At 34.0% G+C, this 61,691-nt stretch overlaps 10 protein-coding genes and 1 long non-coding RNA gene across 16 annotated transcripts; 6 read left to right on the top strand and 5 right to left on the bottom strand.

Moving 5' to 3' along the window:
• The first annotated feature begins 2,888 nt into the window (after nucleotides 1-2,888).
• On the top strand, nucleotides 2,889-5,817 carry LOC124848834 (multiple C2 domain and transmembrane region protein 5-like). Of its 2 annotated transcripts, none has more exons than XM_047326647.2 (2): nucleotides 2,889-2,992; nucleotides 3,263-5,817. In XM_047326647.2, exon 2 carries the CDS (start codon nucleotides 3,292-3,294, stop codon nucleotides 5,614-5,616), a length of 2,325 nt encoding a protein of 774 aa, XP_047182603.2. In that variant the 5' UTR covers nucleotides 2,889-2,992; nucleotides 3,263-3,291; the 3' UTR covers nucleotides 5,617-5,817. The 2 variants fall into 2 exon arrangements, with proteins under 2 accessions (XP_047182603.2, XP_047182602.2); XM_047326646.2 differs by having other exon boundaries at nucleotides 2,949-3,078.
• Nucleotides 5,818-9,420: 3,603 nt separating this feature from the next.
• On the top strand, nucleotides 9,421-10,931 carry LOC148201785 (uncharacterized). Its single transcript, XM_088109487.1, has 4 exons — nucleotides 9,421-9,622; nucleotides 9,703-9,905; nucleotides 10,020-10,464; nucleotides 10,552-10,931. Exons 1-4 carry the CDS (start codon nucleotides 9,421-9,423, stop codon nucleotides 10,929-10,931), a joined length of 1,230 nt encoding a protein of 409 aa, XP_087965613.1.
• Nucleotides 10,932-11,001: 70 nt separating this feature from the next.
• On the top strand, nucleotides 11,002-18,144 carry LOC148201784 (uncharacterized). Its single transcript, XM_088109486.1, has 4 exons — nucleotides 11,002-11,178; nucleotides 11,299-11,349; nucleotides 13,254-16,223; nucleotides 16,404-18,144. The coding sequence occupies exons 1-4, from the start codon at nucleotides 11,002-11,004 to the stop codon at nucleotides 17,958-17,960; spliced, it is 4,755 nt and encodes a 1,584-aa protein (XP_087965612.1). The 3' UTR covers nucleotides 17,961-18,144.
• A 2,324-nt stretch (nucleotides 18,145-20,468) lies between these two features.
• Nucleotides 20,469-21,321, top strand: LOC124848836 (uncharacterized). Its single transcript, XM_047326650.2, has 2 exons — nucleotides 20,469-20,852; nucleotides 20,947-21,321. The coding sequence occupies exons 1-2, from the start codon at nucleotides 20,646-20,648 to the stop codon at nucleotides 21,058-21,060; spliced, it is 321 nt and encodes a 106-aa protein (XP_047182606.1). The 5' UTR covers nucleotides 20,469-20,645; the 3' UTR covers nucleotides 21,061-21,321.
• Nucleotides 21,322-22,406: 1,085 nt separating this feature from the next.
• On the top strand, nucleotides 22,407-27,280 carry JMJD5 (2-oxoglutarate (2OG) and Fe(II)-dependent oxygenase superfamily protein). 2 transcript variants are annotated; one of them, XM_088109066.1, is made up of 6 exons: nucleotides 22,407-23,017; nucleotides 23,289-23,498; nucleotides 25,324-25,470; nucleotides 25,577-25,720; nucleotides 26,161-26,253; nucleotides 26,877-27,280. In XM_088109066.1, the coding sequence occupies exons 1-6, from the start codon at nucleotides 22,547-22,549 to the stop codon at nucleotides 27,063-27,065; spliced, it is 1,254 nt and encodes a 417-aa protein (XP_087965192.1). In that variant the 5' UTR covers nucleotides 22,407-22,546; the 3' UTR covers nucleotides 27,066-27,280. The 2 variants fall into 2 exon arrangements, with proteins under 2 accessions (XP_087965192.1, XP_047182598.1); XM_047326642.2 differs by having other exon boundaries at nucleotides 22,408-23,017; nucleotides 25,336-25,470.
• Nucleotides 27,281-28,277: 997 nt separating this feature from the next.
• LOC124848831 (IRK-interacting protein-like) lies at nucleotides 28,278-30,964 on the bottom strand. Of its 2 annotated transcripts, none has more exons than XM_047326643.2 (2): nucleotides 30,587-30,964; nucleotides 28,278-29,915 (listed from the first exon to the last, which is right to left on the bottom strand). In XM_047326643.2, the coding sequence occupies exons 1-2, from the start codon at nucleotides 30,824-30,826 to the stop codon at nucleotides 28,392-28,394; spliced, it is 1,764 nt and encodes a 587-aa protein (XP_047182599.1). In that variant the 5' UTR covers nucleotides 30,827-30,964; the 3' UTR covers nucleotides 28,278-28,391. The 2 variants fall into 2 exon arrangements, with proteins under 2 accessions (XP_047182599.1, XP_047182600.1); XM_047326644.2 differs by having other exon boundaries at nucleotides 30,583-30,813.
• A 186-nt stretch (nucleotides 30,965-31,150) lies between these two features.
• Nucleotides 31,151-34,162, top strand: LOC148201783 (uncharacterized). Of its 2 annotated transcripts, XR_015784988.1 has the most exons (5): nucleotides 31,151-31,514; nucleotides 31,617-32,101; nucleotides 32,972-33,142; nucleotides 33,301-33,377; nucleotides 33,769-34,162. It is a non-coding gene; the product is annotated as an uncharacterized LOC148201783 (long non-coding RNA). The 2 variants fall into 2 exon arrangements; XR_015784989.1 differs by lacking the exon at nucleotides 31,617-32,101 and having other exon boundaries at nucleotides 31,246-31,514.
• A 1,090-nt stretch (nucleotides 34,163-35,252) lies between these two features.
• On the bottom strand, nucleotides 35,253-46,207 carry LOC124848828 (Transducin/WD40 repeat-like superfamily protein). 2 transcript variants are annotated; one of them, XM_047326638.2, is made up of 18 exons: nucleotides 46,024-46,207; nucleotides 45,852-45,948; nucleotides 45,704-45,757; nucleotides 45,567-45,619; nucleotides 44,659-44,692; nucleotides 44,049-44,136; nucleotides 43,433-43,524; nucleotides 43,036-43,110; nucleotides 42,384-42,472; nucleotides 40,841-40,970; nucleotides 40,300-40,389; nucleotides 39,223-39,288; nucleotides 38,107-38,198; nucleotides 37,676-37,741; nucleotides 37,509-37,575; nucleotides 37,064-37,152; nucleotides 36,747-36,873; nucleotides 35,253-35,611 (listed from the first exon to the last, which is right to left on the bottom strand). In XM_047326638.2, exons 1-18 carry the CDS (start codon nucleotides 46,080-46,082, stop codon nucleotides 35,555-35,557), a joined length of 1,425 nt encoding a protein of 474 aa, XP_047182594.1. In that variant the 5' UTR covers nucleotides 46,083-46,207; the 3' UTR covers nucleotides 35,253-35,554. The 2 variants fall into 2 exon arrangements, with proteins under 2 accessions (XP_047182594.1, XP_047182595.1); XM_047326639.2 differs by having other exon boundaries at nucleotides 35,254-35,611; nucleotides 45,852-45,945; nucleotides 46,024-46,205.
• Nucleotides 46,208-46,459: 252 nt separating this feature from the next.
• On the bottom strand, nucleotides 46,460-47,069 carry LOC124848829 (histone H3.2). The gene has a single exon (XM_047326640.2). It carries the CDS (start codon nucleotides 47,000-47,002, stop codon nucleotides 46,592-46,594), a length of 411 nt encoding a protein of 136 aa, XP_047182596.1. The 5' UTR covers nucleotides 47,003-47,069; the 3' UTR covers nucleotides 46,460-46,591.
• Nucleotides 47,070-49,172: 2,103 nt separating this feature from the next.
• On the bottom strand, nucleotides 49,173-52,095 carry LOC124848835 (uncharacterized). Its single transcript, XM_047326649.2, has 4 exons — nucleotides 51,420-52,095; nucleotides 50,251-50,534; nucleotides 49,942-50,169; nucleotides 49,173-49,861 (listed from the first exon to the last, which is right to left on the bottom strand). Exons 1-4 carry the CDS (start codon nucleotides 51,844-51,846, stop codon nucleotides 49,391-49,393), a joined length of 1,410 nt encoding a protein of 469 aa, XP_047182605.1. The 5' UTR covers nucleotides 51,847-52,095; the 3' UTR covers nucleotides 49,173-49,390.
• A 5,726-nt stretch (nucleotides 52,096-57,821) lies between these two features.
• Nucleotides 57,822-59,757, bottom strand: LOC148201782 (uncharacterized). The gene is made up of 5 exons (XM_088110365.1): nucleotides 59,210-59,757; nucleotides 59,010-59,136; nucleotides 58,636-58,914; nucleotides 58,445-58,549; nucleotides 57,822-58,359 (listed from the first exon to the last, which is right to left on the bottom strand). Exons 1-5 carry the CDS (start codon nucleotides 59,722-59,724, stop codon nucleotides 57,862-57,864), a joined length of 1,524 nt encoding a protein of 507 aa, XP_087966491.1. The 5' UTR covers nucleotides 59,725-59,757; the 3' UTR covers nucleotides 57,822-57,861.
• Nucleotides 59,758-61,691: the final 1,934 nt, after the last annotated feature.

The raw sequence follows: 61,691 nt of genomic DNA, 5'->3' as shown, positions 1-61,691 counted from the left end.
TTGCTGAAGTGGATTTGAAAGAAAAAATAAAAACAAAACTAATTTGAATATGGAAAACACATGAGAAATAAAAGAATTTAAAGAAAAATTTATGAAAATTTGTGAAAGATATAATAGATTTAAAAATGTTTTAATTGTTAAAATTAAAAGATTATTATTTTATCCTTAATTATGAAACTAATTTAAAATAAAATATAATAAATGTAAATTATGTTCAAATGAAATGTGAGTTATTATTAAAATATAAAAAAAATTTAAATGATAAATTTATTTTTTAAATAAAATGAGATTGATAGAAATTAACTCCAAATAAATTGTGGGTGGGGGATTAGTTTAAATACAATTATTATTATTATAAAATGTGAGTTGGTATTTAAAATGAGAAAATTAAGATTGAAAAAATTATATTAAATTAAAATGGGTTTTGTATAAATTAAGTTGAAATAAAATGTTAGTGATTGTTTTAAATAAATTAGGTAGTAATTTGATTTGATGAAATTATTTCAAATTGAGATGTGATTGTTTAAGGTGAATATAAATTAAAATAAGAGTTATATGCTAAAAACATGTATTATTGATGAAGATAATTTAAATTAAATTGTCAATCATTAAAAATGGTATAGTGCAAAACATAAACTTATTCTTGTAATTTAAAATATACTTAACTTTCTTTTCTATTATATTTACTTATGCACGGATTCAGGGAGCTTAATACCTCGTATTTATTCAAATAACTGTAAATCACTTAATCGAAGCAGTCTTGACATTTACATTTTTTTTCTTAACTACTCTAAATCATTCCAAACAAACACACCATTAGAGAAAAAAAAGGTAATAATTCTTTGTGAATGCTAAAACTTAACACTGTGCTTGAATATTTAATTTTTAGAAATTGATTTATCTTTACAAAGAATTTAAAGAAACTTTATGGTAAAATACATTCTTTTAAAAGAAAAGAAAATTTTATAAATTTATGAAGGTAACTTGATTAATTTAGTGACTTTCCTTGAAAAAATAATTTGAAATTTTCATTAAATTTATATTTTTTATGAGGTATATATATTATTCTTTGCAATAAATTATTTTAATTCTAAGTAAAGACGTAATTAAAATAATATAGTGATTAATAATTAAGGTCATGATAATCTAACTAGATCTAGATTAGACCTAATATGTAGTTGTTTCTTCATGCACTTTTAAATTTTTCTTTATCTACTTTCTAAAATAAGGATTTCAAGATTGTTTAAAGTATTTTTTTTAACAATTTTTTGTTGAAATTTCAAAATATATTAAAAAGATTTTTTTCTTCGATAGATTTTGAAATTTATTGAAACTTTTAAAAATATCTCTTAATAGATTCCGTAATTTGTTAAAGACAAATTATTTTAACTTATTAAAAACTTTGATGGATTTTGAAATTTGTTGGAAAAAAATATCTTAACAAATTTCAAAATGTATTAAAAAAACTTATTTAGTAGAGTTCGAAATTTGAAGCTTTGAAAAAAAATTCTTCAACATATTTCAAAATATCTTGAATTATAAAAGATGGAAGTTTGAATTATAAGAACAATTTTGGAATTTTAAGATAATTTAGAGGTACATATATAAATGGTGAGAGGTGTAGAGAAAAACAGCCCAGTCTATATTATATAGGGCCATTAAAAGAGACTAATAAAAAAGTATTGAAAAGTATACTGCTTAGAAAGTAAAAGTGTTTACTTGTATATTATTATATTCATTGTATTAGACAAATTCCTGATTTGTTATCAGAGTATTTTTATAATCATCTACTTAATCATCGTCCCCATAGAAGAGAAGAAAATTAATATCAGTATTTATCTATAAACAACTTGGTAATACATTTAGTATGAAACTAAACTATTTTGTTTGACATTACTTATAATTTATAATTGAATTTTCACCTATCTGAAAGAAGATGAGAGATATTTAATATTTATAATTAGAAATATAATATTACAGAAAAGTTCATTAAAAATAATAAGCAAACTGAAAAATATTTATAATTCACGTTAAGTATACCATGTCAAGGAAGAAATTTATTTATCTATTACCATTTTGAAAAGTAAAAACGAACTGGCATTTATTATTATATTTTCGTGTTATTTGAATGAACAATTTCTACTTTAGTCCAATTTGACCCGTCCTCAATTTTTTTAATATATGGTACTATACATACTGATGGTTTATAAGAAAAAAATGGATGTAATATAAAGTCCCGTGTGCATAATTTATTAAAAGTGTTGAAAATTAAAAATATAAGTTGAAATTCCATAAATTGAAAATTTAGAAAGATAAACATATTAAAAAATACTATTAAATCTCTTAAATAATTTGACTTAAATATTGTTAATATTATTATATTTTTCTCTAAATAATATTGGAGTCGGGTATGAATTTAAATCCTACATTCTGAATATAAATCAAAATGAACTGAAAAAAAAAGAGTTATATATTATATAAAAAAGAAGACTAACATACACATTACCTAAATATTATATATAACTTATTTAAAAAGTTCAAATCTAATAACGATTATAAGTTTTGTCCCTCTCTCAAAAGAAAAACATTCTTCAGAGTGCCATAACCGACCAGAATATTCGCATGTGCCTTTGTGGTTCACGTTTTAAAGTTGGTCAATTAAAAATTATGTCTCATGCTGATATTACTTTTCATTATAGTTTCCGCAGTAAAATCTATGAACAGGTTTCCACTCATTATTATTTATCATACAAATAAACTTTACAATTTAGATTAAAACTAATTACTTCCTAACAAATAATATTTTATTAAAATAATCTGAAGTATCCACGTGAGTCTTATTAGACATGTTCAATGTGTACGTGGGTGTCTACGTGCGTTAGATATACGTAAGATTTTGGTGTATTTTCTACGTATAGGCGCAAACTTCAATGCAGCTATTCGGTACTTGCACCTTGAGGAAGGAAGTTCCCCACACCCAGTGCCATTTGAGGTATGCGAGAACTTCAAACAACACATGCAGTACTTGTTCATTTCGTTTTCATTTTCAAATTGTGTTTGTTTGAGTAATTGAAGCAGGTAAATGAATTGCAGTTTCTTTCTTTGGCTTTGCTTTCCTTTACTTTTTAAGTCCTTGTCTTGCTGTTTATCTGTGTTTCTGCATGTTCCATCTCCTGTGATGTTCACCAAAGCAAGATCTGCTATTCGAAAAAAGATCCAACAATGTGTTCATAATTTCCATGTTTGTTTCAAATCGATGCAGTTAACTGTTAACTCTCTCTAGAGAAGAAAATGCAGAGGGCACCACTTGCACATTCCCATGAATTCGCCTTGAAGGAGACCTCTCCCAACATTGGGGCAGGGGCAGTGACAAGGGACAAGCTATCATGCACCTATGACCTTGTTGAACAGATGCAGTATCTCTATGTTCGCGTGGTGAAAGCCACGGACTTACCTGCAAAAGATGTCACTGGAAGTCTCGATCCCTACGTCGAAGTGAAGCTTGGAAACTTCAAGGGAGTGACCAAGCATTTTGAGAAGAAGTCGAACCCTGAGTGGAATCAGGTCTTTGCCTTCTCAAAAGACCGGATTCAAGCCTCGGTGTTGGAGGTAATTGTGAAAGATAAGGATGTTATTTCAGATGACTTTGTGGGGAGGGTGTGGTTTGATCTGAATGAGATCCCAAGACGTGTTCCCCCAGACAGTCCTTTGGCTCCACAGTGGTACAGACTGGAAGATCGCAAGGGTGTAAAGGCCAAAGGAGAATTAATGCTCGCAGTTTGGATGGGGACTCAAGCAGATGAGGCATTTCCTGATTCTTGGCACTCTGATGCAGCCATGGTTGGCTCCGAAGCTGTTGCCAACATAAGGTCAAAAGTTTACCTCTCTCCCAAGCTCTGGTATGTCAGGGTCAATGTGATCGAAGCGCAGGACTTGATTCCTATTGACAAGAGCCGGTATCCTGAAGTTTTTGTGAAGGTTAATCTTGGGAGCAAGTTTGTGAGAACAAGAGTGTCTCAAAGTAAAAACATAAGTCCTATGTGGAACGAGGATTTGATGCTGGTTGCTGCGGAGCCGTTTGAGGATCCCTTGATTCTGACCGTGGAAGACAGGGTTGGACCAAACAAAGATGAGATTCTGGGAAGGTGTGTGATCCCTTTGCAGATTGTGCAACGGAGGCTGGACCATAAGCCTGTGAACAGCAGGTGGTTTAATCTTGAGAAGCATGCGGTTGTTGAAGGGGAGAAGGAGAGTAAATTCGCAAGCAAGATACATTTGAGGGTGTGCTTGGATGGTGGGTTCCATGTGTTGGATGAGTCAACTCATTACAGCAGTGATCTTAGACCAACTGCTAAGCAGCTATGGAAGCCTAGCATTGGAATTCTAGAAGTGGGGATTATAAGTGCACTAGGGCTTATGCCGATGAAGACAAGAGATGGCAGAGGAACCACGGATGCTTATTGTGTGGCAAAATATGGCCAGAAGTGGATCCGCACTAGGACTATTGTGGATAGCTTCACTCCAAAGTGGAATGAGCAATACACTTGGGAAGTGTTTGATCCATGCACTGTTATTACCATAGGAGTCTTCGACAATGGTCGTGTAGGAGGAGGAGATAAAGCTAGTGAAACAAAGGATTCTAGGATAGGGAAGGTGAGAATCAGGCTATCCACACTTGAAGCTGATAGAGTTTACACACATTCATATCCTCTTTTAGTACTTCAAACTTCGGGTTTGAAGAAAACAGGAGAAGTGCAATTGGCCGTGAGGTTCACAAGCTCATCTTTCATCAATATGGTGTACATGTATTCCCAGCCTCTGTTGCCGAAGATGCACTACATCCATCCTTTATCTGTGATTCAGTTGGACAGTCTGAGGCATCAGGCCATGCAGATTGTATCAATGAGGTTGAGCAGAGCTGAGCCACCCCTAAGGAAAGAGGTTGTAGAATACATGCTTGATGTGGATTCGCATATGTGGAGTATGAGAAGGAGCAAAGCCAATTTCTTCAGGATAATGAAAGTTCTGGGTGGTTTGATAGCCTTTGGGAGGTGGTTTGATCAGATATGCAACTGGAAAAACCCCATCACTACCATTCTAATTCATGTCCTTTTCATAATATTGGTTCTTTACCCTGAGCTAATACTTCCCACAATCTTCTTGTACCTGTTCTTGATTGGAATCTGGAACTTCAGATGGAGGCCTAGACACCCTCCACACATGGATACCAGGCTGTCTCATGCTGATGCTGCTCATCCTGATGAATTAGATGAAGAGTTTGATTCATTCCCAACTTCACGGTCACCGGATATTGTTAGGATGAGATATGACCGTTTAAGAAGCATTGCAGGGAGAGTCCAAAGTGTTGTAGGAGACTTAGGTACACAAGGAGAAAGGTTCCAGAGTCTGCTAAGCTGGAGAGATCCAAGGGCTACCACACTCTTTGTCACATTCTGTTTCATTGCTGCTATAGTCCTCTATGTTACTCCCTTTCAAGTTGTGTCACTTCTCATTGGCTTCTACATGCTTAGACACCCCAGATTCCGCAGGAGACTTCCATCAGTCCCACTCAACTTCTTCAGAAGGATGCCTGCTAGATCAGACAGCATGCTGTAAGCACAGATGATTCAATTCCCTTAATTTTCATGCACTACTTGGTCATAAAGTGAGAATATTCATGATGTCACGGTTATGTTTATTTGCATTCAATAATTAACCAATGTGCCAACTTTTACCTGTCACTAGAATAAGATAGTCCTGGTAGCTTGATTTCCCTCTGCAAACCAAGAAAAAAATTTCCGGATTAGCTTTATCTCCTACCCTTTTTATTATTCTCTTAACCATTTATGCTACCAGCTAATGTTATGTTACTATTCATGAAAAAAATACTCGTTAGAAGAGATTCTTAAGTAAACTTCAAATATCTCAAAATATCAGTTCTTAGTTGATTGAGGAATATAGAAAACTAGAACACTGATGAACAATAAAGCAAGAGTAATAGAGGACCTACCTGTGTAAAGTGGCATCACCTAAATGTTGAAACGACATGACATCTCTGTTGTTTTGTTGCGAGTAAACTACGTGAAATTGTTCGTTTATTGTAGAAATGTCATTATCATGAGAAAGGTAGCAATAGTGTGGATCTAATATTTCATTACACCAAACTTTTGAAGACCCTACCACACAAATCATCATATATTTTACCTGCTAACAGGTTTTCAACAGTCATTTTCATTATGAGAACGAATCAAAACCAAAAAGACAAAAAAAACAGATCACTTTTGGTCGAGAAACATTGCAATAAATAAGAATGCTGCATTCGTCGAGATCTACCTGTGCAATAAAATTCGTATCAATTTGATATACAACACGTGCCTAGTACATAATTTCGTTCGATTAAACAATCTTGGATTAAATTTTCGACATTTTGACTACAAACTGATTCACTCGAGTAAGTTTGTTACTATTAATTTGCATGTTTAAATTTAGGTACATTATGCTATGTTAGTTCCTTATGTCTAAAAATTTGGCTTGTGAACTTTGAACAAATATAAAAATGCATATTGTTATATTTTACGAAAAAAATTGGCATAATAAAGTCATATCTAGAAGTCAGTTAAAAATAAAATACAGTTTAAAAAAATTTAAAATTTTTTAATTTTTTTACTGGTTGGTCCAATCTAAACGAATGTATTTTTATTAGTTTGGTTTAGTTTAAATTTGATAGAAAATTTGTAAAGATCAATCATATTATTTTGATCATTCAATTGATGATGTTCAATGAAACATTATTTGGTCCTACCTCTACCTTTCTTATAATCCATGTATCTCTAATTTAAGTAATGAACTCAGTGATGTTTTTTTTTTCCTTTTCGAGAGAGGATTTATTTCTACAAAAATATTAAGAGAATGGGCTTGTGTTTATATGATGCTCACCTTTTTAGTTTAGTTTTTATCCATTGTATGACAATCCCGTTTGTATTCCTAACATTCACATGTTTTCAAAATTTGAAGATTGAATTCATGAAATTAAAAAAAAAATCTAATGTACAAATTAAAGATTATAAAAAATCAAAATACATTATAGATTTATATGTATTTGAAGATGGAAACGGAGCAAGCCAAGAAAAGAAGAGAAAATTACAAAATTGAAACATAATGATTTGAAAACCATAAAATTTAATACCTCATTTTATTTGCATAAAAAATATTTGTGTGAAAATAAAATAACATAATTGATCGTAAAAAATATTGATAAAAAATAGCAATGGATTATATTTTCAACATAATTAATTATATGTTTACTTTTTGTTAATATTTATTTATTATAATAAAATAAATAATTAAATTAAAAAATTAATAATAAATAAACGTTTTGCACTTTTCTTTACTTTTACTCTCTTTCTTTTTAATTCAAATAACCTCATTTTTCACTTTTTTTTAATTTTTTTTTCATTCTCACCATAATCTAAACAAACTACGTATTTTTTTTATATAAATCATTATTGCTCTTTTCATTTATTCCATTTTTCCACTTTATCTCTTCTAGTTCTACCAAAAAAAATGGTAAGAAACATGCGTGGGTGTATAATTGATCCCTTTCTTTCATGTTAATCATACGATAAAATAAATAATAAATAATTTTCGTTATTAATTTCAGATTCAGGAGAAAGATGTGAAGAGAAGAGAGAACTTCCAAAATAAATAATTTGGTTTCTGAAAAAGAAATCAAGAAAATGTAAATCACAACTAACATAACTAAATAAACATTCCTTTTTACGCTGTATAAACATATATCATTACGCTAACCTTAAAAAAAATCAAGTAACAACATGGTATATAAAATTGCAAAAAAATGTCCACTCCAATCCAACGACAATCATTGGAAGTTCCACCGTTATCCGATGGTGCTCCCTAGTCAACTAGCAATCTGCAGAAATTCGTATCTTGTAAGGCATAATTCCACATCACCAACTCATATATATATAAGTATATATGTGTATGTATACGATTATGAACACTACTCAATGTAATTTTTCGTCTGTCTCTTTCTCAACCCAACCCATCATATATCTATCTGATGTTCATTATAATTGGTAAATAATAAGATACAAGACTAAAATTTTGTTATTGGTAAGTTATAAAAAACTGATATTTGAGGAGCGTGGACGAGTAAGTTCATATTGTAATTTGTAATTGTTGGCATGCAGATGGATTCTCCTAAGTGTTGCCGTAATTAACATGATACTGAAGAATCAAATTGGAATATCCTCTAATTCTATATTGAATTATCCTTCACATCATAATTGTCTCTATTGTTTATACGCTAACACTTATATATAACAATGAGTTCGGCAGATTCCACTTCAGTTGAGTATGTGGAACTGGAGCTACGTACCCTTCTCTCACAAACACTCTTAAACTTCCTTTGCTTCCCATTTTTGCATCCACTTGGTACAGCTAACGACCAAACGTGTTGCATGGTCACTTAAGGTACGTGATAGTTTCTTTTGTTAACCTTTCTGCTTCATGTCTGATTCTGTAAGCACATTGCTCAAACGTTTGCAGTGGACAAGATTGGTTCTGAAAATCTTGCATGGGTTAATGTGTTTGATTCTTGCACGTGTTGTCTTAGTTTGTGTTTTTGTTCTCACAATGAAGTGTAATTACAGCAAGTGCTACATACAATCTCCAAGAAGTCCTCTAGAAGATTGAAGTTAAACTGCATACTTCTCACCTCTGAGGTAAAGTTAATTGTGAAATGTTTTTCTGTTGCCAAATGATCAACGAAAAGGACTACCAACAGTTTGGCTTTTCTGAATTTATTTTGGTGTGGACTATTTCTCGAGTTCCTTGTGAAAACTTCTCGTCATTTGGTGTTTCTTCGTCATTCAGTTTAATTTTCTACCAGTCTAGTCTAAATGCTGAATGAGTATGTTGAGCACACATTTTCAATTTTAAATCTTTGTCTAAATAATATATCTACAACATCAGAAAGATTTGACTTCTAGAAATTTGAATTGTTCTCCAACAGACTATTTCGAGTTCTACCACACTATAGTAGCCCAATGCTGAAAGCCTATTCCTGAATCTAGTACTTATATAGCATTTATTATAGGGAGGATGCATCTGGGATTCCATTTCTGTGTTACTAATGACATCACAGCAACGAACTTCATGTTAAATCAGTACATTTGTCTGTGTGATAAGTCATAACTACTAACTATTTATTCTGTGTTTCGAGCGAGAAAGCCTCCAAGCATTGGCTTATGAAATTTATCTTTCTGTATTAGTTGGGTTGGACCTTGCTCCCGAATTGGATCATGCATGAATAATATTACTGAAGTTTATAGTAGTTGGACTGAGTTTCTCACTTGATCTCAATAGGTTTACTGGTTTCTGGTTTCAAATTCGTACTAGATGGATCTAGACAGACCAATAGAGGACCAGTTCTCCAAATTGCACCCTTCCTTGCCAGAACACACCAGAATTGGAATAGTTGGTGCTGGTCCAAGTGGCTTATCGGCAGCTTATGCACTAGCCAGGCTTGGTTATAAGAACATCACAGTCTTGGAGAAACATCATACGGTTGGTGGCATGTGTGAATCAGTAGAAATTGAAGGTATATCTTGATTACACTCTCTTAAGTCTTGACTAATTAAAGTGACAATAGGTTTTGACCACTAGTAAATGTCTATGCAGGAAAAGTTTATGATCTGGGTGGGCAAGTTCTTGCAGCAAACAGTGCTCCAGTCATTTTTCACTTGGCAAGAGAGACAGCCTCTGAACTAGAAGAATTGGACTCCCACAAGCTTGCTGTCATTGATCATTCCACTGGAAAATATCAAGATATTAAAGTTGCTGATGATTATGTATCAGTTATGACACTTACATTGGAAATCCAAGTTAGTTTTTTCTCTCTACTTTCAGTCTTTCATAGACACCTAATGGTTGTTTTTCCAAGTTCTATGACTTGAAATTTGTATGAGGTCAATCGATTGTCCTTGTGATATTGGCAGGAAAAGGTGAAGAATTGTAATCGTATTGGGGTCCATGCTGTTAGTGACATTGCTTCAGACTTAACTCCAGAATATCTTAAGCATCATGGACTCAAATCTGTTCCCAAATCTGTAGCTTATGGTTACACGGCTTCAGGATATGGATTTACCCAAGACATGCCTTATGCCTACCTTCATGAATTTACTAGAACGTCCATGGCTGGAAAAATTCGACGATTCAAAAATGGATATACAAGTCTGTGGCAGAAGATTGCTGAATCGCTTCCCTTAAAACTTTGTTGTAACACTGAAGTATTGGCAATCAGGAGGAACTCTGATGGTGTAACTGTTAAGACCAAGAGCTTAAATCAAGTTGAAACTCTGGAATTTGATAAGATAATAATATCGGGCTCATTTCCATTAAAATATGGAAGAACTTACAGATCATTTCCTTCAACTTGCATAGGTAGGTAAAATTCTTACTGCTTCATATTTATGTAAGGTAGTGCTATTTTCTCCAGCTTCAAACCTGATTAAACGAGTCTTATGGCAGAGCGTGAAACAGAAGTAATGGATGCAAGTGACCTTGAAAAGGAATTGTTCAGCAAAGTAGAGACAAATGACTACTACACCACTGTTATAAAGATAAACGGGCTAGAACATTTGCCTGTTGGATTTTACTATTTTAGTGAATATATGGAAGATCCCAGCACAATAGGACATCCAGTTGCAATGCAAAAGTTTTATGCTGGCACTAACATATTCTTATTCTGGTCCTATGGAAACTCTGTTGATATTAAGGGAGAAGCAGTCACGGAGCTTGCGATCAAGACAATAGAAGCCATGGGGGGAGAAGTTGAGAATGTCATTCTTCAACGCCGCTTTATGTACTTTCCTCATGTTGGTAGCCAAGGTATTTGTTTGTCTATTTGATTTGTTTTTTTTGAGAGTTCAATATTTTTTGCCACAAAGGAACTCTAAATTCTGAAGCTTCAATACAGATATGAAAGATGGGTTTTATGAAAAGTTGGAATCAAAGCTTCAAGGTTCAAGAAATACTTACTATGTAGGTGGACTCATGGCGTTTGAGCTAACAGAGAGAAATTCATCTTATGCCATGGCTCTGATCTGCAAGAACTTTGCACATAGCAATGATTTGCCAATATTTCCTTACACAAAGGTAATTTGTCATTTATATGTGTTCTTACAAATCGATGATTTGAAAATGTAAAATAGAAAACACGGCACATACTTATATTGAACTCTGAAATTCTGTGTATATTATTCATGAATGCCACAGGCCTTGTATAGCCGTAGGACCATGAATAAAGTAGTAACCCTAATGACGCGAGTATAAAAACAGTAATAGAAACTAAATTTCTAGAGTTAAAAAGAGTAACAGAAAATAAATCTTTAAAGCTAAAACCATTAATAAGAATAAAAAATAAGACTCAAAACGAAATCAATGAAATCACAAAAACATCCTAATTTAAGTTTATCTAACAAAATTTTCCCATAAACTTAAATTCTTCTAGCTTTCATCCTGATTAGCTACCTCTATTCCTAAAACAATGTTGTGGGCAATGGTTTCATGAACATCTCTTTGTTCCCTACTTTGGGCCAGCTCAATTGTTAATCTGATATTTACTCGAATCACTACCTTCTTTTCTTACTTCATCTCCAGTTTACTAGGTAGATTTCTAAGCTAGACTGCATGCCGCACACTCCATGATGTTGTCACGTACTTGGTGCGCTACAATGGGTTGTTTCTTTAGAGATAAGTGAAAGTCGTGTTCTCCATAAAGAAGACATAGCTTGAGGTGCTCTTCCGGTCACCCATGTCTCCACACCAGTCACTGTCCGAGTATCCATTAAGCCGGTAATTGTCCAACTTAGTATAAAACAGTTCCTTTCACGTACCTTAGTACCCATTTCAGCACTTTTCAATGAAAATACCTTGGCTCCTCCATAAGGTAACTAGTGATTTCCACGCTTAGCATCAGATCTTGATAACTTGGGCCCAAGCCCAGACTCCATTCAAGGGTCCATCACTCGTAGCACATCAAGAAATCAAACTTCCAATTAAACTTCGATACCTGCTTGCATCGACTTGATCCCCATCTTCGTGTTTGGATAACTTTGTGTCGTGTTCCATGAGAGTAGAAACCGGATTGCACTTCATCATCTTCGACTTCTATAATATCCCCTCAGCATATCTCTTTTGGGATACATAAATGTCTCTCGTGCTTTGGTCCACCTCCAAACCCAAAAAGTACTTCATGACACCCAGATCGATAATCTGAAACTCTCTTTTCATTACGTTCTGAAATTTTCTTACCCGCTCGGCTTTACTTCCCATGAAGATCAAGTCATCTATGTATAGGTAGACGATCAAAAAATCTCCTTTTTGCTTCTTTAAGTATAGAGCTTGGTCACTCGTTCTTTGTCCTCCATCTTCAAGTTTTCAAACTCACCCACGAGAGTTTGAAGTCGGACTTGTCTAACATGATTGTCCCCTCTGGACGCAATCTCCAAGATGTCCTACGCTTTTCTTGAAGATGCAGTTTTTGTTATCTTCTCAAAGCCTGATTCGTCCACTGCTCTATACAATAGGTGAAAAGTCGATTTGTCTTTTACTAGCATCTTTCTCAACACATAATCTGGGCCACTGTCTGCTCCTCGTCCTCCACTGGTTCTTGGTATGCATTCTCTACTACCTCCCACACGTCTTGGGATCTAAGAAGAGCCTTCATCTGCAGACTCCAATTATCATAATTGACTTTCTCCGACAATTATAGTAGGGACATATCGTTTACTAGATTTGTCATCTCACTCACTCTATCTTTCTCTCAAGCACTCAAGCACATTGTTTCACTCTCTCTCTCTCTCTCTTTTCTCTCACTCAAACACTCAGGACATAAAACTCTGGTACCAATTTGTAAAATAGAAAACACGACACGCACACACTGATATTGAAGAATGTCGCAGGCCTTAAATAACCAGGAATAAAAACAATAACCCTAATGGGACTAGTATAAAAACAGTGACAGGAACCAAATCTGTAGAGTTAAAAACACTAACAGAAACTAAATCTGTAAAGCTAAAACCAGTAATAGGAATAAAAAATAAGACTTAAAAGTGAAATCAATGAACCGTAATTTATGTTTATCCAACAGAAAAGTCTAGATTTTGTTGAACTTAGATGATATGTTTTCCAAATAGGCCTGCACTTCATACAAAGTATGTTTTCTGCAGAATTTGTTTCCCTTGCAAACTGAGTCCCAGAAAAAGAATCCTAAAGAATTAGGTGAATTGGAAGAAGTGCAATTTCCTAATTTGCCTACTTTGAATAGCTACTTAAAGCACTGGGCAACTCATCCAATCACTCAAAACAGGATTCTGTATTCTTGGATTAATGAAGAAGGGACTCCAGTGTGGCGCAGGACCTACGGAGAACTGTATTTTAATTCTTCTTGCATTGCTCATAAGCTTGTAACAAACCAAAAGCCGGTTATAAAGCCAGGTGACAAGGTTCTCCTGGTCTATGTCCCCGGTTTGGATTTTATTGATGCCTTCTTTGGATGCCTAAGAGCTAAAGTCATACCAGTTCCAATTCTTCCTCCAGATCCCATGCAAAGAAATGGACAAGCACTAAAGCAAATTGAAAATATTGCTAAGTCATGTAGCATTGTGGCAATTTTATCAACAGTTGCTTATCACTCAGCAGTCCGTGCAGGTTCATTGAAAAATTTAATCTCATTCGTTGGAAAAAATGAGAAATCTTTGGCTCGGTGGCCGAATCTCCCATGGTTGCACACTGATACATGGGTCAAGAAGTCCAAAAGTCAGGTCTTGGAACATCTTGATGAACAAGGTGAACCTGAGCCTGGTGACATATGTTTCTTGCAGTTTACCTCAGGTTCAACTTGTGATGCTAAAGGAGTCATGATCACTCATGGTGGGCTAATTCACAATGTAAAGTTGATGCGAAGAAGGTACAAGAGCACCTCAAGGACAATGCTAGTAAGCTGGCTTCCTCAGTATCATGACATGGGACTGATTGGAGGACTTTTTACATCTCTTGTTAGTGGTGCTTCTGCAGTATTATTTTCGCCAATGACATTTATCAAGAAACCGCTCTTATGGCTTGAAGTTATGAGCAAGTACCGAGCAACTCATAGTGCTGGCCCCAACTTTGCCTTTGAGTTAGTGATTCGAAGATTGGAGTCTCACAACGATAAGCTTCATAATTTAGACCTTTCATCCTTGACTTTTCTTATGGTTGCTGCTGAACCAGTGAGACCGAAGACCCTGAAAAGATTTGTTGAGCTAACCAGTCCGTTTGGCTTATCTGAAAAGGTGATGGCGCCTGGATATGGTTTAGCAGAAAATTGTGTGTTTGTCTGTTGTGCATATGGAGAAGGTAAGCCAATCATTGTTGATTGGCAAGAAAGAGTTTGCTGTGGTTATGTTAATCATGAGGATGCAGATATTGACATTAGAATAGTTAATCCAGAAACTCTTGAAGAGCTTGATGAATATGGAAAGGAGGGAGAAATCTGGATTAGTAGTCCAAGTGCAGGAATAGGATACTGGGGAAGGGAAGAATTGAGTCTAAAAACTTTCAGGAATGAACTTCAAAACCTTCCTGGACGCAGCTACACAAGAACTGGAGACTTGGGACGAATAATTGATCAGAAATTATTCATCACTGGAAGAATCAAAGATCTTATCATTGTTGCTGGAAGAAATATTTACTCAGCGGATGTTGAGAAGACAGTTGAGACCTCGTCTGACATTCTTCGTCCTGGTTGCTGTGCTGTCATTGGAGTTCCTGAGGAAATCTTATCAGCAAAGGGGATTTCCACCCCAGATGGCTCTGATCAGGTAGGCTTGGTCGTGATTGCAGAAGTAAGGGATGGTAAGCCAGTCACCAAAGATGTGATTGAGAAAATTAAGACTCGTGTGGTGGAAGAACATGGAATCAATGTTGCTTCCATCAAGTTGGTCAAGCCCAGAACCATCAGCAAAACAACATCAGGAAAAATCAAGAGGTTTGAATGTGTCAAACAGTTCAGTGATGAAACACTGAGCTTGATACCAATAGGTCCAACACCTGTTTTGAGAAAGAAGTCATTGTTAAGTTCGTTTACTACAGGAATTTTGAGAGAAGGAAAAACACCGGGGCCACTTGCACCAAGGAAAAGGATCAGTAAGAATGAAATTGTAGAGTTCTTGAAAGGGCTAATATCTGAGCAGACTGGAATCTCAATCAACAACATCTCAATCACAGACAACTTGACCTCATATGGAATTGACTCAATTGGTGTGGTTAAAGCAACTCAAAAACTCTCAGATTTCTTAGCAACTCCGATTTCAGCCATAGATGTTTTCACTGCATCCTGCATTCTAGAATTGGCTAACTTCTGTGAAGATCTTCTATCAAAGTCTCAGCCTCAACTTACTAGCAATTCATCCAATGTTCCAGAAGCTCAGACTGGTTCCACTGAATTGATTGTGGAGGTATCCAAGTCTCGGCAGTTTGGTATCCGTGTACTTCAACTCCTATCCCTTATTTATATTTCTATCATTCTGGTGTCTCCTGCATATCTATCCGTCACTACTTATCAAAATTTCATCTTAAGTGCCAGTAAATGGATAGATGGATTTCCCTGGTTACATTACTTACTTTCCCTGACTTTTGCACCTGTTGCATGGATTCTTTGCATGGCTTCTACTTGCATTTGCATATCATTATTTGGAAGCTCTTTCTTGGGGCCAAACTATGACCCTACCTCTGAAATTTCCATACATTCAATGGATTTTGTCAAGTGGTGGACACTGTATAAGGCCCAAGAAATTTCTTCTAGAGTTCTGGCGGTACACCTCAGAGGAACAGTGTTTCTGAAATGCTGGTTTGAGATGCTGGGCGCAAGGATCGGATCATCAGTTTTACTTGACACGGTTGACATCACAGACCCATCTTTGGTGTCAATTGGAGATGAAGTTATCATGGCTGAAGGTGTTTTGGTTCAAAGCCACGAGGTAAAGAATGGAATTTTATGTTTCCATCCTATTAGGATTGGCAAATGTTCTTCTATTGGACCTTATGCAGTTATCCAAAAGGGAAGTGTCATTGAAGAAGGTGCTGAGATACAGGCCTTGCAAAAGGTTGGACCAGACCAACATGTGTTTAAACCTGCAAAGCTTGATAATGGCATTAAGGTATGTTATGTACAAGTAAGAAATGCTTATAAAATTATTTTATATATTCTGAAGATATATTTTAGGTCATTATTTTAATATGTGACATCCTCTGCCTAGTATTTTTCTCTGATTATGGAGTGAGCTCAAAGTCAAGTGAAGCTAGAACCATTAACTAATACCTTCTATTTTTTATTTCAGAAAACAGAGCTCTCTGTTAATACCAGAAAAACTCAATGTGATATTATCTACCACTTTATGGGAATATATCTTGTTGGCTTTCTCAGCTCCCTTGCTGCGGTCATTTCCTACTTCTTGTATACTAGGTTCTCCAACCAACCTCTATCACCCCAACACTTTTCCTTTGTTTGCATAGGTGGGGCCTTCCATTGGATCCCGTTTACAATGGCTGCATATGCTACCATGTTTTCTGAAGTCTCGTCAAACCCAATCACCTTTGCCATTTCATTTACCAGCGCCTATTTGCTTCATGGTTTCATTCTCATCATTCTCACCATTTCTTTTACTCGTCTCCTCAAAACTAGTCAAAACCAGACACAATTTAAAACATGGCTTCAATGTCAACTGACAACTTCCTGCCATCTTAGATGTGCAAAGCTTCTCTCAGGAACAGAAGCCTTCTGCATATATCTACGCCTTTTGGGTGCCAAAATTGGTAAGCATTGTTCCATCAGAGCCATCAACTCAGTTTCATATCCAGAGTTAATGTCAATAGGTTCCGGCGTCCATCTTGGAGATTTTAGCCGGATAATTACAGGTTTCCATTCTTCAAGTGGATTTGTCAGTGGAAAAATTGAGATTCAGGACAATTCGGTTATTGGGAGTCAAAGTGTAGTCCTACCTGGTTCTCTAGTCCAAAAGAATGTCATTCTCGGTGCACTTTCAGTTGCTAAAATGAATTCTACACTCCAAGAGGGTGGTGTCTACGTTGGATCAAAGTCCCAAGCTGTCATAAGGAACTCGATGAAGAATGCTTGTGATGAATGGATACAAGATATAGACAACATAAGCAAAAAAAGGGTTGTTGATTTGGCTGCAGAACACAAAAATGACTCACAGAAATTGACCCTGACCAGAACATGGTTTCAGACGTTCTCAGCACTCTTCACTCAGCCATTGCTACAAACAGTGTTACCTCATATGGTGTTAGGTTTAGCGGTCTTTGCTCCCTTGAACTGTGTTGTTTGCCTAAAGAGTGACAAGAAACTTCAAATATATTGGTTGCTCCCATTGTTTTGGGTTCTGTCAGGAGCCTTAGCATCATTGGCATGTGTGATAGCGAAATGGATTCTTGTGGGAAGGAAGAAAGCAGGTGAAAGAGTGGCTATATGGAGTCAAAGAATCATATTGGACAGCACATGGCAGGCCATTAGAAGCTTAGTTGGAGAGTATTTTATGGACATGACAAGTGGGTCATTTTGGCTTGTGGTGTGGATGAAGTTGATGGGTGCAGATGTTAATATGGAAGATGATGTTTACGTAGATAGCATGGGAGCCTTATTGAACCCAGAAATGGTGAAGATTGAGAGAGGGGGTTGTGTAGGAAGAGAAGCCTTGCTGTTTGGACACGTGTATGAAGGTGAAGGAGCAATGGTGAAATTTGGAGAGATCAAAATAGGAGAAGATGGTTTTGTAGGGAGTAGAGCTGTGGCCATGCCAGGTGTGCAATTACAGAATGGCAGCAATCTTGGTTCTTTATCACTTGCCATGAAAGAAGAAATCATTAGATCAAGCTGACAAATATTTCTACTCATTTCTGCACTCTTTCAATAATCAATTAGAATAATATGCATCGATCATACCGTGAAATTCTACTTGAATTTCGCCTGTATTTGTATCTCGTACCTTGTTTTTACTTTTCTATCAACGTTGGCTGAAAATTCTCCATGACGAAGTTGAAAAAAGAAAATCAGATTTTATATTGTTCAAAAGCTTTCCCAATTAACACTAGAAAAAATCCTAATAAATTATTAACAAAAAATAACATTAATATCGATGATAAAAAAATTATAATCACTGTAGACATTAACAAAAACATAACTATGAAAAATGTCATTAAAAAAACTAGTTTGCACTTGTCAAGGAATATATCTTCCATATCAGCTAAGAAAATGTTATCGAGTGAGGAATATTATTGGTATAGAAAATCTAATTAATATAAACTAAAAACATTGTGACTGACGACATTGATTTGAAAATAATTTTGGTTTAATATCAACAACAAGAGCTCCAATGATGTCTACCTACAAATAAACACAATCGAGATTCATAAAAGAAACATTTGCTAACATTTATCAAAAAATAATATTGAGATTGTAACTAAAAACCTCAGCCTAACCTGTAATGTTTCCGAGTCTTTGTCAAACCATCGATCAAAATCAAGTTTACAAGATAATACTAAAAAAACATAAATTTGAAAAATCTTTAAAAAAAATAATTATAACTATTTTGAATACTTTTTAAATTTTCTACTCAAACAACATATTAATTAATATTTTAGTTTTGATGAAAAAATTAATTATTTTCCTTAAATTTATACCATAGCAATATTAGACATTTTCTCAATTTTTTCACTCGTGATGGAAAAGAGATATGTCAAAATGGTTTCCATGAATAATTTTAGTTCATCATATATTTGAATTGAATTAACTTGAAAAAATATAACTTTTTTAAATGTAGGTTAAAATATATGGGTTAAATGAGTTCATGTCACATTGATATGTAACCTACCAATAATAGTTTTTTTATTACTTTTTATGGTTTTTTATAAGTATTTTATATTATAATTATTTTTTACTTCTAAATATGTAGGTAGATAATTTGTTTTTTTTAAAACTAAAATATTGTTCAATGATATATAAATAGCTTTAATATTTAATTTATTTGTTTGTTAAATTAAGTAGGCTAATATTATAATTTTTAAATATGGGTTAAATATATTTTTAGTCTTTATATTTATATGTAAATTTAGAATCTGTCTATATTTCAAACTTTGATACAATTTGATTTTCAAACTTTAAAAATGAATATTTTTAGTTTTTATAACCAATTACGTAAAATTTCTTTTAGACATATTAAGTGATGTTTTAGACTAATATTTTAGTAGTTTTTTATTCAAATGTCATATTAAACTTTGTTAAATTAAAAAAATTATATTAATTTATTTTTAAAGTTTGAAGAATAAAATACACCAAGAAAAAAACTAATTTCAATTTTATATCATATAAAGTAGTGAAAACATATTTAAAATTTATAATAATATTAAGTGAAATATATTACAATAAATTTATAAAATAAATTAAAAGATAAAAAATATCATTAAAAATTAACTCATCTAATTTACTAAAGAATTACAAAATTTATGATTTGTTAAAAAGTAAACTGATTGAACTAGTATTTTCTTTTTTAACTCAATCTCAATCAACTCGTGTGAGACTAACAAAACATCTCCGACAACCATAAGTAACATCTTACAACGTAAAGAATTTTTTTTTTCCGCCAAATTCTTTGTTTAATGAAGTTAAAGATGGAAAGCTTCCTGTCTAACAGACTATTTTCAAGGATTAATTGCATATAAGGCGGCATGGAGAAATAGGCCTTAAAAATCCTTCGTAAGTGTAGGCTTTATCATATTAGTTTCTCCCACAGAAGCTTCCGTAATGCTTTACCATACTAAGACCAAAAAATAAAATTGTTAAAGAAAGTCCAATTACTACCGTTTGGATATGGAGATTTATCAACGTGCATTTCAGAGAGACCCATCTTAAATCAGACCTAAATTAAAAAAAAGGAAACTTTTTTATTTACATCCCTCAATGTTAAATAAATATAAATATTTAATACAAAATAGGGTGTTTGTATCGTCGCACAATTAAAAATCACTCTTTGAAAAGAAAAGACATGGACATGAAACGGCCTATCTTGGCGGTTGCATGACAAGCATGGCACGGCAGCAGAGTCACGAAGTGGCCCCACCCAAAATGATTGGATGGCCCATGTCACCACCTTTTCTTTACGCGATTTTTCTTGCTTCCCACCAATAATTAAGAGCCACGCGTCCCGACAACGACGCCGCCAACATACCTACGACGATGTCCACCTGGACACGTGCCGTTCCCTCAAACGTCTTGTTACCTCGGAATAGTGTGCGCGTCACACTGTCGCTGTCTCTCCTTCCCCACTTTACCCCTCTCCTTGTCTTTTTCTCTTTCCCTTCTTCTTTTCCTTACTATTCACTCTTCTTCGTTCTCACACACCCCACCTTGTCAAATTCGTTTCAAATCACTCAAACAAACACTATTACCCATCAATTTCCTTGGAAGGGTTTTCGAAAAGCTTCCTCATTTCTGGCCAGAAACCAAGGAAGAAAGCAAGAGAAAGTGGAAAAAAAAAAAACAAATTACAAAAAAATTATTCTTTATTATGTCATTCCTCTCTTCTTTGGGCTTCCATCTCTGTCTCTACTCCTCGAACACAATGGCCATCAAGAAACCTCTAAACCTTGTTTTCTTCATTTTCCTTGTTTCACTGCCATTTGTTCAATCCTCTACTTCGACTGAGTTCAAGAAAACCACTCTTCATTTCCTTAAGGTTGTTTTTGGCTCTGTTAAGTCTCAAGCAAACACACAGGTATATATATATATATATGATAATGCAAATAAAATCGTTACAAGCTATTTAGTTTTTTTTTTTTTATGTTGGTAACATGGGATTTTTCGTTTAGGTTGAAAGATTCGGGAATGAAGCTCCTTCTACTGGCATGGTTGAAGACTCGGCAAGAGAAGTTCCAACGGGACCTGATCCTCTTCATCACAATAATCACCCTATAGGCCATTGAGTTACCTTCCTTGAAAAACTCTCCAATATACATTTTAGTACATGTTAGGTTCCTGCTTATTCCACCTTTTCTTTTTATCTTATATTTCCATCAATGGTTCAATGTCGTATCATGAATTAAGTGCTTATGGTTTTGATGTACGAGCCATACATATATATATATATATATGTATATGTATCCTCTGCAATGTGCTTACTTTTGTATATAATCAGAAACGGTTATACTCAATTGGGATCGATATATTTGTTAATCTTTTTGCAACCCTTTTTTGTTTTCCATTCTGTTCATCTTTTATGTGTGGTGTTGGCCGGCCATATTGGTCATTATTTCTTACACCCTTCCAAGAAGACAAAACAACTGGAACAGAAAGTGGAACCATTTGTTGCCTTTTACAGGAAAAAATGCAAAGAGCTCCTCCAATTTGCATAGCAAATTGGTGGTACAATTTTCAGAGTGGTGGAACCATTTCCTTTTGATGCTTACTGTATTTCAAGTTCTGCCATCAGTCTAACAAATTGCTACAATTTTAATATTAGTGGCAAATCAAGGATCTTGAATTTTTCATTCTAGCCAACATCTCTCATCACCTATAAATGCCAAGACTTTTGGACAACCTTAGATAGATAGGTTTTTTTTTAATGAATATTAATCAAAATTAAAGTTTAACAGATTAAAAAAAGAGAGCAAAGAGTTAGAGAGAATTTTTAGAGTTAGATTTTTGGACCACATATGTATGATTTCATGAACTTGTGATAACTTCGCATAATGTCATATAAGCAAAGAGTTATGTTCTAATGACTAATCAACCAAAATGATTTATTTGCAAATAATTATGGCACCTAAGAAAATGAAAGGAGACACAATATTCTCTTTTGGGATATTTGATATCAATTCAATGCACAGCGCAAGATTCAAATATCAAATATCCGTAGTTTTATATTCAAAATATCTCTCACTTATACAATAAAATGAATGAATATGACCTAACTATTTTTTAATTTATGTATGAAAATAGTGAGCATGGAAAAGTGTTAACAAGTGTGATTGGACCTTCCTTCTTTTTGGGCTGTTGTAGTTCTCTTTATTTAATGCATAGTTTCAAAATTTATGTGACGTTTAGGTGATAAACGTGGCTTCCTTTAATTGAAAAGCTCAATTTCTAATCTTTTGCTAGAAAACGTGGCATCATAGGAGGCTATAGTGGAATAAAATAAAAATAAAAAAACTACGTAATAGTGTGGACAAAAAATATCATAAAAGAAAGACAAAAATATCTGAATATACCTTTTGGAAAGGAAAGAGAAAAATATCTTTCTGCCTAATAAATAATGATTGATTAGCGATCATTATTTACCTTTGGGTCCTAAGCTAAGATACTTAGAAATATCTATCTCTAGGAGAGTGTCTCTAACATCCAACACTTTTATTACATACTTTCACTTTTTCAGTTCAGTCGCTGGAGTTCTCTCCTTGCGCCGCCGCAGCAATGTCCTCCACCACCGCATCCGGCGACGGCACTCCATCCCTCCACTTCGATACGCCGACGCTGGACCGGGAGTTAGCGGCGCTTCTCCACTCCATTTCCGAGCACGGCGGGTACGCGTACGTGAGCATGGCAGCGCTGGCGGCCGGGGGCGACATTCGCGCGGCGGAGGCGGCGTGTGAGATGGCGTGGGAGCAGCTGCACTCTGGGCCTTGGCACTCGGTGCTGCCGGTGTGGCGCGACGCGTACTCCATGGCTTGCCTCCACGTGGCTCGACACCACTATGGCAACGGGGAGTTCAGGGAGGCGCTTAGGGTTTTAGATTTGGGAATCATCATGGGAGGGACGCTCCTTCGCAAGGATTTGGACTCCGCCGTCGCGAAAGTGTCGGAACAAGCTCGAAGGACCGTTAGGGTTTCTGAACTGGGAGACTCGGGACACCGGTTCGTCGATCGGGACTTTAATATGGCAGAGGTGAGGTCCGTTCCTCTTTGTTTGCTTTTATCATCGTTTTTTAATCTGCATTTGGGAAATCTTAATCGTGAAGCTTCAGTAAATTGCTGAAATACTCACGTTAATCCAAACATGTAGTGTGCTAGTGTAACTATCCGGGATGATGTGATACTAGTTGTTTATTAATTTTGGAATTGGAAGGTTTTTTACTTTTTGTTTTGGTTGCATTTGATTTTGTTTTCTTCAAGGCTGTTCTGCTCTAACGTTTATGTTATAGCTTTTTACACTGTAGGTGCTCCAACTTTTACCAATTAAGTCTCTTTCTTCTACGCTTGTGGTCAAGAAATCAGCGCTGTCGTTGGATAAATTCCTAAAGGATCATTACCTGTCTCGCTCTCCGGTTATTATCAGAGATTGTATGGCTCACTGGCCAGCCAGCGCGAAATGGAATGATGAAGATTACTTGTTGAGAGTTGCCGGTGACCGCACAGTTCCGGTTGAGGTAATTACTCTGATGGTCTTTTTGTGATTATAAGGGAAGACACCTGCACTTCCCTGAGGAGCAAAGGGAGAGGGATGAAGGTTTGATTTTCTGAGATTAAATGTGTTTGTTTGATTTTTTGAGATTACATGTGTTTGTTTGATTTTCTGAAACTGAATGTGTTTGTTTGATTTTCTTCTTTTCTAAAGAGAAAAGGTTATTGGATGGCTGACAATTGTTTTCAGTATGTGAGTTAAATTTAACTCTACTAATTGACAAGTACCAAACTGTAACCTAACTCAGTGGGAATATATGTGTGAAACATGTTCAAGCCTACTGATGTTGAAAATATAATATTTAGAGTTTGAGACCAAAGTTTAAGCAAAAATGGAACATTGTCCAACATGGAAAGTTATTGACAAAACACAAACTTGATGCACTTGTGTTACATTATTGTCTTTGCGTTGCAACTTATATCTCGTCCTCTCTTTATATTTCCTCAATTTGTGCCTACAGGCATTAAAAGTTGGCCATCTACTCATCAGTTAGATTGGAACGTACTATAATGTAGTTAGTTTATTTGCATTGCATAATATTCCCTTCAAATATTTTGGGTTTATAGGCCTAAATATGTTGTGTAAAAAATCCTAGACCTTTTCATGTGTCAATGATCTAACAAGTGAATAAATTTTGTTCTGGTTGCAACACTTTGTGAGTGAAGACTTCCCCCTCCATTCCTCTTTTTAATCTGATATTCCATTATAGGTTCTTTTCTCCCATTAAGTTCTCAAAACTGAAATAAAAAATAGGTCACGTAGACAAAAGTTGATGAAATTTATGATTCACATAAGTTTTTCTGTCAATTCTTAAACATTGTAACATATATGTTACATCTAAGGATGGCAAATCAATTCATTTATCCATCGTCCATTTAGTCCATCCACCAGTGAATACATCTATTACCAAGATATAAAACAAATGAATCAGATCAAGTGCATCCATTTAATTTCACAGATGAGTAATGATCTACTCGTTATTTTGGTCCTCCTATCAATATTTAACGGTCATAGTTAATCCAATTAGTGTTTCTGTTAGGTTCGTTAAGATAAGAAAGAAAGAACACAAACCAAAAAGACGTAGACTTACAATAACTTTTGCATACAAAGGAAGGTACTTTCTTTCACACAGGTATTCCCTGTTTACAAAGCCAGAGGCTCCCCGTTTTCGAAAGCTCCCCCAACACCTCCCTAAAGGCAACTATATATAGACTCTCAGAAAGTCTCCCTCCCACCAAAACAACCAACTGCATAACCACCTTATATTTTAAAGTTTCCTTCTATAATACACATTCCACTTTCTGTCATTATTTCCTAGCCTAACAATTTCATAATTAAATCTTTCTTAACAGTAAGTTTCCAAATCGTTTAGAAACATACATTTAAAATTTATTTTACAGAATTTATTTTTGAAAGTTAAGCAAAATATATTTTTTAAAAAATTAAAATATTATCTATACCCAGATTGGATATCCATCTATGAAAAAAAATGTTAATGGTTGGATCAGATTTTTAATGAATCAATATGGATTTCTTTCATCCGATTCATTTTAATCTGAAGTAATTTATCCAATCTATTGTCACCTCTAGTTACATCTAGTACCATTTGAATGTACATAGCATTTACCTCATGTAGATTTTTTTGTCATGGCAAGGCTGTTGGAAGTTGTTTAGCAGTATACATGAAATTCCTTCAAACACACACAAGGTGAACAGGGTGGAGTGGTTTTGTAGGTATTATATATTGTTTTTATTTTTAGATAAATTTTACAAAAAAGGGTAACTTGCAGCGTTTTTTCCAGGTTGGAAAAAACTATTTATGTGCTGAATGGAAGCAAGAGCTGATTACTTTTTCAGAATTTATTCAGCGGATAAAGTCTGGTGCCTGTTCTCTTGGTGGTCCTACTTATCTTGCTCAGCATCCATTATTTGATCAGGTATTTATAATTTAGATTTATGTTGTCTCCAAATCAACTTTTTCATTTTAGCCTGCAAGTGCAGGACTTGTACTGCTTTCAGTAACTGGCATCATTGAAATCGCAGATAAATGAGCTGCGGAAAGATATTTTTATTCCTGACTATTGTTTTGCTGGTGGAGGGGAGCTACGATCTCTCAATGCTTGGTTTGGTCCAGCAGGAACAGTGACACCATTACACCATGATCCGCATCATAACATACTAGCTCAGGTAACTCAGCTGTACAGAAGTGAGCTGTCTATTACAAATCAGCTTCTCTACACCCACCCTACCATACAGAATTCATTTATGTAACTCGGTTTTTGAGCATATATGTAAACCAAGTAATTATTACTGAAATAATGGAGGTACCGTGACTCCTACTTTTTGCAGTGCTATTACCAAGCCAATAGCTGGCGTAGCATAGTTGATGTTATTCAAGCTATAGACAAAATATGAAATTTGGATGTACTGTGGCTTATTTCAAGAGACCTTTAATACATGAAGATGACATTGTCGTTAATATTATATCCTTGTTATTTTTAATTGCGTAGAAGATGCTGCCTATACTATTTTTTGTAGAACATTGCCTATAGTTACATTATACTAATAGCCATGTATTATGCACCATGGAATAATCTATTTCACTGAAATCATTTTCTCACTGACAGGTTGTTGGAAAAAAATACATTAGGCTTTACTCGTCATCTTTGTCTGAGGAACTTTCCCCCCACTCTGGTACCATGCTCAGCAATTCCAGCCAGGTAATTAGTTTCCTGAACTATATGATTGGACAGCTTGTTTTGTCTACTTGTGCCCTTTGCTTAAAAGCGTAATAATATCTAATACATCTCATCTAAATGGCCAAAGAGCTCTAGTAGCACTTCATTAATTTGCGCTGTCCACTGTGTTACTCAATGTAAGCCTAGGCTTTTTTATCCTTTCACTTGCTACAAATTTTCTAGACAGCCAAGTGATCAAGTCTTTTAAACTTATAACGAACCTAAAAGATTCCATATTAGATCTGTCATGACATATGAGAGTAATTTTGTTGTGACGAAAATGATTCTTCAGCAGATGCAATGCTTATTATTGTCTATACAAGCTGCCAACAGAAAGTAGAATTCAAAGGAATATGATAGTGTATTTGCAGTTTACATATACAATATGTGACAGGTTTATGAACTTAATATGTTGCAAAGTGGAAACTTTATGGGAGGTATTGATTTTTGTTTAGCTTTACTGCAATTTCATTGATACGGCAAAAACTGTGCCATCCGTTCTCGTGTTTTCATTTAACTTGTCCTTATTTGTTGATTTATATTTATTTTTTCTTTTGATATTTTGAAATCTGTGTGCCCATGTTGATTAGAATTGTTGTCTTAAGGTTGATTTAGATGACGTAGATGAAAGGAAGTTTCCCAAGGTGCAAGAGTTGGAATTTGTAGACTGTATTTTGGAGGAAGGCGAAATGTTATATATCCCGCCAAAATGGTGGCACTATGTGAGGTCTTTGACTACAAGTTTTTCAGTTAGCTTTTGGTGGAGTGAGGGTGACAATTCGGATGCATCCTAATCCTATGCCATCATTTTCGTCTCTACTTTTCATTCTTTCTTAATTGAGAACTCAGCGTGTTCTAAGTAATGTTCCTAATATCTATGTGGCAACTCGTTTTACCAGTGATAGTATAATTCTCGTGCATAAACATCCTTTTTGGCACTGTTTCTCGTGACGGACACACGTCCTTTAATTACTCATCACAATAAAGCTTTGTGAATTTGATTATGAAACTCTTGTTTAATTATTGATCATAAAGATTTGTCAAACGCGTTACCCAACAGTTAAGTAATGTTATTCGTACTCTATTTTTGAATTTTACCAGTCTCCATTTGTATTGATATCAAATCATAACAAGGTATTCTTGCTTCCGCATGCGTATGGACGATTTATCTGACAAGATTGTCTCTACAGAGAGGGAGTGAAGATAAAGATTTCAATTTCTTTCTACCTCAACAGTTCTCCCTGCTACTCCCTCGTTTTGTTCTAAAAAAATCTGATAAACATCACTCTGCAAATTTAGAAAGAAAATGTAAATCAAAGGGTTTCTTTTCCGAGTACCTGTCTCTAGCAATTGGGAAAATTTTCCCCACGTTTAGTCCTGGTCTTAATTTCTTGTCTTAACCAAGGCAGTTGTTAAAAATTAGTTTGTATTTGTATGATAAGTAAATTAGTGGAGAATATGGAATCCATACAAAAATAATATATATATATATATATATATATATATATATATATATAATGTAACTCTACCTCTACAGTTCTCTGTAGTACTCACCCGTTTTTATCTCAAATCTGAGACGTGACACTGCGATTCAACATCAATTATCGCTACTTGATTAACGAGTTTATTTTCCCAGTTATAGTAATTTTAACTAAGAAAAATATTTCCTCTTTTTGTCGTAATCTGCATAAAGACCATCTGAATCTATATAAGTTTGTAAATCAAGTAACAGAGTACAATCATGCAGTGATCAGTAAATTAAGCTAAACAGGTACTGTCCGTATAGGTTTCTGGGGGTCCTACCAGAAATGTAATTTTAGACCACCGTTACCAATAGCTGTAAATATATGGTTTTTTAATGCATTTTCTGTGTTCTGAACTACATGAAATTGGAGGTATTCGCAATGACAGAACGAGTGACAAAACATAATTTTATTTAACGACAATTCTCTAAACTTTTGAATCTTTATCTATTCAATGTCAGGCACCCACAATTGAACATGCACTAAATTAAATCACTTACGACTATTATTAATCATCAAATACGGCTAGTTACTGAGTTACAGGTGGAAAAGTCTAAGTAAAAGAAAATGTACATATAAAACTCATTACTAGTTTTCTTAGGCTGCAGACTTGTACCTGCAAAGAACTTTACACCTCAAGACCCTATCCTGAACATAAAATCCCGGCATCACCATGATCTTAACTCTGCTTGGCCCTTGTGACCTTGGACACATATCCTCCATGTAGTGAGGATCAAAGAGTTTATTCTCTTCAACCCTTAGAATTCCCAACGGAGGGTTGAAAGAAAAGGCAAGCAAATGTAGCAGCCACATGCATTTTGCCGCCACAAAGAAAGCTTGAAGAAGCTGTTCAGGCCATGGCCTTGTCCATTTTAAAGTAGTATTGATACAACTCATTTTCTGGTCACAGAACTTGCTAAACTCTTCACTGTAATATTTTGTTCCCTTTCTCAGTACCTCATTCCAGCTCAAATTTCTAAGGGCAACAAAAGAAGAGAATTGTGATTGACGATCCTGCTGCGGGTCTAGGAATTTTGAGCAACCGTTCTTTTGGAAAACACAATTCTCAAAGTCTTGGTAGAGAGACTGATTTATAAAAGCTTCAAAATGGTATAGAACTGCCTTTGAGAACTTGGAACTCAGAGATAACTTGTAAGGTTGGAGAAGCAAGTTCAAATTTTCTGTCAAAGAATGATCAGTCTCTTCAATGTGAGTAATAAGGGTCTTACAGAACTGCTTCACTGATAATCTGGACTCTGACACTATCTGCAAGAATCCCTCTACCATTACTTCTTCACTCACGGGCATCCTATTTTCCCCATTTCCTTCAAATAGTTTCCCCCTCTGAGGAAGATCAGTAAGTTGGTCACAAAGTTGAGAATCCTTTGTCTTCACGGCTTGCTTTAGAGCTTTCTTCAGCTCTTCACAGTAACTCTCCAAGTACTCCAGCTTCTGTTTCAGCTCTCCCAATGAACCTCTCATCTCAGAAACTTCCATTAAGGCCACATCTCGGTTCTCATTTGCTTCCACCAGCTCCTTCTTCAATGTCTCCATTGACATTATTCCCAAGTCCTTGAGAACCTGAGAAACATCCTCAGATTCTGCTCTATTAGGGGAATTCTCGTTCTTGTGTTTCTTCTTTAACCTGGGAAACAACCAAGAAATCACCCCCTTGCTTTTGGGTTGGGATTGAAGAGATGAGTGTGAATCCGTAACTGGGACAATAATGTTGGAGCTCTTGCTGCTCCTTGCATTCTCAAAATCGCTAGTTATGGTGGCAGGGTTGCATTTGTTGCAGGAGGATACGGACTTGAAATCCTCCATGCTGTTTCTCCTCCTACCCTTGGAGTAATCATTTGCAGGTGATGTTTGCAGAACAGTTATTTGATTTGCGCAAGAGCCAGTCACAGATTTGGCATCTTCAGTAGGGCATGTGTGAGAATCAACGTTGGCAAAACCAGAATATAGTCCTTTTCTTGAACTTGATTTCTCCTTGTAATCTGCTACAATGGTTTCTCTGCTGTTTCCTCCTTCTAGAAGACTCCCATCCCAACTTTCTGATACTGTTAGGCTTTTCATGGAGTTTTGATGGTACACCACCAGTGGATCATCTTCATAGCTCTGTCAATAGAAACTTACCATCAATCAAAATTGAAAAGGGAAAAATATACTAAAGGGGAGGGGGCCTTGCAGTTGCAGCCGCAAATATTGGTAGAATCTGAAAATAATGAAAAACTGAAAAAAACATTAAATTATTCTTCTAATTAAAGAATCATTAAGACAATAAATATAAAAGTTTCACGATTTGCCTCAGGCTCAGCTCAGTTGACTTAATGAACATTAAAGAGTTCCATGACACAGAATTTAAAGCGAAAATCCAAAATGCTCAAAAAAGTCAAAACTTTCATTCACGGTCGGTGTTTCTTCAAGATTAGATAAGAAAAAAAGAGGAGCAGCGAGTAAGGATGTAACCGCACTAATAATGACATCTACCTAACCAGCCATAAGAAAGCAGCAGTTTCATAATTCTTTCAATTGTAATAAATAGCAGCGTTCAAGCGAAAGGGAGCACCACAAATTCAAGTATCTTAAATTTGGTCTTTATCATGATTAACAGCAACGGTCAATTCAAACATAATCTAGCAACAGATAATCCAGCAAAAGTACTCTGTTTCTTAGTGAAAAATCGCTGCTTTGCAATGAATTACGAAGATTCTAGGATACCCATTTCATCAAAATAAGTAAAAAACAATTTTTCAAGCCAAAATTCAAGAAAAAATTACAATACCCACTGGAGTGAAAACAGGGTAATCTTGGGCAGAGAAGTGAGAAACAGGGCGCGAAGCAGGGGAAGGGGATGGGAATCTAGCATTGGCTGGGCTATTTCCTCGCATCAAAGCCGCATGAAGAGCTCTCAGCTCCACTGCTTTGGCTATGGCCGCCTGAATTTCCTGCCTCGTAATTTCAGGGTTTCCATTACTTGTGTCCTTGTAGTCTTTGAAAACCTGTGCTGATGTTGCTGTTGTAGCCATGAAGCAGAACAGAGAAAGAAACAGAGTGGAACATGCAAGTTTCTAGAGGATAATATGGGCACCGGATGAAATTAGAAACTTTAATTTATAAGGGCCAGAAGAACAAAGGGATGACCAAGTGGTATTTAATGGTTGGACTTGATTTTAAGCCTATATCTAAAGTGGAACCTTGGAGAACCAGAAAATAGGAAGAGAGATAGAGAGGGGCACCCTAAGTCCAAAGAGTTTTGTTTTTATTGTCATAGGAAAAACTAATGGAGTAAGTCCATGTGATGATGTGAAAAGAAGAGAGTAAGTTTAAGAGAGAAGGAATTTAACTCTGACATGTTTCTAACACATCAGCAGTGTGTTGCAAGTTTACCAATTTACCCACAGATTCCAAAATTTACCAGAATTCAGCATTAGGTGGTGGTACCACTGTTTCACATGATTGCTTTAGTACGAACATGAGAAGTTCCATGCCACTATCTTCCACTTTCACATATGTGGTCAACCATTTCTGCTTTCAATTTAGGAATACTTTGGACTAGATGTTGCTTTAATTCTAATTCATACTTCGTGTGTAATCATCACAGTTAATAATAACACGGTTATGTTATGTTCCTTTGCAGAACTTCCTTCACAAAGGCATCAATTCACCTTGGCGGCTTTTCCTTTTCATGATGAGAACATGTTCATATGTGATAAGGTAATATTTTAGATCCCACTATATGCTACTTTCATATACCCATTTCGTAACGTGTGTGTGTGTAGGGTTTTCTCACCAATTTCTTCCTTACTTGGCTTTCAGCCAAAGACCTAACATAGAAGGTTCCTTTTCTTCAATCAAATGGAAGTTTTAAGTGCTAAACATGTCCTGACAAGTAAGGTCACTGGGAAAATTCTTAAGAAGAAACCCACTTTTAAAGTTCATTGATTTAATCTCGTTTTGGACGATTTAGAAGCTTTTAACTTACTCCAACTGCTAAAGTAACTCTTTTTTTTTTCTTTCTGCAAATCCCTAACGTGCAATTATGTTGGTTGAGGACCATATTCTGCTAATAAAAAAACTGAAGATGAACGATACTGAGGCGTGAAAGGTGCAGTTTCTTTTGGCCAAAAGGGAAAAGAAAAATAACCAAAACGTTCTAAAAGTTTGACACTTAGCAGACATTGAATCATATATTGGAGACAGAGTGTCACAGTGGGGATCAAGTGATCAAGTGGCCATTGGGAAGCTCTGTAAATTACAAAAAAAATCCTGTCATGTGCCATATATGAACATTACTCCAAAGGGTATTTTTGAAAACTGAGAATCTTTATCATTCAACCTGGTATCTTTTTCATAACTGCAACTATAATTTCCTACAGGAAAGTAGAATCTTTGGGGGATATTGACCCTAATATTAAATGTTTAGAACAGTTATTTAAACCTAGTGGAGGTAAAGTTGCTAACATAGTTATTTTCACAAGGTGATGATGTAAGCATAGTTGGTTATGATCTGTTTATCATTTTAATTATTATTATTCTTATTGGTATCTACTACTTTTATATTTATGTAAGATACAACCGTTTAAGAGCAACTTCAAGCACAAATTTCAATATCCATGAAAACAGGATAGTTTAGGCTGAGGTATTATTATTTGATTCAGAACCTGTTAAATTTTTTCATGGGAATTCCTTGTCAAGGTTACCACTCTTCTTACTTAACTGACAGCATCAGAACACGATACTTGAATTAAATTATGATATTACATTTATATTGTGAGCAAAAAAGTTAAACATGTCAAAAGAATGTAACAAAATCATATTTCACGGTTTAGCTTTTTCATTTTAACTGGTTTTGACAGCTGAAGAAAACTTTATAACATGCTGAGAGAAAATTACAAAAGTGAAAAGAAGATAAGAAACAATCATTTTAAACAAAATAAGAAATCAGAAAAACTACCCCAAGAAAAGAGAAAGAGATTCATTTAAACAAAGCTATATAATCTTCTAGCATGTTACATGTCTTAGTATTTCACACCATATAAACACCAAAATGTCATAGTTTTTCTTTCTTTTTATATTCAGCGTGCATATCTATTTCTATTTTGTCTAATTATATCTTTGAGCCATTCCTTCAATGTTTTTTAGACACTAATTAAACCTACACTGGTGTGCAGTCTCACTCATCAATATTAAGAAATTGCATTGATAATACAGACATACCCCAGCAAAGTAGATAGCACATATTTGAAGAAATTGTACATTTCTTTCTCCATCAGATGGGTCCCCCTAAAGATGTATCAGAGTAAAGAGGGAGTAATTATGGTGCAAGATTTTGCTTAGGAAAGGTATCTTTCTGTCTCTTGTGTCAATAATTGACTTCATTGGCAAGGAGGTAGGGGACACCAAAGTCTCCAAAAATGACTTAAGATAAGGGAAGCCCTAGGAACCACTGCTAATCAATTTAAGCATCTTTTAACTTCTCTTCATAATTTAAATCATGCAGACAACTTTACCATCACAGCATACCCCTTACATGCTTTGCTTGTAAGAGCAAACCTAACCATCATGTAATCAATTCAGGTAAATTTTTCTACTTTAATAATAATCTTGAATTCAACACACAACTACCTTAAATATTAACAAATGAACTGTCATCTTTAATAATGCTTTTATTTTTTAAGTTCTGTTTTCTTCAAATTTGTTGGAAATAATTAAACTGTAAGTTTTCATTTGATAGAAATGATAAAGTTAAACACCTTATAAGAAAAAAAAAATCAATAAATTTAGATAATGGATAAAATCAACAAGACAGTAACACAGCCATAATAGCAACAACAACCTAAAACTCAATGCCTAGGTTTTAGTAGATGTCTATAACTGTTACTTGTATATTACTGATTTTTACATACTGTTACATAAATTTGTGAAACCACATTTAAGTTTATGTACTGATTCCATTCTATCATGCAAGATTATTTGTTATGAAAGGAAGGAAATGTGGGACCACACTAAGGTGATGTTATGTGGCACGGGCTCACAAAAGCATTAGACAAATGTGGCATTGCAGTAGGAATCCATTTAGCATTATTGCAGAAGAATTCTGAAAACATAGTTGGGAAACTCTTTTGTTTCTTTGCAGAGAGAAGATGAGCATGAGCCTGGTTTGTAGATTTGTGTGCATGAGGATTGCTTCTCTTTCATTATCAGTGATGGTCACACAGCCTTGGCTGAAAGATACAAGTGATATGAATTCCGCGTCTCTTGCGGGGAACAAAAGAGGAAGTTGTAAAGAAAGGAACCAAACCGAATGTGGTCCTCTTTCTTCAGTATATAAAATGACAACACCACCTCAACTCACCTTTTTATATGTGTCTTCTCTTTCTTTCTTCTTCTTATTTTTATCCTTTATTTCCGGTGGCTTCGATGTGGAGAATCTATGACTGTGTACGTAATAACATAATATAAGAAAATCTACACAACAACAATTAACTATTTATAATTCCAAAGGTGACTGTTAGAGGCATGTGATATTATGATATAATAATGTCGTAAAGCAACCCTCTGACCAATTTAGACTAAATTTGAAACTATTTTTCAAAACTTGAAGAATTGGAGTGATTTTCATCGTATGACACGTCAGTGTATTATTTTATTATTATTTATTACGTGTATTTCACTCAGCTAAAAGGAGTAAAAATTTAAAGAAGAAATATATTATTGTCTATTACCATGCATGCATGGCACCTCACGTGTGGAGTAGCAGTGAAAATAGTGTTTTACCTCGATTTCTTTATGACTATGACTCTTAAATATTTTAAGATTCGATTTTAAAATCAATCTAAACATAAAAAAGTTTAACAAATTATTAAGATTCGATTTTAGAATCAATTGAAACATAAAAAAGTTTAACAATTTATTTATGTCCAAAATTGAAGTAGAGTAATGTCCGAAAGTTTTAGTAGTTGCTTCTAAATTTGGGGTGTGTTAATATGAAGCAGTGACAGAAGATGAGACACAAGAAGCACAAGGATGGGTCAGCCCATTTATTTAGTCTAGGCATTCTGTGAATCCTTCTATTCTATGGATTAAATAATAATGTACCAACACTATAATTATGGAAATTATATGGGGGATACATGGTATTTTATATGCATACGTGGTATTATATTCCTATCTTATACCCACCTCACATTTGATTGATTGAAAAGGATTTGTGACATTTTTCTGGTCTCCAATGATTAAGCTATGCTCAAAATTAAAATATACAAAAAATGATTAATTTTTCAGAAGTCTGTCATGACAAGAGTTGTGACATCAAATTAAGGCCCCAAATAATGTCATGTATCAGTCGACACTCTTCTCCACTGTTAAAATCTAGTATTTGGTTCCAATTTTCGAATTACACAATACAAAAAAGGGCAAAATGGAAATTTAGTTATATCAGAGTGTAAGGAGAAATTTATGGAGGTGCAATTCATTGCCCCAAACCCATGCCTGTACCACAGACGGTTTGTACAACAGAAGACATGCAAACTTGAAAAGGTGTAAAATCAGATAATGTAAGACTTTGTCCCTTCAAATTTCTCATACATAGACAGGCATAAACATCTACAATTTTGCCCACAGGCAACTAAAATTTGTGAACGTCTAAAATTTTAAAATACGAAAACATTATTAACACGGAATTAGACATTAACTCATCTATAAATTCAGACTAGCGGAATACAGTAAATAGAAAATCATGTCAAAGCTTGGAACTAATCTTCACTTCTGAATGACTCATGCCTTTGAGAAATCACGAGCAAAGAAGTTTTCTGAAACCAATAATCAATCAAACTCAGTAACAAACACAGCAAATATTATTGTCAAGCATGCCCGCTTTAACAATGTTACCTTGATTACTCCCAAACATCCTCAAATTAAAAACAAGGTTTTTATGCCTCGTTACACTAAGAGGAGATCGGGGAAAAGGAAAGAAAGATGGGGAGAGAGTAATCTGACAAATGGTGTGAGAAAAAAAGTTTCGTGAACCCCAAAAATAAAAGCTTTCTTTGGAAATGTACATTAAAAAGTTGTTATGAAATGATCGTTTAAGAAAAATAGTCATGTTATAATTATTCTAATTTCTATAATTAATAATTGTTTGCTATTTTTTTATCGTTTTAATAAAAACAGAGGCTTCGGATGTCAAGTGACACATGGATTGAAATTGAATAGTTATTAACACAATATATTGAGTTTGGAGAAAACTCACCATTAAAGATAAATTATAAATAAAATAAAGGTGTTGGTTAATTAGTAGACAAATGAAATAATGAAAACTGAATGTATAATAACTTTTGTGAATGCAAACGTTTAACTTAGTAATTCAAAAATAATATTTATGATATTAATATTTATTGAAAGGTAACACATACTAAATAAAAATATCTCACCATATATTATTATAAATAATAAATAATTATACTCAGAAAGATAAAATATAATAAATAAAATTAATAGTAAATGAAATAAACTCTCTTTCTATTCATTCCTTTCCAACCAAAGATCTTTCTCCACTAATTTCTTACCTTTTTGTTTATCTTTCACAACCTCTATTTCTTTACTCTACCAAAGGAAATATTAGTATAGAAAACTACTACGTAAATATTTCTATGACAAACATTAATAAAAATAAAATAAAATATATCATAAACTAAAATTGACTTATATATAAATTAAAAATAAGATTCTAAAAAATTAATAAGAAATAAATGAGTTTTTTCTGTTTCAAAAATTAGTTATGAAGAAATTATATCTAACTAATAAATATACTTCGATTATAGAAGAAGGAAAATAAGTTCATTTAGGAGGAACTAATATAAAACCGGTTCGAGATGTCAGACAGGGAACTCATAAAGCTAGCTTCAAACAGAAAATGACGATAACAGAAATTTCTAATTCACAAACCTTGGTTCCTCCCACGATGGCATTATACATAGGGTGAGCAACACATGAGATAACTCCTTCAGATAAAGAAATAAATCTGTTCTGATTACTTCGGTTTTTCCGCCTTGAAAGTTCTTGCATATCCTCCCTGTAAAAATATGTAAATTAAAACTGCATAGAAAAAACATTGCGAAATGCAGTTTCATAAGTAAACTTACGCTTATGAACACATGACATTCACTGTATACTAATGTGGTTAATTTGATTTGAGTACAGCAGATTTTAGTGTACATGTGCTTTCTCAATAGAGTGTTCCAATTAGTAAATGAGGGTCTTACTTGTAATCAACATGGCTCGGTGAGTTGGTGCTGGGATAAAAATCCAAAAGATGGATACCACAATCAGATGATGACCCGGCCAAATAGATCTGTCATAAATTACAATAATTATTTCGTGTACAAATAAAATAAATGATTATCCACAAAAAAAAAATAATGATGAATATAAGCATCAAGAGCCCACTAATTGGAAAGTCCGAAAGATCAATATTTTATTTAAACCAAACATATAAACGGGGTAAATTGGATTATTTTTAAAGATTATTTCAATAATTGATCAATTATCAATGTATGATTGTTATATTTAGATATATAAAATAAAGCTTATGTTCAGATATATTAGATAAAAAAGTTATAAGACATATTTATTGAGAAACTTATGCAAATTTTGTAGGCAACCAAGTGTAAAAATAAGAAGGTGCATTATATTCAATAAACTTCTCACCGAACAAGTTGATAACCATGAAGGTTTTCTTAAGTACGATAGATCAGCGGGAACGTAGGAATCGTTTCTAACAAAAGAAAATAAACAGTAAACAAATAATTAGACATTTCAAGAAGCCATTTCACAAATACGAAAAAGCGATTCCAGATGAAAACGGACAAACTTACAACCAAGCAGGAGGTGGGCAATGAATATGGGTAACTTCAAAAGTACTAATATCCAAAACGCCTGACCTGCGTGAAAACATTGAGAAAAAATAACCACAATGGAGTATTAGGGAAGCATTTTTCTTGATAAGTAAGATTCAATAAGCAGCACACACCAATATTTTATGTACATAACCCCTACCGATATCAAATGGCACTGTTTAAAGGTAGATACTGAGTACAAACTGTAAAATTCCAGATCCAACATTGAAGTAAATTCAAGAAAATGAGACCATTTAGAAACAATATTAGCCGAACATGTGACAGGCAATTCAGTCGTAATTTCAGTTTATAGTTTAATGATAGAAACTTATAGAGGACATGATTAAGCAAATACATGGAAATTTTCCTTATTAACTAACAGTCTCTGAAGAAACATTTTGGCAACTTACCAGCCATCGACAAGATGGAATGCTAACTGATATGGGCATGATGGATTAATATTAATAGAGTGAATCTCCTTGGGAACAATATTTGCCTGTGCCTGAATAGATGAGAATGGGTAACCATATCAACTACTTGCCCCAGCTAGTATGCAAAAGACAATTACCACATGGTGAAATACAGATATCTAAGGTGGGGACTAGGTCACAAGTATGACACCAACTTAGCACATACTGACATTAAGCGATATTAAATACAGATTAGTGAGTTAGACTTTTGTTTGGAAGAGTTTCTACAAGAACTTCTAAATGAATAAAAAAATGAAATTGACTTTTTTGTATGTTAAAAATAGCTTTTGAGTAAAGTAATTTGTACGTCTTGTGATACAATTTCTCCAAAAATTTATTTTAAAATGTATATAAGTTAATTTTTATTCATATATTTGTTTCCTAAAAGCTTTTATGGAGAAACTCATTCAAACACACTCCTATATGAAAAGGGTAGGAAATCTAAAGAAACAATTCAAGATGATAGAGCCAGCAAACAACTTCAAAATCATGGTAGAGTATATTTATGAACAACATTGTCTGAGAAAAATATAGGGAAATCATCAATAAATACTGTCAATTTTTGTCTTAATTTGTATAAGTGATATACATAAAGAACAACATCACAACATAATATAGTTATATCACAGGCGAAAGGTTTCAAGAGAGAAACCATAAAGAAGGGGAGAAAAAAAGAAATTGTTGAGGATTCTTCTGCAGCAGATAAAACAAAGCATGCATGTGACGTGAAAGTCAGGGAAGGACATGAACCTTGCAACGAAGTTTAGAAAAAAAACCATAGCTAAAAATAGATTAATGTAAAACTAAATGTTGAATAGAAAAACCCCCAAAATACTTAAATGTCTTGAGAGAAGCCTCAAGTGAAAACTAGTCTTACTGGAACACCAAACTTCAAATAAAGATATGACAAAATTATGTTGTTGAAATTACTGGGGCTAAATTTTTATGACTAAAAATAATCATTCGTATGTAGTTCAACTTACAAACCTATACAGCCACCACACAAGAGTAAGTAGTTGTAAAGGTAGTAGATAGGTGAAGCAAGGATAACCGCACCTTCAAAGATCCAATCTTCTCTAGCAATGTTGCCAACTTCACTGACTTTACAGGTGGATGGCATATCTACAATACCAAACAAAGAAGAATAAGATTTCTAAAAGCAGTTTTAATATATTTTACAACATTTACCAATTAGTCATGCTTCATTTAAAAGTATGTCGCAAGTAGATACGTTCTCTTAAGCAAAAGGAACTTGGAGACGAAGTTCGTGTGACCAAAAATCAAGCTGTAGAAGGCATGCATCAAGAAGTCACAAGCTTCCGCATCAATGTTTATTTACGAAATTTGTATCCAAGGTATTTAGGTAGAATATATAAATATATCAGTAGGTAGACAGTTTATAAAATCATATTTGCAATATCGGTCAAACAAATTAACTTCAACGGAACTGCTGGACCATGTTAATGTGTCTACCAAGTAATTTATCCCCCTCCTGACCAAGATTCTCACACTTCAATATTACCAAATACAAATTTTAATACCCAAATTCAAAGTAAAACTACTTTCTATCTTCCCCGGTAATCTTTAGCCCAATACTGTTTGTACAGTTTAAAAAATCAATGCTTAAAACTCTGTTACTAAAATTTTATTAACATTTTTTGTTACAGATACAATAGAAAATTAATGTGTGTTCACCTAACAGCATAATTAGTTCAACATTAAATCAAGGGGGTCTTGAGTTCAATTCTTAGTCAAACCCCCCACCCTTCCTTCCTCTATTAAGAAATTTAGTACTACAAGCCCAAAGGACTCTTGCGTGTAAAGAAACGTTAAAGACATAAGATAGAACTATTTATGACTTCAACTAGCAACTTAGACTTTTGAGATAGCTGATTCATGAAAATACACTTAAGACTAAGGCTTGAACTAGTAAATAAGCAAATATAAGACATTAAACTAGGAGCCAGGTTGAATGAACTGGTCCTAAGCCTAAGCAAGCTTGGTCTTTAATTAGCCCACCACGTAGAAGCGGATGCATTGCGGAGATAGTGTCCAAGCAGTAGTCTTGACTTCTAACATAATTTTTATGTGTGCTTTTCATAACATAATAGAACAAAAAAACACTATGCATACCTCTTTGAGACTTTGAAAAGTGGCAGATGCTCTTCCACCACGAATATCCCATACATGCACGAGCCCATGTTTTCCAGCACCAAAAATAATCTGGAAAGGATAGAGTAATAACTGTTTGCAAATTCTCATGTATTGATTGAACAAAGTAAAGGTGTATTCTAAAATTCGGTCAAACCAAAACCCGATTCAACAGCACGTAAACTATGTTAGTGACAGCAATTTTATCAAGGTTAAGTGGACCAGGAGATTTGGACCACTGCATTAAAAATTAAAAACACTCGCGTTGGGACAAAAGTATCAATCTTGAGGATATTTCAGTATTAATCATTAACTTACTAAAAGTCTATCAGGAACTTAAATGCTTAAAATGTTTAATATTTTATTCAATTGATTTTGATTTTATATTTTTTAATCCTTAACTTGTTTAAGGACTCATTTGACCTTTGTCTAAAAAAGGGAAGGTAGTAACTGAGCTTTAAAAACGCATCACTCCTAAAAGAATTACAAAATTACTCTATAGACTAGATACACAATTCCTAACCTGATTATCTGCATTTAATTGGATGCTGTTAAGCGTACCACATGAAGCAGACGCAAGCTCAAGACAAGGTAGAGAGTTCACTCTTCTATCCCACACATTAATTGCACCATGTGTATCAGAAGCAAGTATCCTGTTGAAATTTGCCAGCAAATTGAGAAATGCACAGTGATGGAAAAAATTAAAAGATTGACAAATGTGTTGATTGTTAATCAAACTAAAGTATCTGCAGAAATGCGTATTTAATAACTCATTGAATCCCTATAGTTATACATATTTTACCTTTAGTCCTCATACTTAAAACGTCGTTCTTTTTAATGCTACACATAATACCTTCTACTCCCTACACACTAAAAGAGATTAAAAATAGCACGTATAAGGAATTAAAGGGATGATTTTAAGCATATGAACTAAAAGGTAAACTTAGTTCGACAACAAATACCAGATGAATGATTAAAAACCTGAAATCAATATGTACTACCAAACAATAACCATACACTAGTGCCGTTGCCATTTTTGTCAAACAGATTGGTCAAGGGAAAATAATAATAGTAACTTCAAAGAGAGTGCATGAGTCTCTTAGACAATCTTTGAGGAGATCTCTTGGTGAGTTGGTGCGCACAAGGATTATGGGTAAATAACTTTCGTGTGTGGAAAAACAGGAAGAGACTTGTAAGCTTCAGAAGATAAAAGCCTCACGGTGGACCTTTGCCTAGCCTTCAGGATCTAAGCATGTCCCAGCCGATATCTGATATTCTTGGACAAATATGTACTTCCATTTTTATTAAAAAAAAAGCGACCACCCACAAGTCCAGGAGTTTGGTCAAGTTTGAGCCTTAAATCAAATATTAGCACATTGCACGTTCCCATGGTGAAGTTTCTGATAATAGATACAGATTTTAACTAGTAAAATGACTGTAAATATCCCATTTCTTGGGCCGAATGCATTTTTAAAATATTTATCTTATGTTTAATTACAGTTTTACACAGCACTAATACGCCAGGCCCGGTGATGAATAAAGGACAGAAGAAATATTTTGACCGTAATAGCCTTCCTTACATGGCAAGAAAGGTGAGAAAGAAGGGGAAACACTTCCAGGAAAGGATAAAACAGAGAGAAGGGGCGTAATCATTTAGGAAGTCGAGGGTTGCTGTTGTCGTTGGGCAGAGAAACCACACTTCTCTGATACTTTCAGTTATATTTCTGTACTTTCTTGCAATTTTCCTACTATAATTAGAGTTCTATTCTTTGAATTATGCTTTAATCCCTGTAGCGAATTCCAGTTCCTATCAGATTCACAGTACAGAAAAAAACTGGTTTACAAACTCCACCTATATAAATTTTAGGAGTTGTTAAATAATCACACATTCTAAGAGTCTGTCCAACGCAGCAGTTTAGTTTTTATGCTTTTCTCTTTTTTTCTGTTTACAGATATTTCTATTACATATTTAGACGTCATAAATAAAAGAATGGATGACACAGTATTAGGAATTTCATTATTCCAGACAAACAATTATTCTTTTAAATTAGGTGTACGTTACCAACCTTGTGTCATTTGACGTAAAAGTGACATCAGAGAGACCTTTGTGCAAGGTGGATCCATTAACTGTGGCTGTACGTCTTGTTCTTAACACCTGTATTAAGTAATTGAAGGACCAAAAATTAGTTAGCCAAGAAGAAAAAAGCAAACATCTGTATAGCTGCCTATGACAAAAAATACTTCTTTGGGAAATAAAACAAAGTCAAAAAAAAATTATGATGAAATTTGCAGTTTACTTTAAATTATAAGAACAATGTGTGATTTGATAAAGTAAATAGAAGATCTCATGCTATATGTCGCCTCCAAAAGGCATTTGCATCTACACTTCCTGGTTCTTTGTATAATGCCTCCAAAAGAAATCGGTAAAAGATATTAATCCGGTTAACCTTATTAGGGGTAATGATTTGATGAAGTTTGGTAAAGGTACTTTATATATTTTAATTAATAAATAATTGGAAAAATTTCAGAACACTGGACAAGGCTTAACAATAAAGGAATAATGGAAAAAGAAATTCATATCAACTGAATTTGGAGTTGTGCCAAATATCAACAGTAGATAGTAGAAACATTGAGATTTTGGGAAGAAAAGAGCTGGTCCTATAAAGTCAACGTAAACAACATTTAACAAGTACGATAACATATAAGAACGGAAATTACTTCAACTGGGTCGGATGAGACATATCCAATATCGAATATGAGCAGTTCATTACTTTTGACAGATGCACAAACAACCTGAAATGAAATAGTAAGACAGAGCAGTACAAATAGAATATTGAATAGTCTATAAAAATAAAGCTATTACTAATGAATTCGACAAACCATCAGTCTCACAAAACATGCACAAGGACTTATGAATCTGGTAACTTCATTTGAAATAGTCAAACCATCACAAGATTATCCTTGACTTACAATAGACAAGCTACGACATACAGAACTTCAAAAGATAAAACCAAAACATTTTACATGGAACATATCATGGACATCATTTAGAAATAATGAAAGATTAATAAAAATCCATGGTAAAATGCTGAGTGAAAAGGCAATTTAATTAAACCTCGTCCTGATTAAGAGGATTCCATCTGACAGCATCAAGTTGTCGATTTAGGGAGAGGTGCATTAAATGTTTGTTTTCATCTTCTCGCAAGCCTATCATCAAATTAATACAAAAGCAGGTAGAAATGATAATCAACACTTCATATGAAGTTCCATCCTCTCCTATGACTAAAATAAATATAAGGCTACTTCAATATGAAGCACGCAGCATCAAAGGTTGTTAAGCACTTTTTTCTTACCATTCTAAAGACATAAGGCAGTAAAAACAAGTAAAATCAAAACCAAATTAGTTATTTATGTTAAAAATATATAATCATTGCAAGATAAAAATAAGTTGGACAAATTTGGAAGAAAAAAATTCTCAGTTGGAAGGCTGTAACAAAGATAATGCCATATTATTAGATTTTCAAAAAAGAACATAAGTAAGGAAAATTTCATACATCTAGCCAGACATAAAAGCTGGTCTGGCAAGAAAATTTATAGGACTTTTCTTAATAATTCTTATCATTCTTTAATTAAATATTGACTATGAAACATTATCTATCTAGTCTCCCAAATTTGACAAGCACAGCAGCTTTTCAAAATAAGCAAAACATAACCACCAAAACAGAACTTACAAGTTAACTCAGGTATCTGGCAATAAAGTGTTTCAAAGTCATGAACTGTTAAGCAACCCGATTTTGTCACGGACACCAAGTATATTCCCTGAGTACAATTCAAAACATGGATGGAATATTTAAATCACCAAAGCAATGGAATAAAAAAAATAAGACGAAGGGATTATAAAAACAATACGTTAATCAAATTTGTGTACTTCTCACAGTAAACAAGAAGATACTCAAAAATTCACTGGTGTGGAGAATTCACGTGGAGAGTGGAACAAGAAATGGATCCATTATTCAAAAAATTATGCATATTAAGCGCCCAATCAAGCTCGGGATAGATTAATTTAGAGATTCTTTTTTGGAGACCTTCTATCAAAGCTTTCGATTAAAAGAATTTCGCAAAAATTTATGTATCAATTTTTTTTAGCATAAGCATAACATAGAAACTATGACATTAATTCAAATGCTAGGTCGATTTAAATTTATATATATCTCCGGATGAGATGCTTTATGTTATTTTAGTATAATGCATGGATTTTTTACTTGTGAAGCATCACAACAACATTTAGTTAAAGCACATTCTCATTTCAACTAAAACATTTCGATATTAATTTGTACTTACCTTCTTGTCAAAATCTACTGCAGAGATGCCTTGCCTGTTAACAAACATGTGTAAGCTATTTGTTGAGAGAAATCATTAATGCCACGAAAAGTAACACACCGGAACATTTCATGTCTAGAAGTGCACGCCATTGCTAACTACTAATTCAATCCTTTTCCATGAAAAACATGAACAAGTTTCAAATACACTAACCATAACAATAATTACCAATAAATAAAAATAAGCAAAGAAAAAAGTAAAGCTTCTTATGCTCATAAAATAAAACATCTTACAATAGAGATCAACCTGAGATAAAACGATCGTGCCAAGTTATCCAAACTGAAATTTCATAGCAAATGGACACGAACAAGTTTTGCATTTACAATTCTTAGCATTCAAGATTTCCAACCATGATGAGCATGCCTTAAACTAATTGAAATGTAGAAAGAATCAGAAAGAATCAGTAGAGCTTCATGAAGGGATGTGGGAACCCAAAACAAATTTATCTAATTAGATACTACCCAAATTTTTGGTTGATACTAAATGTGGTTAATATAGCCAGTCAGAACTGAAACACTGCCGACGGTAATAGTGACAATAGTTGACAAAGTTATTTGGGAGCACATCAGGCCGCCTAAATACAGAACCACAATGAAGCGGCAAGGTTTTGAATGCAGAAGCAGAGTCCAAGAACTACCAACTTAAAAAATACATTTCAGAAGAAAAAAAGATCTAAAATTTAATTAAGTCATTCTAAATCAGTACAAGAGGGCACACATGCATATATATATAGATAGATAGAACAAACTCTGACACATTAATGATTATAATAATTTTTTTAATTCATATATTCTCTCAACTATAATAATTAAAATAATTGTTAATATCTTCATTCGTGACATAAAAATCAAAGAAGCCAGAATACTAACTTTCTAAGTGGGAGATGGCCATCACCATTTGCCTCACCAACCAGTCGATTTGTCTGTACATGCCCAAAAATTTTTGCATTGAATTAAATCACCGAAGTGGAGTCATATGACCAATAAGCAAAGTTATCAGTGCATACATGAGACTGGCATGGCAAACCATCCACTTGATACAGATGCGGAAACACTGCAACCTTTACAAAAATTAACCACAGTTTAAACAACACAGTGCACACAAAAAAAAAGAGCACAGCCAAATACCTAATGACCGAGAAAAGCCAGACACACCTCAGAATACGATCGAATTAGCAGATCCAACATCTCATGACGATAGTTACGCTCAAATCTCCCATTAAGTTCCACCGAACTCCTCTTCCACAGCCTTCTTTTAACATTTTTAATCACTAAGAACTCTCAAATATCTACTGAACGAGAAAGGATAAACAGGGGACAAATTTACCTTGGAAGTGACCGAACACTTTCAATCGGGGGTTTACGCGAAACCAAGTACTTCTCCATTTTCCCGGGCTTCTTTCGCTAAGAAGACGCATTTTTAGTATTAGTATAAAAATCAACGGCAAAACGAAAATTTTCCGCCACTCCTTCCCGCCAAAAATAATTGGGCTCAAAAATAAATGAAACGAATCGGGCCCAACAAACTAGCACGGTCCATGAACGAAAACAACATTTTACTGTAAACATAATCATAACAATAAATTATTAGACAGCATTTCATTTTATTTTACCCACATTATGCAATTAGAAAGAAACCTAGGCAAAAAATTTTAGATGACAACTACAATTAATTTTAAAATCAAACAATATTTCAGACCTTAAATTTAATAGAAAACCTAAAATAGCAGAAAAGATAATTAAACATATGTAAACAAGTAAGATTTAACATAATACTTTTGGCATAATTAAGTCACAATGAAACAAGAAGTTTCACACTACAAATAACAATAAGCATCTGATTAAGTCCAACACTGCTACAAAAGCAAAAGCTTTATACATAATTCAAATAAACCCTAAGCCCTTTCACCCCTAATTCTACGTGCAAGCTGAATGTCCTTAGGCATTATAGTAACTCTCTTGGCATGAATGGCGCAGAGATTGGTATCCTCAAACAGCCCAACAAGGTAGGCCTCAGCGGCTTCCTGCAGAGCGGATACAGCACTGCTCTGAAAACGGAGATCAGTCTTAAAATCCTGAGCAATTTCCCTAACCAGCCTCTGGAATGGAAGCTTCCTGATGAGAAGCTCAGTGCTCTTCTGATACTTGCGGATCTCTCTCAGAGCCACCGTACCGGGCCTGAAACGGTGAGGCTTCTTCACACCACCAGTGGCCGGAGCAGACTTACGAGCAGCCTTTGTTGCTAGCTGCTTCCTTGGAGCCTTTCCTCCGGTGGACTTCCTTGCAGTTTGCTTGGTACGAGCCATTTCAAGCACGGAGAGAAATAGAGATGTATTAGATAGAGCGAGGGAAAAAGAGAACTTGTGAATTTGGGTGAGGGAGATTAGAGTATTTATAGGGCACCGTGAAAATGGTTGAGCGGGAATCTTTGTAATGTTATTTTAAGTTTGCGAAATTTCGATATGACCGGGAAGATGCTAAATTATGAGGCTGGGAATCGACGGATGTGGTACTTCCTCAATCAATGGCACGGATAGTGATCCGCGACACTCCTTAACAGCCAATGGTTACATGCCACGTCTTATTATTTTAGCTTTTCTTATGAGCTTTTCTTTTTCCTTTTATAATTGACTTCAATTCATGTATTTTCTCCCTTATGAGCCGAAATACAATTTATATCTTTGGGTGTGAATTATAATTAAAAAATAAAATATGAAGCAGTTAAAGTATAATAGATACAGATCTATTTAAATATTTTTTATTAAATTTTTATTTATATTTATTTATCTTAGGAAAAATAAAATAAAAAAGTTAATTTGTGGTCTACCAGATCAATTTAGAATAATGCTTTTTTAAGAGTATTTAAAAGATATGTTTTATTTCTAATTTTATCTTTAAGTATTTCTTTAAATCAAAATAATAATGTTATTTTTTAATTGAGTTTATTTTTAAATTTAATTACTTTTAAACAAAAATAACTATCTATGATAAAAAAATTGTAAAAAAAATTAAATTTACATTAATAATTATAAAATTAGTTATAGATGAATATGTGGGATAAAAGTTCAATCTACAGACAGGAGCATTTGTGGATAAGAGAATATATGCATATATAAGTGGACGTATTGCTTATTTTTGACAGATTATTTGTTAGCTTACCCTTCTTTGGTCTATCCATCTCAAATACAGTGGTTTTTCATGTAAAATATATGCTGTTTTTACTAAAATATCTATTCAACTTTAATCTAAAATATTATTATTCATGCTTAGACAGGATATAATGTCATATTAAGTTAATTACAGTGCGTTGCGTTCAAATTTCGTGATAATATTATAAAATGTTGAGCATGCAATTACTGTTTTTAAATTTTGCTATGTATTTTCTGTGTTGATTTTTAAGAAATTCAAGTATACGTAGATCTATTTTTCAATAGTTCAGTGGGGAAAAATGCTTGTTTGATATATTTCAAATTGTCCTTTTTGATAAATGATCGTAAGAGAATCTACCTTAGAGTGTTACTTACTAATATTCACTGGGTTAGGTTGTTTGATGATTTAATTTGAATTTAATATAATCTAATTACATTCAATTCGACTTTATTTATATGAATATAAATTGGGAGATGGGTTTAGTCTAAATGATCTAACATTCATTTTTATATCCGTGTTATTAACAATTTGTATTATGATTTTTTTAAAATTAAGTTGGAGAAAATTACTGTGATTTTATTAATTAATTCATTTGAGGTCTTGAATTATTTTTTTGTAAAAATTGTATTAATCTTTAATTACATTAATAGTTAAAAAATACAATTAAAAAAATAACTTCAAATTAATCCAAATCAATCTAACACTTACTCCAAAGTATATTGGATTTAACATTAAAAAAAATTGTAGAAACTCAACCAATCTAATATTTTTTTTGCGGATTGAGTAATATATTTGTCAAAAATCATACCCTTCAACCCGAAAATACCTATCATCGTGAGGATAAAATCGGGGTGTGATATATACATGAAAAACACTTTTAATCAATCTTTGTTTGTGTCGTTTATCCTTGGATAATACTTTCTCATGACCTTTGTTAGCATTTGTCATTCTACTACTACTCCTATTACTATTACTATTACTACTACTACTAATAATAATAATAATAATAATAACTTAAATAAAAAATAGTAAGAACAATAATAAACCTCCAAAGAAAGTATTGCAAGCTAAGACGATAACAATTGACAACCATAAACTCACACTCACATATATATTGCCACACTATATGACTTATCTCAATGAGTACACTACACATGTTGTAGGTAGGCGCCGTCAGACCAATCCTCTATTTTCTTTATTAATTGGTTGCTTGTTTTGGAAATTCCTACGTATTTATGTGGTAATCACTACGAGTGTAATTAGTTAGCAGCTAAGTGAAGAAATTCCTTGGTTTTTACGTGTTTAGTAAGCAGTCACATATTCATATGAAAGACAAAAACAAAGCTCGTCATTTCAACTACCAATTCTAGATTCTTTAATTGTTTCTGTGAACAAACTAATGAAGCAAAAACAAGCTCTCAAATCTACAAAAGCCCTGAATATAGAAGCAACAGTGTGTATCATTGTCTATGTACAACAGGTAAAAGAGGCTCATAATAGAAACAACATGGAAAAAGTTCCTATGATGTTATAATGCGTTAATTTCATACGCAGTTGTTGAAAGTGGAGAAGTTACTGAATCTGAATGAGAGATCCCCAACTGTGTCTCTCCCAAGCTGCATTGAGAGGGATCCATCAGCACTGACACCGCCACCTGCATCAGAAATTTGGTTTTCATTTGGACGGCGCAACACTGAGGTAGACATGTTACTCAATCTTGTACTTGCTACACTTGATGAGGCCAATGCTCCGTCCCAAAGGAAGACGTGAAGGAGAATAGGAACTTTGGTGTGTCTATGCAAGGAGAGTTTCTGGCTCAAGGAAACAGTGTCATAACACCTGATGGCTCCTGTTGAAGATACCATCCATGGAAGGACTCTCTGATTTGAAATCCTAGACACTACCAGCAACCTCGATGCATCTGTTGCTGCTTTGTACAGATTGCTCAGTCCTGAACGCGTGGCAGGTACATTTTCTTGGCCCTCATCAGTAACTGTTGAGATGAAAATAAAACCCTGTTGATCACATAGAAAAGTATTGTTATCAATCTGTTTGACTGTATGAGCTCTTGGTATATTTATCAAAAGAGAGATACCTCTTCTGTTCGACTAATGCCAAAGCCAAGCTTTGTGTCATCCTCTTTTAGTTTAATCTCAACTGTGAACTCTCCTCCAATTGGAGCATACCAGAGCCGAACTGCTCTAACGACACCAATGTCTACTCCGTGATAATCCTCAAAGCCATAAAGACTTACATTTGCAAGGTTAGACAAGTCAGATAATGACCCTGCATTTACAGTGGAAGAAGCTGTCTCTCCAGATATCTGTCACACAAATCAGAGAAACAACAGTTACTATACCACAACAGAATGTACACTGTTGCAACGAGGGAATTCATCGTTTACCTTAGTAAGTAGGGACTCGGTTTGGACGTTCATAAAGACAATAGGCACCCCTGAGGCCTGAGCTGCATTCAACCACGTATTTGCCCTGGCTAGCGTGTCTTCTACATCGTTGTAGCGAAAAGCTATTCGATCTGAAACTTTGGGAAGAAGTAATATGGAAAGAAAATTGCTAGAAGTGGGAACTGGCAGCAACTCCTGCATCTTCCTCTCCCATGGATACGAAACATATCCATCTTGTAACCGTGTCCTGGTCAGTGCATTTACCATTCTGGTGTTCCTCGAAGCTGCAAAGTGCAATTATTTATGTCAACAGATTGGATGAAGACATATATCAGAATGAAATCTGCATTTTCTATTATTCCGTATTACAGCCGTCAACAACAATAAACACAGCTTTTTTTTACTCATCTCTTTAAACTGGTTCTACATGTGAAAAATCCGGGTTTTAAAATGATCTATAACGAAAATGATAATAATGGCGATATCATTGACAGAAGGACGTTATGTCTGTCACGCAACTTGGTGCCTAAATCTAGCAAAAGTTGTAGCTTTCAGATTAAAAGTCAATGCCTCAAATATCTTAAATGGATATTCACTCCACCGAACATGTCCTTCCAAAACGCAGTTAATACAAAAGCCAAAAGGCATAGATCTGTGTGATCAAAGTGGCTAGAGTTGCCACTTACATTGGTGCCAAATTGTAAACAGTAGTAAATATTGATCAGTTTTCGTTTCTCTACGTAAAGATACCAACTTCTTACCACCAGACCCAAATTTTTACCATGAGTGACTGCCGGCATTAACGGAATATGACAGTAACACCGTCCACCTTCTCTCTCCTATCATTTTTTTGTCCTTAATACATTAAATAATAAATCCATCGCTACCAGAACACAGTACACGAATAAATGAACCCATCTACCCATTCTTCATCATCCATTCAATTGAACCTGGGAACAAACACCTAACTTAATTTTCCATTCATTCCATTTTTTAAAAATTGCAGTTTTAGTTAGTGAAATTTACAGGGAACCGTGCGCTCAACTGTGGGAATTTTCAGCATTAACCGAAAAACAACTTAGGATTAACCGAACTCAATCTCGGAGCATGTGAATAACTAAGAGAAGGAGAGAAAAAAACATGATGAAAAAGGTGAACGAAAAGGGTACCTTGGAGTTGGAAACACTCGGATTCGGTTCGATCAAGGAAGCCAACGACGTAGTTAGGGTCGGTGATGGAACGGAGAACGTACTGCTTCTTCCCGGAGGAATCATTGGGAACGATACAGGCCTGCAACTCGGCGAAGTCGTTGGGTCCACGTCGAACTCGAACGAGGATTGAGGTTTCTTTCTTCTTGTAAGAGTCTTGGAGGATTTTGTTGACGGCGGTTTTGCCGTTTTTGAAGGGCGATTTGAAGCGGATAAGGGCGTTGGGGGAGTCTCCGATTCGAAGCTCTTCGACGATGTCACCGGTTTGAAGCATGTCACCGGTCCACTCGTCGGCTTTGGAACTTCCCTTCAAACACTCTATGGATAATACTTTGGTGTCTCTGTTAGGTGAGTCTGAACTGCTCTGAGAAAGCCGATCCATGGTCATATTGTGTGTGATTATCACTTTCTCTTCTTCTTTATGCTGTTCGCTGCATCTGTGTATGTCTGTATCTTCGTATGATCACACACAACAACCCACTTGTGAGGGAAGAAGAAAGAAGCTCGTGTTTTTGACAGACACAACCTTTATATTGCATAAAGGGTTTCGGATTCTGGTGCTGTTGTTGTCGTTTAATAATCGTGGTACTTGATTATGAAGAAACCAATTGTTGAAAAACTAGGAGACGTGGAATAGTACTCCATCCTTCTTCAGCAATGGCCTTTTTAAGTAATTTTTTTATAAATACTATAAGAATAATTAATTTACTGTAATTTATGTTAAAAATATAAGGAAACTTAAAAAAAAAAAAAAAACTTAATTTATTTTGTATTAATTGGATATTTTTAACTGCTATATTATACATAGAAAGTAAATTTTTTATCATTTTTGGTGACGGAAATATGAGTGAAAGAAAGAACAGAAAGATTGATATTCAGGAGATGAAAAGTCAAACGAACTTCTGGTTGGTTAATAAATGTGAACACGTGTCTGCAGATTCTTTATATTTGGCCTTAATATTCTTAATTTCGAGTTTCATGTAACTATTTTTTAACGTGTACAGTCAGAGTTATATTTTTTATCCAGTTTTATTGACTAGTTAATTGTGACGGTTTGAAATATATTTCTCATTTAATATTCACTTTCACACAGGCTTTTTCTTTTGAGAAAAACAATGAATAAATTTTATAAGGATCCATGAATTTTAATAATTTTTTTATAAATTTTATTTGACTTTTTAAAATATTTATAAGGATCCATGAATAATAATAAATAAGAAAAATTCAAAAAATAATAAAAATATATAAGATAATAAATGTTTAGCTTTCCTTATCACAAAATATCTTATATAAGAAAAATTCTATTTTTAGTTGATTTAATAATTTTTTTAAATTACTCTAAAATCGTGTTTAATAAATATTTTTTTCTAATGAGAAAGAAAAAAAAACGAGGAAAAAAATGTGGATGCAACTACTGTTAAAAAGAAATACTAGTATTTATTAATTTTATATGACTGAACTTTTTCTTTATGTATCTGTATTAAACATTATTATTTAATGATTATTAATTAATTGATGGAAAGTAAGGGGTTAAAAAGAAAGAAAACGATGTAATGAGTAAAATTGAGTTGTTTAAATTAAAGGAAAACTAAATAAATAAGAAGAAAGTATATTTTAATCAAAGTGTTATTTCAATTAATTTCTTCTTGTTTATATTATTATTATTAATATATATATATATATATATATATATATATAAGGAAATAATTTTAAAAGGTTTACGACAGATACATAATGTCAGAACCATTAAACTTCCCATCTTAGTGGGAAACGTGTGTCTGCAAGAACGGAACGAGATTCAGGAAGTGGAAGACAGGTGGTTGCAAGAGAGTGGACGATCGGTTTTCTGAAAGAATATATAAGCTAAAATTTCAAAAGTTAGTTCCACTTTCTGCATGCAATCTTCTCCTCAAAACCTTCTGAACTCGTTTCTCCTCCTTCTCTCTAACTTCTCTCTAAAATTATCATCTTTTCCTCCATTAAATCTCACGTTTTCTTCCATCTGATCATCCATCAGAGTGTATGTAAGGTTGCTGGTGGCAAGGATCCTCCTTTCAACTGATCGTTTAGTGGTTTGAACTTGTAGGTTTTCCTGATTCTAATAAAGTCTAGTTTGGGGCACATGCAAACCAAGTTTTCGTTGCATGTGTTTATCTTCTTCTTCTTCTAAGGTTCTGATCACGTTTCTGGTCTTTTGGGTGGTTTGTTTTCCTCAAACAGTGAATCTGGGAGGTTGAGTGTTTGGTCGTGGTACAAAAGTTGGTATTGTGAGCGATCGGTCTGTTAAGAGGTAAGGGAAGCTATTAAATTGATTTTGTGTATGTATGGAATGAATTGATTGATGATTTGTATATGAGTGTATGAAATGCATGTTTATGGGTTTTGGGTGGATCTGTATAAGTCTATAAGGATTCTGCAAATTTATGTAGAATAGTTGGGTGTTCGGTCTCAATCGTTTGATTATGGTCAGGGAATAAGTTATCAATAGAGTTAGCATTTTAGCCTTACCATGGTATAATCGTTCGATTTATAGGAAATGATTAATATATCACGTGTTGATGGTTACATACATTTATAATCAGTCTTATTGAATTAGGTACTTTAGTTTGTGATAGCTCATATATTATTATTAGTAGACTTCGTACTTAGACTAGGCTTAAATTACGTTCGTTTATGATCAGATACAAGTTTATGGGTATTTCAGCTAAAATGTCTTAATGTTTGATTTCCTTAAAAGTACTAGGTTTGGTGAATAGTTTGTAGGAGTAATTATAAGTGTTCGATATAAGCTCTAAGCGTTCGGTTTTGTCAGATAGTGAAATAGCGTTCGTTCTTGTTTTGAGTATAGTAGAATATCGTTCGTTATTACTTTGAGAATATTGAAATATCGTTCGTTCGAGTATTGAGGATAGATAAATATGGTTCAGTCTTATATTAAGTATCTGGTTTAATTAGGGTGTTCTATTCTTAAGTTGTGTTCGGCTCATGTCAAAGTCATATCTATTAAATAAACGTCTGTTGTTTAGATCCTTTCCGTTCGTTGGTAACTAAGGGTGGTGTTATTTGAGCGTTCGGTCTTCTTATGTGAAATGTTGTTTGATCTTTCAATGCTGATGTTATGGCTTGGTGTTGGTTGTTTATTACAACAATGATCTATTATGTATGAGAAATATTCTTGGTATTCAAGTAAAAGTTTATGTTTCAAGTAACGTGGAAGAGAATTCCGGGGAGGAATGTCTCAATGTAAGGATAATGTTGTGGTAAAGTATGAATACGGATAGTGAAATTCACAGAGTTCATCCTGATATTCTGATGATTACCAGTTCTCAAGTAGAGATGGGTAAGTCATTGTGTGAGAATGACAGGAGGTCCTAGCCCATGAGTTCTTGGATAAGTTATAACGGACTAACCTCGGGTGGCAACTGATGGTTTTCCAGTTACTACACCACCCGAGTGCACGAACGACCTCAAGCTACGTATTCATACAATCCGGATGGTCAAGTCAAGTGTCAGTCGTACGTGAATTATGATATTCAAGTTATGTGTGATATCTACGTTGGCTCTTGTATGCTATAGCGTTCGGTCTATAATGATTTGTAGTTTTATTTCATGTACGAATGCATGCTTAATTGAATTATAGTAGCTTACCCTTATTTTTTGTTTTTGTCCATGTTGCCGTTCGATTTTTCTATTGCAATGATCATCCTTGTTGGATGTGAGCAGAAGGAGAAGAGCTTACGTTGGAACATGAGCTGGACGGTGAGACTCCTGCTAAATAGGAGATGACCGTTCGGTCATATAGTATAGATAGTTTTGGTGAACCGAACGTTCACTATTTTTGTTCTGTAAATATAACCGTTCGGTTATATGTTGAACGTTCGGTAGTAGTATAGAAAGCTCTTGTAAAGTTAAACGAAAAATTTTATGGTTATTTTTGTAATAACTATAAGTTTGACTTTTTTATTGTAGTAACTGTTCTATCATATTATTAAATGTTGACAACTATATATAGTTGTGTGCTATATTTTTGAGATGTTACACATAATAGATTGTAAAATACAATATAGTGAATACAGTCTATTATTTATCTACTTTTTCTTCTGTCTTTTTTGTTTTGTATTTTTTCTTTGATTTGGCATGGAAAGTTTCGGACATCCTTGTGTTTTTCATGACAGCAAGGGACACTTTCTTCTTCTGCTCATCTTTCCTTATTCGTTAATTTTCAATTATAAAAAACAAACAAAACACAAACAATATATCATCTAATTAGGAATTCTTCTCGAAGGGTTCCCAAAAATATAACATACTATATTATTTATGATATTTATTCAAATAATGTAATTTATTGTTTACAATTATAATTTTGTTCTTGAAAACCTGAATTCTGAATTCCGTTTAGATATATTATTATAAACATAATAAGTTAAAAATTGGTTTTATGAAAAATAAATTATAACCATTTTTAAATTTTTTTAAGAAAATAATAATTAAAATAATTAAATTTAAATTATAATATATATACATACATACATATATACATACATACATATATATACATACATACATATATACATACATACATATATATACATACATATATATATATATATACATACATACATATATATACATACATACATACATATATATACATACATACATATACATACATACATACATATACATACATACATACATATACATACATACATATACATACATACATACATATACATACATACATACATATACATACATACATACATATACATACATACATATATATACATACATACATACATACATATATATACATACATATATATATATATATACATATATATATACATACATACATATATATATATATATATATATATATATATACATATATATATATATATATACATATAACTTAATTTGTTGATATGAGAGTCATTCAATCCAAGTAACTTAAAAATGGTCAAGATGATTCTTAACTTTGTTTGATGATAAGAGAATAATTGTTTCTTTATGATATTGAATAATGTTTTTGACTTAATAAATATGTTATAAATATAAGTTGGTTGTTTGATGATATATACTTAAAAGTCAGAATTGTGAAAAGTTAATGAACTATCTATTTTAATCAATTATGAAAAATAACTAATTGATTAAAAATTGTATGTAAATTTTAATCTATTTTGAAAATAATCTAATTGATTAAAATGGTGTAATGTGTCTCTATTTTAATTTATTAATAAAAGCAGCTAACCAATTAAAAACGTGTGTAAATTTTAATTGATTAAAAAAATAACATAATGGATTAAAATTGACAAATGTGTGTTTTTGCTATATATACGTGGTTTATTTCTTTTGGAAAAAAAGCATAACATTATGATATTGATCAAATTGAAACAATAACATGTTCTGAGTTATCTTAGAACAATTTAGGAGGCATCAATCATTGTTTTGAACTAATTTCATGGTCTATAAGGGTCCAGGGGAGAAAAAGTGATCAACCAAAAGATTTGCATGTCTTTCATTGGGAATTTTGCACTTGTGGTGCAACATGTTTTATATTCATTATGTTTATTTGTGTTAGGCTTAGCTCGATAGGTAAGACTTCTATAAAGTGTGTTTATAGCCTTTTTATGTTGGTATTTTTTTTTGTATCCGGATGCAGTGAGAATACATTGAGTGAATGTTGTATTATTTTCCACTACAAGAAAAATCGCATTTATATACGGCCAAAATCCGTATATAACATCGAAAATCCGTATAAAAAGTGGTGTTATATACGGATTATATACGGTCAAAAATCCGTATATAAAAAGGGCGTAGATAAGATTACATACGGATAATCCGTATGTAACTTATATACGGAATATCCGTATATAAATTATATACGGATTATCCGTATATAATTTATATACGGAATATCCGTATATAACTTATATACGGAATATCCGTATATAACTTATATACGGATTATCCGTATATAAATTATATACGGAATATCCGTATATAAATTATATACGGATAATCCGTATATAATTTATATACGGATAATCCGTATATAATTTATATACGGATAATCCATATATAATTTATATACGGATATTCCGTATATAAGTTACATACAACTTGACTTGAATAGCAGACCTGGTCATCCAACATCCAAAAAGAGACCATTTACAAGACCTGCCCATACCACACAGACAATTCACAAGACCTGGACATTATATATCCATTCACAAATTTGATAAATAAATTAGGTCTTTAAAACCTACAAACATGCATTTCACATTAATCATAATAAGAAAGTTTACATAACTGTTAATCATAATAAGTTCAAATAACATGAAAAAAGTCATTGAGGGAATAAGTGAGTCATACACATGTCCTACTTCTAAAAACATAACTAGTAATCTCCATAAACAGTATCATCTTGTGGTTGATCTGTTGGTTGCTGTGGTTGATCTGTTGGTTGCTGTGGTTGTTGTGGTTGAACATTAGCTTGTGGCTGATTCTGGGATTGAAGAAATTGTTGTGCAATTGCGGCTGCAGGAGGTGGAAGATACTGCATCATGACACCAATAAAGCCTTGCAATTGAGAGTTCATCTGTCGAAGTTGGTCATCATGGGTTGATACTCGTGTGTGGAGGTTAAGAATGTCCTCTGCAATCGGTTGCTGAGAAGAAGATGCCTGTGTCTGTTGTATGTAACTATCGACACAGTCATCTTGAGCACTGACATTTCCAATGCCGTATACGCGTCCCTTGTACCTTCCACCAGCAACATCCAACCAACATTGGTTCCTCAATCTTTCCTCATCTGCAGGGTCTAGGGGAGCACATGTTGAAGCCCCAACGGATGCTGTCTCAGATCTTATTTGAGAAAATCTGGCTTCAAACTCTTCCTGTTAAATGAATACATGATTATCGTTAAATAGATAGACCTAAGAATTATATAACCTAATAAAGAATAAGTTAGTAGAAACTAACATGTGTCCGCCTAGACCTTTCATCGACAAATTCTCCTGTTGATGCTCGAATATGTGTCTGCTGAAATATTTCATCAACATGCACTGACCGACCAAGCTCCTGTGACTGCAAGCAAAGAAGATGTAAGTTGTTAACATCAAATATTTTTAAAGTTTATCCGTATAGAAATGTAAAAATAAATTTATATGTACCAGACGAATTGCATGCTCATGCACGCTAATGGATCCCCCCGTGTGCAAACAACCACCCTTGTCAGATGTCCTGTTCTTTTTGGCCGTTTCACATTTTTGTCTATACAGTGGCATGTTCCACTTCTCCAAAAGACCATTCCAAACAATATCCCCCATCCAATCAGGTTTTTTTCCTTCTGTTCGAGCTTTTTTAAACATCTCAGATAATCTATGAGATGCTTTTGTGTGGAAATTTTTTTTCACCTTTTCTTCATGGTTAGACCTCCATGAAACCTTTCTCTGTTGACAAAAAAGATGAATATTGGATAAGATAATTGAGGACCTTAACATTTAAAATTAAGTGTAGTACATAATGTAAATGAACACAAGTGTACCCTAAAACGCTCAAAGAAAACATCTCTTCGTGTCTGAGGTATTTGTCCCCATGTCACCCATGGCTCATCAAACTGTGCCTTGATGGTGGCTGTGATTGCTTTGGATGCTGTTTTTGTTGGATAAAAGCTATACCAAAATAAAAGTCAAATATTAGAATAATACAGTATATGCTTGGAACATTAAATTGATGTTTTCTTACCCTCCTCCAATAGGTGTAATGATTGGACGATTGTTGGAAACATCTTCAAAGTCATTGGCTGCTGAACTTGAACGTGGAGGGTTATCCCCTATAGGAGATGGTGATGGCATATTTGTGGGAGTTGTTGGGTTAGAACCAACATGGGGGGAGGGTGATCTCCATTGATCAGCAGCAAATTGTTGTGAACTAGGTGTCAAAGGAGGAACTTCCAACGAAGGTGGAATTGGTGGTGGAGTAGGTGTCAAACCAGGAACTTGTAATGGTGGTGGAACAAATCTAGCAGTGGAGGTAGACGTAGGTGTAGATGGCTGACTACTTGAAGCATTTACGTTACTGAAACGGTTTAACAACTTGACCATATAAGATTTCTTCTTGCCCTTCTCCTTTTCTGATTTTGCTGAAGGTGGAATAGGAGGGTCACAACCATCTGATGCCATATTCTTGAACAAAAAACAAAATTGTACGGTCAATTTATTTTTACAATTGAATGGAAAGGAAAAGTAAGAAAAGAACATTTTGTGTTATTATGATATTACCTATTAAATGTGCAGGGAAAAATTGCAAAACCTATTATTGAAGCCTTGAAAAGGAAAGGTGCTTCTGCTATGGGATTTGTTGGTTTGTATTGGGGTGGTAAGTGGCTTCCACTAAATTGGTGTTGTATTTTGCAATTATAAATATAACTAGTGTAGGTTTTAAGTCAGATTAGCAATCTCACATTTGTAACCTGTCATAGACAGTTGACCCATTTCTGATTTCCACTCACGGGTATACAAGGCAGAAACACATTCCATTAGATACAGTTCATTCGTTCCAACAACTTTCAGTTTCTTAGTTTTAGTTTTCTGAGTCTTTGGGTTCTTACAAAGCATTGTATGATTACTCATTAGCATGTTTTCTGTGTCACCCTTGCCATGAAAGCAACTGGGTGATCATTATAAATAAAGCACACTTTTCAAACGGATTGCACTACAAGCAAGCTTTCCTTCCTATTTCTCTCAGAGTTGTTGTTGCTTTCAAGCTGTAACATTCCATTCGAGAGTCATGGTAACTATCTGCATATTGCCTGCAATATGCAGTTTTAGACTTTGCCTGTATAAGGGTTCACAGTTTTCTGGTTCATATATATTATACATTATCCACATCCCTTTTGTTATATGTTTATCTTTGGCTCATTCAAATAGTTCAAAAATGATTCTGCATGCTCATTAACAAATCAGATCACTCTTAGATGTTTATTCATTTGGTTAATTGAATGCGATGTTTTACACTGAAGGATTTGAAAGCTGAGGATAAGTTGGGAGATGTTGAGTACCAAGCAGATAAGACTACGAGACAAGGAGGATATACAGCCACAAATTCGAGTGTAGTATATATATATTAGTATGTGTGCATAAAATCAGATTCAATTTACTTTTTTATGTTTTAGTTCTTCTGTTTCCTTTTACTTTTTTAATCAGTTTTGAGTTTTTACTAACATTAATTCTTTACACATCATTCAAGCAAAATTTAGCGAGGGTTGACTATTCACAGCAATTAGAAGGAATAATAGAAGATCTAATAGTAAGCAAACATAAGAAACCACAAAATGATCCAAGAAAAAAAAACTATGATTTTGGAGAGTTATGCACAGACTTCAGAAGATTAATAAGATGATCTTCTAAAGCCCTTTTGTGCTCCCCCAACAGCCTTTCAATCATTTGAGTTTGACACTCATTTTGCTACACGATCAATTTCCTAATCTCATTACTGCTTAATCTTTTCCTTCAAGTTGTTTTCATGACCAATATTTTCTATTAACTCTGCATGTGGAACAAGGCCAAAATACTTGACTAACAATGAGGACGTTCCCATTTTACAAACAATTTCTTCGCATCACGACACCAGTTCACTATGTTTCAACAGGGGAATATGTCCCAAGTCCTAGCCCAATAATTGCTTAGTCAGATAGGTTTATTACTGATTCTAACAAATCCCACTAATGAGCTCAACTTTTGTGTTATGGCATCTTCAAATTTAGCAGCAAGCTGGGCAGACTAACTTGAAACTTGCCATTTGCTAGTAAGAACAGAGCCAAGTCAGCCATTCAAAAAGTGATATCCAAAACAAACACTAAGTCTTTAGAGTTATGGGGTCACCTTAGTCAGTGTAGCAGGGTACATGTGTGACCCATATAAAGGATAGATGGTGACCATGTGAATTCCACGTGACTATGAAACTGAAATGAAAAGGTGGTGAAATTTTGCTCAAGTTAAGATGTCCCTCCTAGGTCTTTTGTTTAGCCTATAAAATTACGTAAAGCATTCTAAATTGGTCCCATAGATGTGGGTTGCTCAAGTCCCTAAATTGACACGTGAAATTAATTAAAATGTAACAGGTTTTACAGACATCCCTTCCCCTTCCCTGCTTTTTATTTTGTATTATATTTTGTAATTCTAATGTGCCCAAAATGAGAGTTAAATTGCTCCAATAAACCAATGAA

This window comes from Vigna umbellata, chromosome 3, assembly GCF_029865625.1.
Source record: "Vigna umbellata cultivar VRB3 chromosome 3, Vumbellata_1.0, whole genome shotgun sequence".
NCBI classification, from domain to species: Eukaryota; Viridiplantae; Streptophyta; class Magnoliopsida; order Fabales; family Fabaceae; genus Vigna; species Vigna umbellata.
The sequence above is the reverse complement of the archived record's forward strand: the minus strand, read 5'-3'. Positions and strand labels throughout refer to the sequence as shown.

Coding starts and splice junctions, on each gene's coding strand:
- LOC124848834 (XM_047326647.2), top strand. CDS start 3,292: ATGCAGAGGGCACCACTTGCACATTCCCATGAATTCGCCTTGAAGGAG.
- LOC148201785 (XM_088109487.1), top strand. CDS start 9,421: ATGGATCTAGACAGACCAATAGAGGACCAGTTCTCCAAATTGCACCCT. Junction 9,623..9,702: donor TGAATCAGTAGAAATTGAAG/GTATATCTTGAT, acceptor ATGTCTATGCAG/GAAAAGTTTATGATCTGGGT. Junction 9,906..10,019: donor CACTTACATTGGAAATCCAA/GTTAGTTTTTTC, acceptor TGATATTGGCAG/GAAAAGGTGAAGAATTGTAA.
- LOC148201784 (XM_088109486.1), top strand. CDS start 11,002: ATGAAAGATGGGTTTTATGAAAAGTTGGAATCAAAGCTTCAAGGTTCA. Junction 11,179..11,298: donor CAATATTTCCTTACACAAAG/GTAATTTGTCAT, acceptor TGAATGCCACAG/GCCTTGTATAGCCGTAGGAC. Junction 16,224..16,403: donor AGCTTGATAATGGCATTAAG/GTATGTTATGTA, acceptor TTTTTATTTCAG/AAAACAGAGCTCTCTGTTAA.
- LOC124848836 (XM_047326650.2), top strand. CDS start 20,646: ATGTCATTCCTCTCTTCTTTGGGCTTCCATCTCTGTCTCTACTCCTCG. Junction 20,853..20,946: donor AGTCTCAAGCAAACACACAG/GTATATATATAT, acceptor TTTTTCGTTTAG/GTTGAAAGATTCGGGAATGA.
- JMJD5 (XM_088109066.1), top strand. CDS start 22,547: ATGTCCTCCACCACCGCATCCGGCGACGGCACTCCATCCCTCCACTTC. Junction 23,499..25,323: donor ACCGCACAGTTCCGGTTGAG/GTAATTACTCTG, acceptor GGTAACTTGCAG/CGTTTTTTCCAGGTTGGAAA. Junction 25,721..26,160: donor ATCATAACATACTAGCTCAG/GTAACTCAGCTG, acceptor TCTCACTGACAG/GTTGTTGGAAAAAAATACAT.
- LOC124848831 (XM_047326643.2), bottom strand. CDS start 30,826: ATGGCTACAACAGCAACATCAGCACAGGTTTTCAAAGACTACAAGGAC. Junction 29,916..30,586: donor ATTACCCTGTTTTCACTCCA/GTGGGTATTGTA, acceptor TTCTATTGACAG/AGCTATGAAGATGATCCACT.
- LOC124848828 (XM_047326638.2), bottom strand. CDS start 46,082: ATGGAGAAGTACTTGGTTTCGCGTAAACCCCCGATTGAAAGTGTTCGG. Junction 45,949..46,023: donor AGTGTTCGGTCACTTCCAAG/GTAAATTTGTCC, acceptor AAATGTTAAAAG/AAGGCTGTGGAAGAGGAGTT. Junction 43,111..43,432: donor ATCCTCTTAATCAGGACGAG/GTTTAATTAAAT, acceptor ATTTCATTTCAG/GTTGTTTGTGCATCTGTCAA.
- LOC124848829 (XM_047326640.2), bottom strand. CDS start 47,002: ATGGCTCGTACCAAGCAAACTGCAAGGAAGTCCACCGGAGGAAAGGCT.
- LOC124848835 (XM_047326649.2), bottom strand. CDS start 51,846: ATGACCATGGATCGGCTTTCTCAGAGCAGTTCAGACTCACCTAACAGA. Junction 50,535..51,419: donor CGAGTGTTTCCAACTCCAAG/GTACCCTTTTCG, acceptor TGCACTTTGCAG/CTTCGAGGAACACCAGAATG. Junction 49,862..49,941: donor GCATTAGTCGAACAGAAGAG/GTATCTCTCTTT, acceptor TGTGATCAACAG/GGTTTTATTTTCATCTCAAC.
- LOC148201782 (XM_088110365.1), bottom strand. CDS start 59,724: ATGTTCTTTTCTTACTTTTCCTTTCCATTCAATTGTAAAAATAAATTG. Junction 59,137..59,209: donor ATTACACCTATTGGAGGAGG/GTAAGAAAACAT, acceptor ATTTTGGTATAG/CTTTTATCCAACAAAAACAG. Junction 58,550..58,635: donor ATGAGCATGCAATTCGTCTG/GTACATATAAAT, acceptor CTTTGCTTGCAG/TCACAGGAGCTTGGTCGGTC.